The 70,304-nt window shown below is 38.8% G+C and overlaps 7 protein-coding genes and 1 pseudogene across 13 annotated transcripts in view; 6 read left to right on the top strand and 2 right to left on the bottom strand.

Moving 5' to 3' along the window:
- The first annotated feature begins 7,891 nt into the window (after window positions 1–7,891).
- On the top strand, window positions 7,892–12,047 carry LOC131709020 (uncharacterized). Its single transcript, XM_059010621.1, has 10 exons — window positions 7,892–8,023; window positions 8,416–8,493; window positions 8,929–8,982; window positions 9,390–9,467; window positions 9,752–9,805; window positions 9,953–9,988; window positions 10,077–10,088; window positions 10,608–10,883; window positions 11,181–11,199; window positions 11,824–12,047. The coding sequence occupies exons 1-10, from the start codon at window positions 7,969–7,971 to the stop codon at window positions 11,966–11,968; spliced, it is 807 nt and encodes a 268-aa protein (XP_058866604.1). The 5' UTR covers window positions 7,892–7,968; the 3' UTR covers window positions 11,969–12,047.
- A 2,250-nt stretch (window positions 12,048–14,297) lies between these two features.
- On the top strand, window positions 14,298–19,281 carry LOC117433591 (E3 ubiquitin-protein ligase TRIM39-like). The gene is made up of 6 exons (XM_034055951.3): window positions 14,298–15,109; window positions 15,979–16,074; window positions 16,892–17,125; window positions 17,819–17,841; window positions 17,925–18,040; window positions 18,600–19,281. The coding sequence occupies exons 1-6, from the start codon at window positions 14,630–14,632 to the stop codon at window positions 19,142–19,144; spliced, it is 1,494 nt and encodes a 497-aa protein (XP_033911842.3). The 5' UTR covers window positions 14,298–14,629; the 3' UTR covers window positions 19,145–19,281.
- Window positions 19,282–19,742: 461 nt separating this feature from the next.
- Window positions 19,743–23,133, bottom strand: LOC117971305 (zinc finger protein 502-like). Its single transcript, XM_059010841.1, has 3 exons — window positions 22,941–23,133; window positions 21,223–21,565; window positions 19,743–21,118 (listed from the first exon to the last, which is right to left on the bottom strand). The coding sequence occupies exons 2-3, from the start codon at window positions 21,536–21,538 to the stop codon at window positions 20,253–20,255; spliced, it is 1,182 nt and encodes a 393-aa protein (XP_058866824.1). The 5' UTR covers window positions 21,539–21,565; window positions 22,941–23,133; the 3' UTR covers window positions 19,743–20,252.
- A 138-nt stretch (window positions 23,134–23,271) lies between these two features.
- On the top strand, window positions 23,272–28,314 carry LOC117434134 (zinc finger protein 501-like). 6 transcript variants are annotated; one of them, XM_059010831.1, is made up of 4 exons: window positions 23,272–23,437; window positions 24,052–24,153; window positions 25,672–26,148; window positions 26,566–28,314. In XM_059010831.1, exons 3-4 carry the CDS (start codon window positions 25,680–25,682, stop codon window positions 27,522–27,524), a joined length of 1,428 nt encoding a protein of 475 aa, XP_058866814.1. In that variant the 5' UTR covers window positions 23,272–23,437; window positions 24,052–24,153; window positions 25,672–25,679; the 3' UTR covers window positions 27,525–28,314. The 6 variants fall into 6 exon arrangements, with proteins under 6 accessions (XP_058866814.1, XP_058866813.1, XP_058866812.1 ...); XM_059010830.1 differs by having other exon boundaries at window positions 24,052–24,241; window positions 25,668–26,148; XM_059010829.1 differs by having other exon boundaries at window positions 24,052–24,274; window positions 25,668–26,148.
- A 922-nt stretch (window positions 28,315–29,236) lies between these two features.
- On the top strand, window positions 29,237–33,843 carry LOC117433608 (zinc finger protein 501-like). The gene is made up of 3 exons (XM_059010837.1): window positions 29,237–29,400; window positions 31,011–31,391; window positions 32,286–33,843. Exons 1-3 carry the CDS (start codon window positions 29,385–29,387, stop codon window positions 33,143–33,145), a joined length of 1,257 nt encoding a protein of 418 aa, XP_058866820.1. The 5' UTR covers window positions 29,237–29,384; the 3' UTR covers window positions 33,146–33,843.
- Window positions 29,409–46,672, top strand: LOC117433548 (TNF receptor-associated factor 1-like). 2 transcript variants are annotated; one of them, XM_059010842.1, is made up of 7 exons: window positions 29,409–29,560; window positions 40,910–41,023; window positions 41,900–41,969; window positions 42,547–42,888; window positions 43,573–43,750; window positions 44,559–44,707; window positions 45,679–46,672. In XM_059010842.1, the coding sequence occupies exons 2-7, from the start codon at window positions 40,914–40,916 to the stop codon at window positions 45,901–45,903; spliced, it is 1,074 nt and encodes a 357-aa protein (XP_058866825.1). In that variant the 5' UTR covers window positions 29,409–29,560; window positions 40,910–40,913; the 3' UTR covers window positions 45,904–46,672. The 2 variants fall into 2 exon arrangements, with proteins under 2 accessions (XP_058866825.1, XP_033911756.3); XM_034055865.3 differs by lacking the exon at window positions 29,409–29,560 and adding an exon at window positions 37,009–37,236.
- A 3,487-nt stretch (window positions 46,673–50,159) lies between these two features.
- LOC117971309 (antigen WC1.1-like) overlaps window positions 50,160–70,304 on the top strand; it is an 88,595-nt gene continuing 68,450 nt past the window's right edge. The window contains exons 1-7 of the mRNA XM_059010620.1: window positions 50,160–50,401; window positions 56,005–56,067; window positions 56,559–56,918; window positions 57,779–57,832; window positions 58,449–58,757; window positions 59,425–59,736; window positions 60,563–60,862. Coding sequence (XP_058866603.1) covers window positions 56,007–56,067; window positions 56,559–56,918; window positions 57,779–57,832; window positions 58,449–58,757; window positions 59,425–59,736; window positions 60,563–60,862 — 1,396 coding nt within the window. The 5' untranslated portion in view covers window positions 50,160–50,401; window positions 56,005–56,006. The remainder of the gene's footprint in view (window positions 50,402–56,004; window positions 56,068–56,558; window positions 56,919–57,778; window positions 57,833–58,448; window positions 58,758–59,424; window positions 59,737–60,562; window positions 60,863–70,304) is intronic.
- LOC117433607 (deleted in malignant brain tumors 1 protein-like) overlaps window positions 66,684–70,304 on the bottom strand; it is a 12,163-nt pseudogene continuing 8,542 nt past the window's right edge.

Genomic DNA, 70,304 nt, shown 5'->3' with positions numbered 1-70,304 from the left:
TCGTATGGGTGGCGGCGACCGGGGAAAAACCAGCTGCAGAGTGCAGCACCTTTATTTTGTAGTTTTCATTACTGTGTTTTATTTTCCCTTTTTCTTTTTGCCTTTTCGTTTTCATTATTCTTTGAGCACCTGCGAGTTCACCTGTACTCTATTGTGTACCCTGCCGTGGTTCTCTGGAGGAGCTGGATACCATAGTTGGTAGCCAGGCCATGGACAACAGCGCCCTCTGCGGGCTAAAAGAAATCATTTAAACCAAAAGAACACACGCAATAAATCTGAGCACCTGTGCGGTGTCCCAACTTCAACTTCTGTCTCCTGTGTCAGTGAAGACCCACACCCCGTCACACCAGTCATTATACATATCAATACAATCATTTATTTTAGCAGTTGTCCAAAGCATCAATTATGGTAAAACCCCCGAGGTCAAGGCTGGTCTGCTCCCTTGAATAAAGCGACCCAGACACGAAAACTGCAGTTCAAAATAAAAGGTTCAAAATAAAAGGTTTAACAAAACACTATAAATACAATACAACACCGAAGCAATGGCTATCACGGTGCTTTCTTTCTTTTTCTCTCTCTCTCGCTCTCTCTCTCCCTCTCTCTCTCTCTCTCTCTCTCTCTCTCTCTCTCTCTCTCTCGCTCTCTCTCTCTCTCTCTCTCTCTCTCTCTCTCTCTCTCTCTCTCTCTCTTCTCCCTCTCACTCTCACTCTGTCCACGCTGCTACACCCACTCCTTACACATTCACCCAAAACAAAATTTTCTTTGCTCTTTTTTTTATACCATGTGACCTGGGTTAATTGACAATCAATCATCCAATCACCACCTAGCCACATTCCACACTATTTAATTTACCAATTAAACATTCCACATTTTTCCCAATAACTAAGTAACAGCGGGTGGCTGTGAAAACAGTGGCCATCTTAACTGTTTGTCCCACATCCCACAAGATGTCTGCCAGCCACAAAACACACTCACCCAAACACACACACACACACACACACACGCACGCACGCAAGCGCACACACACACACACTCACATGCACGCACGCAAGCGCACACACACACACACTCACATGCACGCACACATGCACACAGTCTCTGCTCTGCTACAGCATCTTGATTCTAAATTCTAGACTTAAAAATAAATTAAATTAAACAAATGACTGTTATTTTTCCCATAGCACACAAGGTGAACAAAGTTCATTGACAGTGCAGTGAACACCTGTTACGGATGAAGGACCCCTAAATCCACCTCATTTTACCAGCTCCACTTGTTTAGAGAGCTGGCGTGACAGATCGGACTTTGCTCTGTTATCTAATGGGATGTTCAGTCTTTGGATAAAAAAGGGGAAAAAACAAGTTAATGATTTGTTTATTGCTAAGCAATAGACCCCTGATGGAAGGACACTGTCTGGAAGTTGACTGGGAAGCCGTACTGTACAGACGGTCAACTATGCCTTTATACATTATTACAAACATTTGAAATCTCTAAACATTTGAAATCTTTTAAACATTTGAAATCTCTAAAAGTTTTTGGTCAAAAGTTTTGCATCCCCTTATAGAATAAACGGTAACACTTTATATTAAGTTGCTGCTTATTAATGTTTTATACATGTTTTATAAATATATAATAGATGATTAATAACTGTTATAGTGTGTTAATAAAGCATTATAAATGGTTTATAACCATGTATTAGCTATAGGTGAAATTACAGTTTTATAAAGGGAACAGTTTTTAGCCACCTATTGTACTTTGGGATGTTTAAATGTAATTCCATCTATGGCTAATGCATGGTTATAAACCCTCTATAATGCTTTATTAACACTCTACAACATAGTTATTAAGCATATATTTATAAAACATTAATAAGCAGCACTTTAATATAAAGTGTTACTGAATTAACTGATTTTGCTTCATAAAGTCGAATGAAACCTGCTGAATAATGTTGCGCTAACAAATTGAATCACACACTGCTTCGTAGATTTCCATATACTTAACAAAAAACTGACAAATTGAGAAATGTGACATTTCAAAATCTAACATGAAATACAGTACTACTATTATGGCTTCCGATAGACCATATCATTTAGAAGTTTCTTTGATCACATGATGTTAAATAAAATATCTAAATTATGTTCATATAGTTTTTTATTATTATTTTATTATGTCTGAATCCTAAAATTCTAGGTGATGCAAAACTTTTGGCCATAGCTGTAGAGTTCATGTTATTAGATTCCATTGCATATCACTAACTAAGAATCGATATTAAACATGCAACACAGACCAGGACCAGAGAACACAGCTGAACATTTTTACAAAAAGAGTTGCTGTTGAAATGTTTGGATCCTTTTAGAGATTATTTCTACACAGAAGTAGAAATAAAGATCACATATCTTCATTTGCATAGCCTTGTTAACAAATATTATTTAGCTATTTAAAAAAAGGCCGTTTTTAAAGTATAAAATACAGTTTGATATTGAAATAAACCCTAGACTGGTGCTACCTGCGTATGCGTTAGGTAAGATAGCCTATATAAGACAAGCACTTGATAGTGCGAGTGAGAAAGCTTACCTGAGAATTCTCTCCTGACGACAGACAACCTGCTTCACCCAGAAAACGAGGTAACCGATCACTATTTAAAAAAAAAAAAGCTGCAGACAGGACAGTCGGCAGAGCCTCTTCATTCTAGCTGCTTCACTGACGCTGCACCATTTCAGGGAATTTACCTTTCTCTCTATTCGAATAGCCTCTGAGTCATTCTTGTATCATTTTAGATAAAGGGCTGTTGCCAATTGTTTTTACCTGATCCCCACAGGTGATAAAAAGCAGCTATCTAGGAAACCACACATCTGTCAACAGTAGTCAGAAAGCTGCAGCTCATTTAACAATACAACCCTTACTATCCAAACTACTTTGTATTGCGCGTATTGAATGAAAACATTTACCATCACCATTCGGATATGCAGATCCCCGGCTTTATATCTAAGAGTGAATAAGCTAGCCTGCGCTATTTGCATTTTAACAAATAGTTTTACACGGAGGGAGAAAAAGCTAATTGCAACCATTTAGAAAAAGTGTTTTCATTTCTTTAATCCTTATAACCCCCATTATAAAAAAAATGTCACCCTGAAGCATGTCAAAAGATTACTCCGTATTCTCTATTCTAGGTACATCTTTTAGTAAAATAATTGTTCTGAGTAGAATGAAACATGTATATACGTTACTGATTTTTTTTTAAATGTTACTCCCATGAAGATAAAAGCTCAAGTCATGCTTGTGTCCACGCTGGCTATGTAATGTTTTGTTGTGTTAAACTCTTTATAAATCCAGCTGGTTTATGATTCAGAAGTTGACTGACCATTCCGTGAGAGAAAAAAAGTTAGTAATTCATTATACGATACAGGTCTAGCTGGAACTTTTTCTTTACGAGTGTGAAATATTGTAGAAATTACGAGCTGTTGTTAAACAACAACAACAATCAATATAGTGTAACATTTTAAAAACATATTTCCGTTTGTATATCTGAAAGCATTCGATTACTGCCAATCTTTAACTTCTACAACCGAATGTACAGTATATTATTATTATTATTATTATTATTATTATTATTATTATTATTATTATTATTATTATTATTATTATTATTTATTTCTTAGCAGACGCCATTATTCAGGGCGACTTACAATTGTTACAAGATATCACATTATTTTTACATACAATTACATTATTTATTTATTTATTTATCTATTTATTTATTGATTGATTGTATGTGTAACACTGACATCATTCTATCACACTTTTGTTCAGCCCTTTCTGGAATAAGTTAATGGTAATTAATTTACGCAACAACAGAACAGCACACAGAATATATACTTGTAATAAGTAAAAAAAAAAAAAAGAAAGACAGATATATGTTCTATTTTTTTAGAGTAGTATCTGTTACATTAAAAATTAGAGGTCTATTTCAGCCCCTATTGTGCATTGCTTGACTTAGACCTTTTTCTATGATTTTTTATAACACAGTTTTCTTTATATATATATATATATATATATATATATATATATATATATATATATATATATATATATATATAGTTTATATAATAACACCCCTATTTTAGAATATCTTGAAATCAAATTCTCTCTATACAGTAGTTACTGTGTAGTGTAATATTTCTTAATACAGTATCATTTAAGGTTCAACTTAAGTGTTATATTACAGTACATGGCTGAATGATACACGCAGAGGATACAAAGCTTTCAGTATTTGCAGCTTTGGCGAATTGCTAATATATTATCAGTTATATTTTAAGGCTTATTTTGTATTCACAAATGTGTTGTGCACCAATATCTATACATTTTAGAACTATTTATTCACTGGCACTCAAATTGTCTCCTTTTTTAAATGTTTACACCAGGCTACACATATGAGTACCTGCACTTTTTTGTGAATTTCACCTGTACATAGAAATACAAAACTCTATCTCATTCTTAAATTAACACTTGCAAATATATAATAGTAAACTGAGGCTGTGTGGTCCAGTGGTTAAAGAAATGGGCTTGTAACCAGGAGGTCTGAGTCTTCAGTTCTCCTGAGCTGTGTGGAGAATCACTGAGGGAATTGTTGGATATTCTAAATTGGAGAGAAAATGGGGGGTAAAATAATTTGGTTACATAATTTTAAAAAAAAAGTGTTATTTGGTTGAAAAGATTTTAACAGAATGATGTAAAATTGCATTTTTCCCATAGCACACAAGGTGAATAAAGTTAATTGACAGTGCAGTGAACACGGGATGAAGGACCCCTAAATCCACCTCATTTTACCAGCTCCACTTGTTTAGAGAGCTGGCGTGACAGATCGGACTTTGCTCTGTTATCTAATGGGATGTTCTGTCTTTGCATAAAAATAAAAAAAAAACGTATTAATGAATTGATTATTGCTTTCCAGATTTGAATTGATGGTAATCCAATCTCCTGCGGTTTCCTGAAGGTAGAACACTTGGAATGCCCTCTTTGTCACACAGTAAAAGAACTGTTTGTTTCACAGTTATACAGTACTTTTATAATGCTTCCCAATGCTTTACCAAGCTTTTACAAAACTCTCATATGCTTTAACAACATTTACCTTGCTTCACTGTGCTTTGCCATGCTTTTACATTACCTCCTTGCAATTTACCACGATTCCTATATACTATAACTAAGCAACACACCCCTGAGGTGGAGTGGGCTGTGGAGGCGGACAGTGTGTATTGGTGCTTGGAGGAAGCCCTTGTTAATAATCCAGCTCTGAGGCTGGAGGTGTTGGACTCACCTAACTTCGCCACCATGCTGGTGAGAGCAGGAGTGACCAAACTGAGAGCCCTGCGGGGGCCTGGGGATGGTTGGCTGGAGCATTTCTGAGGACGGCTGGTACTGAGCTTGGTATTATTATTATTATTTATTTCTTAGCAGACGCCCTTATCCAGGGCGACTTACAATTGTTACAAGATATCACATTATTGTTACAGACAATTACATTATTTTTTACATACAAGTACCCATTTATACAGTTGGGTTTTTACTGGAGCAATCTAGATAAAGTACTTTGCTCAAGGGTACAGCAGCAGTGTCCCTCAGCTGGGATTGAACCCACGACCCTCCGGTCAAGAGACCAGAGCCCTAACCACTACTCCACACTGCTGGTAGGAGTGGTAGGGGCGTTCCTGGATCAGCTCCACTCAGCACTGTCAGCCCAGGCTCTGCGTAGGTTGGAGTTGTGCTTCAATGATTCAGAGGAGCCTTTCCCCTAACGGATGGTGACCCCCACAATAGATACTCAGCCCAGACCAGGGGCGCTGCTGGACTGTGAGGCATGCTCCGGTCCTGCAAGGGCACGCTGATACACATTGGAGGGAGCAGCTGGGGGTGGGGGAGGATGTGCGACTGGCATGGAGGGCTCTGTACAAGCCTCTGTTCCTAAGATACTTGGAGATTTGCAGTTGGGGATACCCCACATCATCATTGACATCAATTCTTTTATCAGTATAATAACCCCTGGAGCAGCAGGCACCTGTCCTTTCTGTGGGGTGACGGAGACTGCATTCCATGCCTATATGGCCTGTCCCCAACTACAGCCTCTATATGCATTGCTAGACACTTTATTTGAAAGAATATCCCTGAGCTTCAGTGAAGCAATTTTCATCACGGGAGTGCAGTACAGTAAAGGGCAGAAAAAGGAAAGTGGTTGTAGCTGACATAATTTTAAAAAAGTGTTATTTAGTGGAACAGATTTTAACAGAATGGTGCATTTTTTACCATAGCACACAAGGTGAATAAAGTTCATTGACAGTGCAGTGAACACCTGTTACGGATGAAGGACCCCTAAATCCACCTCATTTTACCAGCTCCACTTGTTTAGAGAGCTGGCGTGACAGATCGGACTTTGCTCTGTTATCTAATGGGATGTTCTGTCTTTGCATAAAAAAATTAAAAAAACGTATTAATGAATTGATTATTGCTTTCCAGATTTGAATTGATGGTAATCCAATCTCCTGCGGTTTCCTGAAGGTAGAACACTTGGAATGCCCTCTTTGTCACACAGTAAAAGAACTGTTTGTTTCACAGTTATACAGTACTTTTATAATGCTTCCCAATGCTTTACCAAGCTTTTACAAAACTCTCATATGCTTTAACAACATTTACCTTGCTTCACTGTGCTTTGCCATGCGTTTACCTTACTTCCCTACAATTTCCCATGTTTCCTATATACTATAACTAAGCAATAGACCCCTGGTTGGAGGGTATTGTCTGGAAGTTAACTGGAAGCTGTACTGTACAGACACTGTCAACTATGCCTTTATACATTTTTCCAAACATTTGAAATCTCTAACTTATACAGGTATGGCCAAAACTTTTGCATCACCCCATAGAATTAACTAATTTTGCTTCATAAAGTGAAATGAAGCTTGCTGAATAATATTACGTTAACATATTGAATTTAAATTGCATTTACATACCACTTTTTGTAGTTTTCCATATACTTAACAAACAACTGACAAAAATGGAAAAATGTGACCTTTCAAAATCTAACATGAAATATTGTACTACTAATATGGGTTCAGTTAGACATTTACGATATCATGTTGTAGTTTTTTTGGTTTTCATTATATGCTGTTAGATAAAAGATCTAGAGTATGTTCATATAGTTTTTTTTTTAAATTATATCTCAATCTTAAAATTCTAGGTGATGCAAAACTTTTGACCATAGCAGTAGATATATTTACCTTTTTAATATTTGATTTCTTTCATGGCCAAATATCTTCGATGCGCCACCTTTCAAATCTATTTTTGTCTATAGAAGGTGTACAGCTCTAAAGGTTGCACACAATGATAACGTTATATTTCGAAAGTATATCCACTGCAGTACAATCTTTGAAAGACAAAAATATAATGCAAAAACAATTCAGAGTTGTGAGTGGCTAGTTAGTCACAGAGGCAAGAATGGGAAAAGAGCAGAAGTTAATACTAGGAAGTAAAAACAAATAACATCAAATAAAGACCTGAAAATTAAATACAAGAGAGGAATAAAATAAAAAATAATAAGGATGAGAAGATAAGGGACAAATCCCAGAGAAGAGGGAGGTCGAAGAGGGAAATATTTAGTGGTAAAGTGGTGTTATTTTAAATTTTTATTTCTTGCATGACTACTGAGGGAATTCAAAATGGTTCAATACATTAAACACTTTAATAATGTAATAATATTTCTTTTCACTGTTTATTTGGCTATACAATTTGATATGACGAGGTTCAGTCATCGCTTGCTGAGAAGCCGATCCAACCTACAAGAACATCACCTGTGGTGATCTGATCAAACAAATGGGCAGCTATTGACACAATACTAGAGTGACGCAGGTGGATTTGGATGGAGAACAAGATAAATACCCAGCAGAGCACTGGTAATAATACTGAGCCTTCTGCTAACAGCCACAATGAAGACTCTCTTCATACTGGTCCTGTCTGCCGCTGTTCTGCTCATCGCTTCAGGTAATGCCTTCTAAAGGACTTGCATTTGGTGTCTCACTGTCTTGTCTGTGTGTTTCATTCTATTGCTACAGTTCTAAACCTTGGTATCACTTGGAAAGTGATATTCAATGTATCTCTGATGAATAATAAGACCCCCACAAAAGGCGTCTCCTTGAAAAGAATTAGATTATTTTGGTTTAACTATAACAAGCAAAGGAGATTGAATTGAGAGACATTTGCTACATTTGTCACGGTTTGGACTGTTGACTAATATGCTGTATTATACAAAGCAGTTATCCAACAAGTATTTGGCTTGAGAACTGCCTTCACTGTGCAACCTCCCTTCAGCTCTGTGTTGAAATTCACTTCCAGATAAACTAATATTTTCCTTTATACATTGCGATCCTTTTCAGATGCAAGAAGCATCCAGTATACATCCCAAGATGAGGACGAGCTTGTGGACACGATGTTGGTGGATAAGAGAGAGCTTGGTAAGTTTGCTGATTTCATTTGTTTATTTAGTTTATCCAAGGTGACTTACAGGTGTTACCGGGCAGTAAAGTGTTACAATGCAAGCTTAATATTTAAATACAGTGTAGTTTACAGTAAATGCAAATAATACCACTAAAATGCAATATAAACTAGAATGCAACAATTTAAGATTACAGCAAGTTATATCTACAATGACATTGTGCTATAGTGCAAGTATAGTGCATTAGCTGAGGATCCAGAAACTTGTTACTAATGCATGCTCCTATTGTGCTCCCTTTTGCTGCTAGAAAAGGTTTAATACACCCTTTCAGTCAATAGTTTTAATTCAGTATCACTGATTAGCATTAGCAGTCACATTTGACTGCTTGACTAAGTATTAATTGCTGAAGAACTTACAGATATAGTGAAGTGCATTGCAACAATATATCTTACAGAGGCCCAGACTGATTTGGATACAGACCTGAATGAGGAGGAGAGTGAAGATTTGGGTGAGTAACCGAGAAAGAGAAGGATTCTGAACCATATCCATGGCAATGTAGATTCGCTGGAGACTCTCCTCATGTTGTGTTGACTCTTCCCGTGTTCATGGTTCAGTCTACTTACTTTAGAGGCAAGAAACATCCAGTTTTGTTGCAATGGGGTTACAGTGCCATGGGGCAGGGTTTCACAGCTACCAGGTGTTTTACACAGCCAGTAGCAAGTAACACTCCAGTAGACACCCAGTATCCCTTCACTTAATAAACCTTACTATAGTAACTGCTATACAACCCATTTTGATACATTTGTCATGGTTTGGCCCAGTAACCAACATATATTGGCCTTCCCTTCAGCTCTGTGTTGAAATTCACTTCTAGATAAACTAATATTCTCCTTTATACATTGTAATCCTTTTCAGATGCAAGAAGCATCCAGGATGGATTTGAAGATGAGAACGAGCTTGTGGATGCGATGTTGGAGGAGGAGAGAGAGCTTGGTAAGTCTGTCGATTTCATTCAAACCCCTTTTCTCTAAAACCAGTTTCATATCAAGCTTGTTACTTATGCATGCTACTACTGTGCTCCCTTTGCTGCTAGAAAATGTTTAATACACCCTTTTTTGCATTCATGGTTTTAGAGCTTTTAACCTCATCTCAGGGGACAGAATCTGTAATTGCAGTGGATCACGCAACACTGCCTGTTACACTGCATTAGAAAATGGGATTCATTGTTGAAGAACTTACAGATATAGTGAAGCGCATTACAACGATTTATCTTACAGAGGCCCAGACTGATTTGGATGCAGACCTGAATGAGGAGGAGAGTGAAGATTTGGGTGAGTAATCAAGAAAAAGAAGGATTTGGAACCACATCCAGGGCAATGTAGATTCGCTACTAAAATTCAACGTTAAACTGTAAACAAAAAAGTACAGATCCATTTAGAGTGACATGTGACATAATGGTGATGTATTTATAATTGCAGCTCAGATAACTAACGAGATTGAGAATGAGACTTATTGTAAGTACCCTTTATGGATTCTTTATTATACAAATTCATATTCTGAAATTACGACAAAAGCTCATTTTTTTTAATTTTTTTTTTTCAGCTGACAAGAGAGGTAAGTATGTCAGTTTTTTATGCATTTTGTATTGAGTGAAACACAGAAGTATTGTTGGCACGCTGTATTAGTTTCAATGAGTAGCATGAAATACATTTTTAATTTTGATCAAATTGAATAATTAGATGGAATCATCAAAGTTCTTTTGAATTGCATTGGTCTCGTTATTTGATTTAACTTTTAGAAATTAAAGTTTGGTTTACAGGGCACTTTGTTTACTAATAATTGAATCTACAATAAAACAATAATTGAATCTACAATTAAAACCACAATATATGCAACTCCTGATATTGAACGTCAGTGGATCCATCCTAATCAATTTTAATGTCGGATATCATAAATTTAATTTATATCTAACAGTCCCCTTCAGCGTTATCATTTTACAATTAAAGCTTTACAGACTTTTTTCTTTCACAAAATTGAATCTATAATATTCACTATTAGGGGAGCTGTCTGCAGTAAATTGGTGCAACTATAATTGATCATATATCTAGGTAACTCCTGCTTTCTTTTCTTTAGCTCGCAAATCAAGAAGTAGGGCAGCAAAGAAGGCCAGAAAAGCAGCAAAGAAGGCCAGAAAAGCAGCAAAGAAGGCCAGAAAAGCAAAAAAGAAGGCTAGAAAAGCAGCAAAGAAGGCCAGGAAAGCAAAAAAGAAGGCCAGAAAAGCAGCAAAGAAGGCCAGAAAAGCAAAAAAGAAGGCCAGGAAAGCAGCAAAGAAGGCCAGGAAAGCAAAAAAGAAGGCCAGAAAAGCAGCAAAGAAGGCCAGAAAAGCGGCAAAGAAGGCAGCTAAGGCTTGTAAGAAATTTGTTAACATTGTCCACCTTTATAATGCTGTACATGTTTGACTATTTGCAAATACATACAAGGCAGCACCCTTCCTCTAAGGTGTCAATTATAAGCTTGTTTATTTAACAGATATGTTGCAAATGAGACCTCCACCCAGATACTGCCACATTTAATAATAATAATAATAATAATAATAATAATAATAATAATAATAATAATAATAATAATAATAATACATTGCTTTATAAGGTTAAGTTAAATCACAAACATGATTATTCCTGTGTTTTCTTCTTTCCCTTTTCTTAGCACTCTCTGGAAACAAACCGTAAGGAATATTTTTCTTCATTATATATATAGTTAACCTTTTTGATTTTGAACCCAGACATTGCCTTCAAAGTACAAACTGGAAGAACTCCTTCCTAAATTCTGAATCAAATTAGTTTTTTCATATTTATTTGAATTTAGTGGGAAGGCCCATCACTAATCACTCAACTAGCTTTGCAATTTGATTCTTGTAAATATGAAAATCCTGTGAAATCCAGGATACGAACCTTAAATCACAAGAGGAGCCCGGAAGAGCTATCAGTTCTTGTAATTGAAAGGTACATTTGCTTGGTAGCATGTGGTGCCGTTACTTGTATGCTGTAGGTCACATGCCAGATCAAATTAGCACATACATTTGCATACAGTGCAGACTTTACAATTTTACTGACGTTCTCTAATTTGCATAGTAAGTTCTAAAGCTGAGGGAACACGAAGCCACTTTTTCAGGACCAGTGGTTTGAAACCTGGTTCCAGGAGACCTAGTTTGAGGTTGCTGTATCAAACCCCAAGTCCCCCCTGCTGTGCCATGCAGTGGGGCTGCAACCCAATCTCCTGAAACCAAGTTCCAAGCCACAAAGTGGCTTTGTGTTCCATCAGCTTAACATTTATACTTTTTTTTCTGCAGTGGCTCAGAGGTAGCACCTGAGCCGGCAGCAGAACCAACACCGGAACCAGCACCTGAAGCAACTGCCGAGCCGGCACCAGAACCAGCACCTGAAGCAGCTGCCGAGCCGACACCAGAACCAGCACCTGAAGCTGCTGCTGCATAGTAACCCATAGGAAAGCCCAGCGACTCGCTTCTACCGTCGCAGCTCCTGGATCACCAAGAACACTCTGATTAATAAACATTATCACGCAATCTGCCCGTCTTCTGGTTTTCTTTATAAACTTGCACCTTTGCTCTTTTAAATGTCAATGTGCAGGGCAATATTGGAGTTTGCTTTGCTTTTATCATGCTTTAATACAGGTATGAATCGTGGTATTTACCATGTTTCAACACAGTTCCCTGTTATTCACCACACTTGCCTACAGTATGTAGACTTACCATTGGATAGTGTAGTACATTGGATATTACAGTCTATCCCACTAAAGTGTATATTGTTTAAGTGTATATCCCACCTAAGCACATTTAATTCCAAAAGCCCAAACCATTGCCAATGCTGCATCATTAAATTGACCCTGTTTAAGTGTAATATTGTAAGTGTATATTCCTGTTTTACTGTACAGCGGTGCTACTTTTTATACAGATAACTTAGCTAAGTTTGCTGATCATCCCGGACAGCGGGAGATGAAGTGGGCACAGCAATCAGCAAAAGGAACCTCCAGATTGCCAATGAATTTACTAAGAAAAGTCCACCATTAGTACGGAATGTGCAGAATATTCCATTCCATTTTAGGAATGGAACAAGAATTAAAACAAGCTGCTGTTTGCATTTCCGTAACATTGTGTGGTTATCATGAGTACTGTACAATTTTGTAAGTACAGAGGAAAGGACCATTATTTGCATACCACAGACTCATTTTAGAGCACTGCGCCTCACTTTTATAACTGTGTGTGCCAAAGTGGTTGATGGGGTACAGGTGCAGGAGTGATGCAGTGTGTAATTAAGCAGACCGAGAGGTTTGAAATCCGGTTTGGAAACAGTTTTAATTTATATCCAGGTCTGGTGATCACATAATAATCCCCGGCAATACACAACAATGTGTGGTGCATGGAATATCTAACAACAGGGTTGCAGACCCAAATAATGAACACAAATATCCATCCCACAAATATACCAACACAGTCACCAATCCTGGGTGCATTCAGGAGTGCTCGTGGTGGGTGATACAGTTTTATAACAGTGACAGTAGTGCAGTGCTGTTTCGGGTTTTGTGTTGCCCCTGGTGACAGCTCTGGGACGTGTTAGCCGTCTAATAATAACAAACAAGACAATTATAGACAAACACTCACAATACGTATATTCACTGCTCTCTTCTCAGGTCTTTTCAGGTTCAAAATACAAACCAAAGCGAAGGAACAGATTGCGATTCTCCATCCCCTTTTATGCCGTCACACATGACCCCTTGGTAAACGAGTGCAACCGACTCTCCAATCTGCGACTGCCACATCGTTTACCTTCCGGGTCAATGCGTTGTTGCAACGGAGTCTCGCCTTCATTCAGACTGGCCGACTTCCCGACCCTGGGAAAGAACTGTCAGACCAGCCCGTCCAAAGAACTCTGTTCTCGCTGCTTGGCACCCTCACAGATCGGGAGGGAGATTTACAACCAAGAATCATTGTATTTCTGTCACACTGCAATAAAAAGGTCATAACAGTGTAAAGTACAATACAATAAGTGTGGGCTCTTAAAAGAACACTGCCTTTTTCTATAATAATGTTGTCTTTTTTATCTCACATTGAGCTGAACAGATCTGTACCATGAATATATAAAACACATTTTAAAAAATGGTCTTTCTAACTATATCATTTGTTACCGGCTCATAAATTTATTGTGCTGTTTCTAAAGCCCAGCATTTACTCAAAGAAGCTTGAGTTCACAAACAGGCTGTCATCAAAGATTTTCAAGAAGCATTCTCAATATATATATATATTTAAAATTATGTCTCAATCCTAAGTCTAGGTGAAGCAAAACTTTTGGCCATAGTTGTACACTTATACTACCATTAGGGGCGTCTAAGGTCAAATTTACTAGTTCTGTTATGTCAGATTTACTAAATCTACCAGTTTACATGTTCCCAATTAATACCACCATGTGTTAAATGTGTTTTTGGGGAATAAAAACTATATGGTTTATGTTAAGATGATTTAAAGTCTAATGAAAGTGTTTATTTTAAATATCCACCAATAAACTCTGTACCTGGTGTAATACAGCTGAGGGAATGCACCATGTGGTGCAGCCGTCTAGATAAAGGCACGGCTGATGATAGGTGATAGGATAGCAATCACAGGGTGATACTGAAAGGTGTGGAGCTGGCAGAGAGGCTGAGGAATGTACCCATGAAACAAAACCCTAGAGGAATGCAGTTCAGCCGGTACAGGGAACGCCAGATTTTCAAATTGTTTCCTCCAGTCTTGAGTAGGCTCTTGATAAAAAACACCTGTTTCTTTTTACTTGCTCCAAACAACTAAATAGAATTCATTTTTTTTAAGCAGTCTTAGTTGTGTTTCTGTGATTGTAACCCCAGTGCTTGGATAATACTAAGCAAGATCTAAAAAGAGTTTGCATTTGTGAAAACGCCAAATTTTTATAAAATAATAGCTTGTGTTAAAAAAAAGAAACATGGAATAATGGTTCAATATTCCACTTGCAAAACTATTCTTTAATTACAGGATTCATTTGCAGCACTTGCTAAACAAACACAGCCTTCAGATACACAGCCCAAAGTTCAGCTGGCTGGAAAAATCAGGTACTGTAGCCACACCCAGAATGACAATGAAAAAAGTGCACTCTCTTTCAGACTACAACACTCACAACAGAAAACAGACTGAGAGAATGGCTACTGGAAAAACCTTAGAGGAACTGCACAGTGAGCTCACATGTTCAATCTGTAAAGAGCTCTTCAATGAGCCTGTCATTTTGGAGTGTGGTGATCACTTTTGCAGGAACTGCATCAGCCAGCTCTGGGGGAAAAATGAAGGCAGTTTCTCTTGTCCTCGGTGCAGCGCCTTGGTGGAAAGGAGCCTCCGGCCCAACCTGCTTCTGACTAACGTTGTGGACAGCGTGAGGCGGTCGAGAGCGGAGGCCCTGCATGCATCTCTGAAGGAGACTAAGTGCGAAGAGCACAGAGAGGAGCTGAAGCTGTTCTGTGAAGATGACCAGAGAGCGATCTGTGTGGTGTGCGGCTGCTCCAGGGAGCACAAAACCCACAATGTTATACCCATCAAGGAAGCCTTCCAGACCTACAAGGTACTTTTTATTTTGTGTCCTAGACTTGGCGACAGTCAGTCACATAATACAACTGTTTGTCATTTTAATTGTATGTTAATGTCTCTTAAGATGAATACACACTGTATACAAGGAGAGGCAACAGGTTCTGTTTTGAGGCAAGGCACGTTTACTTTAAAGTTAAAGTTTTCTGACAGGAATAAAACAGCTTCAATGATATAAAACTAAGGAGCAGTTGGTTGTTCTGGAAAGGAAGATTGTCTATAGGCTGAGAAATTTAAAATAACTACTGTATCTCATCTCCTTCTGGTTCATGAAATGTAACGCAGTGGTAGTGAAACGGAATGCAGCCTGATTCTTAAAGCTGTTCGCTACACAAAAATGCATTAGTGTTTTTTTTTTGTGGGGGAAGGAAAACACAATCCACGAAGTCAGGAAAACTTAAACTTATAAGCAGTTATATGTTTTTTTCTTATTCACTTTAGAATTGTAATTTATGATATTTTGCTAGCTACTGGTTTCAAGACCCAGATCAGCATTAATCCTGGTCTTGAAACTAGCAATGGGGGAATGGGGGGAATTAGCTTTGAGAATGGAGCCCCCCGGCCCGTTGCCATTAAGCACAGGGTATATATGATTTAGAAATGATTAGATTGGTTTACAAAGTCAATCTACAAAGTCAATATTATTTAAGCATGATGCAAACCTAACTTTTAACATACCTAAAGTTTATTTTATGAGAAAATTGTGAACTCCGTCAATGTCATGGTCACAGCTTCGGCGGGGTGTATTCCCTTTTATTGCTGAGCCAAGCTGGTCTGAGAAGATAATAATCTGCTGTATCAATATCACTGGGATTTGCAGGATCACTCACAATGTTTTCTTTGCAGGAGAAGTTATCAAAGTCCCTGTGGAGAATTCAACAGCAAATACAAGAAGCCACTCAGTTAAAGGCAGAAGTAGACCAGAAGAGATTAGCCCTAAAGGTAACAAAGAATTATATTCTGAGTGATTTGAGCCAAACGAAGAGAAAATAATCCAATAAAAACACTGCCAGACATGATAACTGTAACACAATTTGCCAAAAGAAACAGGAAACGACACCTACCCAAAACAGAATACATTAGCAATTCAACAATGCAGTGTGTTAACTATTAACTGCCTCATAAATGACAAAACAAATAGCTTTTTGTTCGTGTTGACATTTCTCGTACATTCCATAGTGAATTACAATGTCCAAGGGCAAAAGGAACAGCCACCACTTCTGTTTTTTTTTTCAACTAAAAAAATAAAACTATCAGATTTCAACAAGTATGTATTTTTATTTTGAAATGAATAACTCGAGGAAGTTATTCTTAAAGTTTTGTTTTACAGCGTCGCAATGAAATTGAAATTGAAATAAACACTGCAAAATAATAGCTGTAATAAAGATTAGTTACTTATTAACATGTTGCTATCTCGTTTGTATGTTCTGCCTAAAATTAAGGCTTGAAAGCCCATTTAGTTGTTTCACAGAAAAAAAAAAAAACCTCTAAATTAAATCAATGTTACTATTCACACGTTTCTCAGTTGTGATAGAGATAAACAATTGGCTTAACAGGTATCAACTGAATTCTTAAAGGAGAGTATAAAGTAGGTGTAAAACACTGACAATCAGAAGCCCGAAATATATTTGGTTCCAATTCCAATTCCAGTTCCAGTTCCAGTTCCAATACAATCAGGGTTCTGAATCACAGTTTAGGTCATGTTTAGTGCCTAGCATTCCTGCCTTGCCCTTGACGGTGTGCTTTGGGATGGTTTCAGGAGCAGGCTGAAAGCCTGGAAGTGCAGATTGAAGATGACTTTACAAAACTTCACCAGTTCCTGGATCAGGAAGAAGGGGTTCTGATTAGTAAGCTACGGAACGAGGAAGAGGGACTCCGGAAACAACTGGATGAAAACGGGAGCTACGTTACAGCAGAAGTGAGCAGACTGGAGCAAGCAGCCAGAGATCTGGAAAATAAACTGACACTCCAGGAAACCCCTGAGTTACTTAAGGTAAGAGAGATCCAGAGCAAGACAGCTGTGTTGATAGACAATGGGAAGCCTGTGATTGATTCCGTCACCCCAAATGAGAAAATGCATGGGCCCCCCAGCAAAGCTGTGGGTGGGGTGATAATAAATATTTCCCTTTTTGGAGTACTGTATGAATTTTAAGCTGACTCAATGAGTGGCTGGACGAAGGTTAAACTGGATCCCAATCATATCTAACAACCCCCTAATTTAATTGGTTTGCCAAGAAGGTACTTGTATAACAAAAGTCCCTTTGGTCTACATGCCAGTAAGGCAGAACAAAATTAAAATAGCACTGAATTTGTAGCCCTGAAGTTAGGTACATTTAGATTCTACCTGGATTATATGTTATACAGTATATAGAAATAATATGTGAAGCTTAAATTCGATTTTCCAATTGTTTGTCTATTGTACTGGTACCTGGACATCTCAAAGGTGTTTTAAAACATTGTTTCCCTTTTCCTGGTACTTATTTCACTTTGGTGTAAAGTTACTGAAAGAAAAATCGGGTCTACTGACTGAAAATATCCAACTATCACGAAACATTCTTTGGTGTGCAAGAGATTTCATGCTGGCTAAAATTCTTAGTGCTTGTTCAAGTTCAAAAGGTTTGAGGCTTCTAAATGTATATAAAAAGTTCATGTGTAGTCATTCATGTTTCCCATTCTCTTTCCCCAGGATATTAAACATCTCCTCCGTAGGTGAGTATCCTTTCTCAGTATTGATTCTCCACAGTCTTACTGCCTGGTTCCAGAGACACTAACAAGTTCTGTGTTTACTACAGGACGGAGGTGAAGTTTCAGAAACCAGAAGAGGTTTATGTTAGCCTGCAGGCTGGAGAATATATGGGACCTCTCCAGTACAGAGTGTGGAAGAAGATGAAAAGCATCCTTAATCCAGGTACAGGGGAGTCTTACTAGATCCCTGAGCTGTGTGCATGTAGAAAGGTTCACACTATAGGGAAATGCAAAACAAATCAGCATTGCTCATAAGAGATGCTGTTGTTTTAATTGTAAGCAATGGGTGGGCTGTCGGTGAGATGAGGTTAAAATTTCTGAAAAACCACAATGCAAAAGAGCCAGGCTCGTTTGCATCTGTGGTATTAGAGATTTGAACCTGATCTCATCTCGCTGACAAGGGACTGGACAGTCTGTAACCACGGATGCAAACGTTTATTGATACCTGTTGGCTTTTAAAATCCTCTCCACTATAATAACAACAAATCATGGGCTATTTTATGTGGTGTCAGTTTACAACAGGCTTATTGCATGCATTTTTGCAACACCAACAAAAATCAGTGTTTCTTTGCAAGCATCAAGCATCTTAACCTATTCACTTAATATATATGATCACCCACACTGTGGGTGATCATATACTAATGAGGCTTAACAAACAGACTTGAAACAAATGCGAAGAGTCAAACAGAGAGACTAACAACTCATTTCTGTTCTGTTTGCAGTTGCCTCCCCAGTGACTCTGGATCAAGACACCGCACACCCCCAGCTTATTGTATCAGATTCTCGGACCAGTGTCAGAGTGGGAGACACCATCCAAGCTCTCCCAGACAATCCAGAAAGGTTTACCAAGTATCTCATTGTCTTGGGCTCTGAGGGTTTCGTGTCTGGGAGACACTACTGGGAGGTGGAGGTGGGTGACAAAATCGAGTGGGAGCTGGGTGTGGCCAGAAAGTCTGTCAAAAGGAAAGGGGAGATTACCGCCTCCCCAGGGAATGGATTCTGGCGCTTGATTCTGAGGAATGGCAATCAGTATCAGGCTTGTACCTCACCCCCGATCCGCTTATCTATGAAAGTCAAGCCCAGGAAGATTGGAGTGTTCCTAGACTATGAAGGCGGGCAGGTGTCGTTTTACAATGCAGATGACATGGTCCATCTCTACACTTTCACTGACACTTTCTCTAAAAAAATCTACCCTTACTTTTATCCTGGTGACAACGAAGGGGGTAAAAATAAGGCGCTCATGAAAATCTTTACCCCTCAGTTATAAACCGAGATTCCCATCTGCTGTGCACAAGTCTTTTTTTTTTACTCTGTACTGTAAAGGCAAATTAAAATTTGTATTCAAAAGTTGCATTTAAATATGATATCTGAAAAATAAAACATGTATACAGTATACACACACGATCACATTGTAATGTTTTCACTGTAATGTATTAACATGGAGGAAATACTGTTACTATTTAATTACTGGGAGAACTGACTGGAAGGTAACCGTTCTCTGGAATAACTAGTCCAGTTTAACATATTTAATTTTTTTGTCTCCAATTGATATATAACAGGTGCAATACAATTAGAAGTATGATACACAGTAATAAACTAAAATAACATGGACCAAGCAGTTATACAATCACCCATGGTGTTACGTTCAGACCCCTTTCTTACCAATAATTAATATTAAACATAGTAGATACAGTACACAAGAGTGCAACAGCATATAAACTGATCTATAGTTAATATTATAGTACAGAACAAAGGGAATATTTACAAAGTGCCCCTGGTGCTCCTTTGCCAAGTCAGGTGCTGTCTGCATTCCTCAATTTCAGGACCTCCTTAAGTCAGAAACCTGCCCCCCCCCCCCCCCCCCCCCCTTATAACATTCTTGTGTGCCGTCAGCCTTGGAGTTCACCTGTTAATCCAGCTCTTATCTCAGTACCCAGCATTGTCTACATTTATTAGCATATATGGTATTCTGGCTTATCTGCAAGTTCCCTAGAACAAGCACCCTATCTTCAGATAAGCACACCTCCCAGAAAACAGTGACCCACTCAAAGACAGTTACACAATGAAACAGGTTACAAAACTAACAACTGTAGAAATGTCCATTCAAACACACACACACATCCTTATAAAAATGAAGCTTATTCCTACACTGTGTTTCTGACAACCTTGAACTCGGTCATACAAGTTCAAGGTTGTCAGCACAAGCACTGTCCGAAACACCATAAACAGGTTGACAGACTAAAACACACACAACAAATAACAAAGAAGTGAAAAATCAAGGAATAGTTCAATGTATGTGTTTTACTTTTCGTAGCACAGAAAGACTTCATGGCAGGTGAGCCACAAGACAAAAATCGTATCGTCCTATAACAAATCTAAAATAATCTCTCATTATTAATATTGGGCTTTTCTAGTAGAATCCTTAGGGCCTGTGCAGTGCTGGAGAGTTCTCTCCTGCGTGAATTCGTTGGTGTTTTTTTAAGTGTCCCAGACTGCTTGAACCCCTTCCCACACTCTGTACAGTGATAAGGCGTCTCGCCTGTGTGAATTCGCTGGTGTGTATTAAGGTGTCCTAATTCTCTAAAGCTCTTTCCACATTCGGTACAGCGATATGGTGTTTCTCCGGTGTGAATTCGCTGGTGCTTTTTAAGGTGTCCCAACAGCCTAAAATCTTTTCCACACTCGCCACAAAGAAAGGGAGTCTCTCCTTTGTGAATTCGTAGGTGGGCTTGAAGGGACCATGCCACTCGAAATCTTTTCCCGCATTCAGTACAGTGATAGGGCCTCTCTCCTGTGTGAATGCGCTTGTGAGTTGTAAGAGATCCAGCCTCGCGAAAACTGCTCCCGCACTCAGTACAGTGATAAGGTGCCTCTCCAGTGTGAATTTGCCGGTGTTTTCTAAGGGCTCCTGACTCACGGAAACTCTTCCCACAATCGGAGCAGTGAAACGGGGCCTTGTCTCTGTGAAGCTGCTGGTGTCGTTTGAAGGAAAATAACCGACCAAAGCTCTGATCGCACTCAGAGCAGTGATAGGGCGTTTCTCTTGTGTGAATCCGCTGGTGTTCTTTAAGGGAGTATGGACGACTGAAACTCCTCCCACATACAGAACAGCTACACGGGGATTCTGCAGTGGGAATCTGTTCTGGGTGGGTGTCCTTTATATGCTTCTCAAGGTGTTCCTCATAGAAAGAGAACTGGCAGTGGGGACAGGGATTAGATTGAGGTTCTTGGTCCATATCCACTTCAAGATCATGCAAGAGAGTAAGAGGGAAAGAGGGAAAATGTGTTATTTATCTATATATGGTTTTTATCTATATAGAAGTGCAGTTAGCAGGATTTACTTACATGTTATCTTATGTTCAGGGACTTCCCGTAAATTGTACCCAGATCCCAGCTCGTTGACATCAGCTGCAAATGGGTCAGATTCCAGGACGGGCTCAGTGGTCTCATCTGTAATGCACGCAGCTTCCAGTTCAGGATCAATGACCTCCTCTTTACTGTGGAGGGATCCTAGATCGCTGATATCCTCTGCAGTGGAGTCAGATTGTAGAGCAGGAGTCTCCTTGTGGTTTTGAACATCATGTGTCTGCTGTTTAAACTGCTTTGGTTTTGCTGAGTGTTTCCACTCCACACCCTCTTCTGTAACATGAACTGGTTCCATCGTCCTTTCTTTTGAATCCAAGAGAACCTTAATCATAAAAAAGTGAATATATTAAACATATCTTTGTAAATGTAGAAGTCACTATCTAAAAAAATTAGATCTTCAGTCACAGTGTCTGTCCTTGTTTTCCTCGGATCGTCCCGGTCTTAGGAAAGTGTCCAGGAAATTCAATATGTCTTCCCAGGACATTACATGCCAGTACCATAAATTGAGCTCAAGTCAGATAAACCAGAATGCAATAGTCCAGCAATAAAGGCACAATAGATGTTGCTTGTCAATACTACCGCAGTAACATTATCAATGTTTCCTTTTGGATGAATATAGGATTTCTAGAGAGAGTTTCAACTTTTAACACTGTGCTAGCAGCTGGTTTCTTCAAAACTGATATTTCACATAGGGGACATAGCTGGACAAACAAATATAAACACCTACCATAACACTGTCAATAAGGTAATGGGCCACAGCACTGATTGTATGTGACAATTAAAAATGTGTACACTGTTTTACATGGATATGTGAACGTTATTTCTTGATTTCAGACTCTGTAAACATGTCTTCAAGGAATGTGTTGGTGGAACCCGCAGCAAACCGTCAGCACTTTTGAAACTGAGCCTCGTGACAAATGATCTGTTTCCCCAAACGTTGGATCAATAACAAAATAAATAAATAAATAAATAAATAAAATACAAAACAAATTACAAAAAAAAAAAAAAAAATGATTTAAGTGTAAACAGTAGAATTTGACAACATGGCGTTCACATCATGTTTGTTTGTTTTTTTCACGTGTGACGGCAATGAGGTTAAATATATACATAGAACAGAATTCAAAATATTCGAATAGCTGTACCAGTAAAGATTACGCTACATTGTACAGTTGGGTATATTAATATTTACATTTACGCTGTCCACGTAACGTAACTAGGCGTAACGTGGGTAGAGCAGACATTACCTTGAATGAAGTGAAGACACAGTCACGCTCCACTCAAGAGTACTCGTTCCTGGATGTGTTATGGAGAGGTTTGTGTATTCAAGTCTATTTCTGGGTACAGTTTTTATTCTGCTTATTTTAAAAATGAGATTTAAAAAATCACAAACATCCCTCCTGAGTCTTGCATAAACCGGAACAACAACACGGTGTAATGGGCAGACGGGGTGAAACGCTTGAACACAAAAAAAACAGAAAATCTGCCTGTGTGACTAAAACCTGATTATAGCATAGAGAATAGTGAAACTGTATCCCGTGTTTGGGATATATATATATATATATATATATATATATATATATATATATATATATACACACAAAACTTTTAGCCTGGCTGTATGTGTTGTAATAAACTGTGTTTCAGACTAGGCATTTGTTTACTGTTCACGTGTTGCAGGTACATAAAACTCTCCTCACATTCGCTCCATCTGTACGGGGTCTCGCCTGTGTGAATTCGCAGGTGCTTTGAGGACCCGGACAGCTTGAAACTCTTCTTACAGTCAGTGCAGCCGCAGCGGATCTCCCCGGGGTGAATCCGCAGAGGAATTCACAATTCCGAGCGAAACAGCCGAAGAAACCGCTGCTCGGATCTGTGTGGATTGCTGTTATCTGCAGTCAAAAGAAAAACAGCAATCGTCACAAATCTCTGCAGCGTTTTCTTCACTCGTTTCAATAATAAATGCATGCAGAACATTTTCCCTGATTAAAAAAGCCTCCAAGAACCCTCCAGGCTAATTCTGGAGGAGTATATCAGCGTTGTCGAGCTGTGCCCAGTTCTTCCTCACAATCAGCTTTGAGGAGTCTTTGCAGAGGTAATCTCCTGGAGTCGTTTGTCGGCAAAACCAACTGAGAGTCATAGAGGACAGAGAGATGTGGATAGTTATTCCCGGTGGCAGGAAACATTGGAATCACAGGTAGCCTACTTTCCCCACATTTTTAATTCATTAACATTAAGAATATGGTGTCTGTGAAATATGCAGCTTGTATTTTTTTATATATATATAATCGCTTGTAATGTATTTTTAAAGCAACACTGCGTACTTGTATTTATTTGTTTTGGTTATGTGCAATTTGACTCACATAACGCTGAGATTTTTGCAATGAAAATATAAACGCATATACGTTTGTTAAGAACATAATTCATAATTCATAAAATGCACTGTGAGTGAATATAAATGACATTTTCGTATATTTGAATAACGTGATGTTTGCTATTTTATTGAAATGCACAATCCTGGCTTGAATTATAACCAACTACTGGTTCACACATTAGTACTAAAAGCTAGCTACGTTAAATTAATATTTAATTAAACTGGTACATTTCAACATGGTTTTCTAGCTAAATAAAACCTATTTTTAATCGGGAACAGCACCGGAAAACTACACCGCTAATATTAAAAACTAAACCATTTTAACTTAAAAACGAATATGCTTTTACTTTGCCTGATAGAGCGGAACTGTCTTCCGTTTGGTTTGAAGAACGAGGCGTATCCGGACACTGGTCGATATAATTCTTTTCATTCCCCAGGTCAAACGGAACTAGAGTCCACAGACAAGAGGCAGGAGTGGGCAGTTACAAATGTGTCTGAATCTGGAGAACTGGGATAGAAAGAGTTCAACGAATCTGCACGTTATTTATTTATGTTTAATGTAATTGAATGAAACGTTATACAGTTATCACCACGACAGACGTGAATGAATGGAGCGTGGTTAATGCTGTAGGTGTATTGAAGCTGTGGATTACTATCAAGGTAGTGTGTGTGTGTTTTGGGGGGGGGGATAGAATCAATCAATCTTTATTTTATATAGCGCCTTTCATAGTGGACCACCATCACAAAGTATGAAGAATTTATATGGATAAATGAATCAAATTTAACAACTACGTCAAATATTGAAGCAGGTTACATATTTATAGTCTACTGGTTATTTAAAGTTTGCAACAATGTCGGGTAGTGAGTGGTGTCCCACAAACATCGTTTAATTTACTTTAAAAAAATTGTTTTGTAAAAAATAAATCAAAAAAATACCATGTACAGCATTTACATTGATAAAGAATATATTGATAAATACTATTAAACAGCTGTCTACAAAGTATTTATTTAGCTTTATAGCCGATGGAGCTAGTTGTTGTGTTATCTGATGTATTATTATTATTATTATTCACTACCACACAAACTCGGCATCTTGCGCGCATTCTTTCCCATATGATTTGTTAAAAGCTTCAATGTTCCTCAGTAGAACTAAGCTGGCGGCACAGCTAGCGAAACGTTACTATTATTGTCTATCAACACAGTTCTGGTTGTGGTAATATTTGACTTATCTGTGTCACTGTTTTGGAAGAACGATGAGATTCAAGCTATTGAATGGGCAGCAGTGTGAAGTAGTGGTTAGGGCTCTGGACTCTTGACCGGAGGGTCGTGGGTTCAATCCCAGGTGAGGGACACTGCTGCTGTACCCTTGAGCAAGGGACTTTACCTAGATTGCTCCAGTAAAAACCCAACTGTATAAATGGGTAATTGTATGTAAAAAATAATGTGATATCTTATAACAATTGTAAGTCGCCCTGGATAAGGGCGTCTGCTAAATAATAATACAATAATATTAAAATGGTGTGTGTAATGTTTAGTGGACTGGTATACACAGATTGTTAAAACAAAATGCGCACTTTTTGTGTTGGCGTCAAAAGCTACGTGCGTGTGTAGTTGCCATGGGGATGATGTAAGGATGCGGTTAGTTGTAACGCAGCGATTCCCACGCTTTAGCTAATGCGCTTTTTACTATCATTTATCTGTGCGTGGCGTTATGCTTTTAACATGGTTTAATGCAGTAGTTTTATTTTTATTTATTTTAAATAAGGTCAGTGCTACTACTTAACATTTTAAAGGGTCAAAAACATTATTATTATTATTATTATTATTATTATTATTATTATTATTAAAACGGCATAGAAAAACAGTTTATTTATATATTACATTTGTATTTATTAGTCTGTTCCTTTTGATTGTGAGTTCAGGAGCTGCTTTTCAGTTCCGGTTGCTCTGCCTCATATCTATAACATAAATTAGCCGAAGTGTATTTATATTAGTGAGCGCCGAACCCTCTTCATAGAACAAGTGTGTTAACAACTGTATGCTTTTATTGAAGACAGGGTCGAAGATGGAGTGTGATCTCATCAAGGAGGAGGTCCTTGGGCAGGCGTGTGCAACACCACCAAAGCCATTTCGAAAGAAGACTCCTGTTCCAGATAAAGAGGTGGACCCTATACTAGAATCACACTTCTTTGCAAGGGATGTCCGTGCGTTCGGGTCTATCCACATTAAAGAGGACCCAGAACTAAAATCTTTCCATGTTAAGGAAATCCCTGAACTGCACTCTGACTTTGAAGAGAATATCCGTGAGCATGGATCTGTCTGTCTTGTAGAGGGAGAGGAGAACGGAAAGGACACGCGCCAAGATCAAATGCATACTGGGGACACTTTGTATTGCTGCATTGATTGTGGGAAGAGTTTTAGTTCTTTAGACGCCCTTTCAAATCACCAGCAAGTTCACCCAAGAGAAACCTCGTTCCACAGCGCTGGCGGGAGCGTCTGTGAGTCTCAAGATCAAGAGACATCCGAGACCAAAGGTAAGTAAAGTCAAGTGAATTGCACTGACTGTCTTTTATCTTAAGGTGTAATAATGGGATTCGTTACAGTGTGATCTGCCAACCTTGGTACAGCTTAGGCGTTGTACATGGAGTAGTACCAATAGTACTGTAGCTGATTACATTTTTTGGTACAAATATCCAGTGCATTAGACTCCCATTGCATGCATACTTTGATGGTTCTGGTTTTACTGTGTTTTGTAGATGCTTACACGTTTCAAAGGGTTTCTGCAGTAGTGTCATTGCATGCATTAAGTCAAAACCACAGTCCTGATTTCTCAATTTTCAGTTTGTCTGCCGTTGTAGAGCTTTGGAGTGTGTGATCGCTATTCACGTTCGAGAAAAGCCAGTATGGTTCTTGTGCTCTAACTTTTTTTTCTCTCACACGTGGTCTTGCAGGAAACGTGGATCAAGAATGTCAATCTTACCCCTGCTCTCACTGTAAGATATATTTCACTGGGGAACAGCACCTTGAGAAGCATATCCAAAACAGACACACAGAGCACCCCTTTCCCTGCGCTCTCTGTGGGAAGAGTTTCAGAGACTCTGACAAACTGAAAAAGCACCAGCAAATTCACACGGGACAGAAACCGCACCACTGCAATGAATGCGGGAAGAGTTTCACTCAGTCTTCAGCTCTGAAAACGCACCAGCGAATCCACACAGGGGAGACCCCCTATCACTGTGCCGAATGTGGCAAGAGATTCAAGCAGCTGGGAGCTCTTAAAACTCACCAGCGTTATCACTCTGGAGATGCTCCCTACCGCTGTGCTGAGTGTGGCAAGACTTTCAAACAGTTAGGAGACCTTAAAAAACACCAACAAGTTCATACTGGTGAGAGGCCGTATCACTGTACCGAATGTGAGAAGGGTTTCCGAGACTTGGGACACCTTAAGACGCACCAGCGACTTCACACAGGAGAGACTCCCTATCACTGCAATGAGTGCGAGAAGCGTTTCAAGCAGTTGGGCGATCTGAAAACGCACCAGAGAATTCACACAGGAGAGACCCCGTATCGCTGTATCGATTGCGGGAAGAGTTTCAGAGAGTCTGGGCACCTTAAGAAACACCAGCGCATTCACACAGGTGAGGCGCCGTATCGCTGCACTGACTGTGGGAGGCGTTTCAAGGATTCCGGGAACCTTAAAAGACACCAGCGGATTCACACAGGGGAGACCCCACACCAGTGTACGGACTGTGGGAAGAGTTTTAGACATTTGGGAGATCTTGTGAAACACCAGAGAGTTCACACAGGAGAGACACCCTATCACTGTATTGAATGTGGAAAGAGTTTCGGGCAATCCGGCACCCTGAAAACTCACCAGCGAACCCACAAAAGAGACAAGTCGCTGAACTAAATGCAAGACTAAAAGCTGGTTCATCTTTTAAAAGCATCAGAGTGTTTTTACATAAATGACTTAAGTTTAGTGTTAAACAATGCTCATTTGGTAAAAGCACAGCTGCTTGGAGTGCAGGGCGAGTCTTCCAGCACAAGTCTGTGTCCTAGCTGTGCAAAGTTGTTGGTCCAAAGGGAGTATCGCATTGGTGCTGGTGCTTCTGTGGGTTAGGGAGGAATTGCTACAGTTTTAGTTATGTACCTTAATTTGGAACCTAATGCATTGGATTAAAAGTAGCTGCTGTTGCCCGTCTTCAGTTGTAATAGTATAATAATGTGTTTTGATTTCAAATGTCATAATTTTAGAATGTATGGAATAGAGTATTTACAATATTAAAATGTTCATGAAACGATGTGAAAACACAGCCCTATATTATACTGTATGTGCAGAAGGCAACAATTTGTATGGAAGAGAATTTGACAGTAAAGATAAATCAATTTCTGATAAACCCATGAAATATGGTGGTTTTGCCCTTTGGTTCAGTGTGAAAGATAGCAGGGCTTGTCTTCAATAAGAGCCTGAACATACAGATGTTCCCATCCTTCATGTCTTCATGTGGAGGAAGCTGTCCTTGTGCATGAATATAGTAGCACTTATCAGAATTATTTCCAAGTTCTGGATGTGCAGTTTTGGGGAATCTGAGCGATTGCTTTTTTCTTTTTTTAATAGATTGCAAAAATCTGGTTTAGATGTTGTTTGGAAACTAAGCAAAATATCCCAGTGTAACATCACCTTGTCGAATATATATATATATATATATATATATATATATATATATATATATATATATATATATTAGCAAAGCATAAAACTACACCATGATTAAATTACTATTTTTGTTTTAAATCTGCTACTTCTAAATTTAAAGTATTTCACTGTGAAAATAACAAAGTGACCATTTGGAAGAAAGAAAAACGGAACATTTTGAAACTTTTTTTTTTTTTTTTTTTGGATAATCAGGTAAAGCCCCATAAATGACTTGGGAATTAACAGGTCACATGAAAAACAACTTTGCTGAGCACAATTTAGTCTATAAACTTTCAAAATAATACATTAAAAAAAACAAGTCAATATGTACATATATATAAGGTTCTACAATTGGTAGATGTTGGAGTGAGTTAATTCACAATGCTTTTGTTAAAGAAACTGTTTAAAATGATTATGTAAGGTTGCTTTCTTGTTGGTTTTGCATTGGTGTGTGTGCTAAATCGAGTACAGATTTGTAAACCTCTGTATAAGTTAACTTATAACGTTTTATCACGTTTGATTTGTTAGTATGGTTGGATTAAAACTAACGCCATTATTTGACTTATGTATTTGTTTTGTTTTGTCTAGGTATCTTGTAATTGAGTAAAACTGAACTAGATGATACTGTGAAAATGCTTTGTTGGTCATTTTTATAAAAGGGTGTTCATTTTAAGTGATATATATATATATATATATATATATATATATATATATATAGAGAGAGAGAGAGAGAGAGAGATCTATATATATATATATATATATAATATATATATATATATAATCAATGTGACTGTGACTTGAGAGTTAGATTAAAAATAAACTAACGTTTTTATAAAAAATAAAAAAAACCGCTCGTTCAGTCGTTAAGTTAGGTTTGTGGATTCGGAGGAGTGGGGTATGAAACTGCAGCTCTGACTTTGCCATGTTGGTTCTTACAGGCTCTTAACAAGTGTAGGTGTAGCTGCACCATGGAGCCAAAATGGCGCCAGCTTCACCCCTAAACTGGGTAACTTAGCAGCGGATAAAACTGGCCAATCACAATTCGAGGCACTCTGCTCTGCCTGAATCCTGCCAATGATACGCAGCGATGGTCATGTATGTTAGTCACATGTTTGTAACCTTGTTCCGGAAGGACAGGTCATTTTGTCCGAATTGTGATTTGCTAGGTTGTTGTTGTTTTGTTTTGTGGTTTTTTTTTTTAATCTCGTTGAATTTTACGCTGCCACAGAAAGTCGGGACCAGGCAAACCCGTAAGTTCTCTTATAAACATGTTTACTGAGCACAGCATGAGCTGTCAAGGTATTTCGCTACATAGGTAGGTACAAATTATAGCTGCACTTAACTGTGTGTTGAAGCCCTGCTATGCTGTTAATATTGTAAGGTATATTTTATTACACAATGCACCCCAGAACTAGCTCGGTTTAATTACATTAGTGCATAAATAAAACCAGACCCACATACGGGGTATTAAAGCAATATACTTTCTGCGCAAACTGTCGTCCTAACTTTGGGGAAGATAGGTGGTGTGACTCGAGTATATCATGATCGTAGTGGGTGTGACTTTTTAATTTTTATAAAGCCATCATTTTAGTTTGGAAGCCGATTTACATACTTGTTAAGCGTATTTTTGCGATGCATTATTTGTAAGTTAAACAAATCTGGCCCTGACAAATAACCGCTTAATCATGTTACTGTCACAATCAAACGAAGTTTAGTAGTACTATTATTATTTATTTCTTAACAGACGCCCTTATCCAGGGCGACTTACAATTGTTACAAGATATCACATTATTTTTTACATACAATTACCCATTTATACAGTTGGGTTTTTACTGGAGCAATCGAGGTAAAGTACTTTGCTCAAGGGTACAGCAGCAGTGTCCCCCACCTGGGATTGAACCCACAACCCTCCGGTCAAGAGTCCAGAGCCTTAACCACTACTCCACACTGCTGCCCACTATTGGTATAGAAACACTCTTTATACAGTACAGATGCTGTGAATGGGGGAATTCAATTTCTGTACACAAACCATACTATATTGGGAGTCGGTATTCCAAAAACTATTATACTGTATAATGTTATACCATAATACAGCACACTGAACTCTTTGGTTTTGACTGACGTTGTACATAAACCGTGACAGCTTTAAATAAATAAATAAATAAATAAATAAATAAATTCAAGTAGGATTTTAACTGTTTTTTTTTTTTTTTTTTAAAGACATCACATCTAGTTAATAAATAAACTATCAGCAGTATAATTTGAAGAATGCACAACGTTACCAAATTAAAGCAGAACAAGATACAATTTGGGCTAACTGGACCCCCAGTTTCATTAATAAAACCCAAACTTGGAAGCTCTTGGGGAAACTTGTTTGGGCGTGCTTTTCAGTGACATTAAAACGAGGGACCTTTAGAATCTTAATATGACTCCTGCAGCATTTGGAATAACAGTAGGTTTGCCATAAAGCGTGGTCCTTTTATTCTAGATCTCTTTTAAAACGCACAAAACGAGGTAGTAACTTTTTTTAAAAATCTGGTTCAACATCGATTTTTAAAATGATGTTCTTCTTGCCAGAGCTGCAAAGCCACACTGCTGTACATATTGAATGTAAAGCTGCGGGACCTGGTGTTTTTATAACAAGCTTGAAACTCAGCAGGGATGGTTTGAAACAAGGGTTGACTTTTCTTTTTGACACAGGCACAGAAGACGCGTTGTATCTCCTGGATGCAATGGACGGCTTGAAGGTGGAGCACGTTCAGGTTGAAAAGTCTGTTCCAGAGCCAGGATTTTCTGCTACAAAACTGTTTACAAAATATACCCCGATTCACAAGGAGGCCCTTGTACTGGAATCTGACTCGATTGCGAAGGATGTCTTCAAACTGGGGTTTGTCCCCGTTCTAAAAACTGCCCACCACAAGATTAAAACCAAGGGCTCTAAAAGCTTGCATGCGAATTTTAAAGTGGAGCAAAAATCTGAACAGGAACAACTTCCGATCCCTCCTCCGAACTTGATTCCTAGAGGAGAAACCTCAACGGAAGATTTAGTCGTCAAGGATCAAGAGGAGTTCTCATCCGCATGTAAGTAAAATAAACTTCCATCGGAAGGATTGGTCACGTTTAATGATTGGATGCTTCTTCACATCAACCAGGGGCTACAGTGGAAAGATGTCTCCATCACACTTTATACATTCACTTTATACATGTTTATACATGCAAGTGAAGTTGAAGAAGGTAGGGAAACATACTGTTGAAACTGTTTATTGAGAATAGTGTCCCAGACTTGTGCAAAGAGCTTGTAGGTGCAATGACAAGCCATCCAGAAGCTGTCATTTTAATAAAGATCTGCTGAAATAAATAATTTTTTTTTTTTTTTTTTAACTTCTTAAAACATACGCATTTCCATTGGACATATTTGTCATTGAAAGTTAAATCAGTATTAAATAATTATTGCCACCATATGATTCTAAAGAAGGTTTGTCCTTGGGGAAGCACATTCTGTAGTACATTTTTTTTTTTTTTTGTGAATCCTTGAATCTATATTGAAGTATGTGTGAACGTACTGGGAATGTTGGTTTCTAGAATGATTCAGAGTTTGGTACAATCAATAGGCTAAATGTGCAAGTTCAGGAATCCTTAGTATGTCAACTTTTCTCAGGACAGTTTAGCACAAGTTTTGAGTGTGTATCAGAACATGGGGTATATGATAGCACAGGGCCAAACATGCAGTATGTACAAAATTACATTGATTATCCAGCTGAGAACTTGGTAACCATTCTGTAATGCAAAACAGTACGGCCACACATTAACACTGACATTTGGTAATACAATATTGAGAGTGGAGATGGTGACACACTTTCTTGCTATTGATAGCTCTAATTTTAACAGCAAGGGGCAGGGGAAGTATGTGACTACTTGTATGTATAACTGAGCCATCAATACAGTACACCTCTTTCTTTCTCTTTTCACATGCAGTGGACCAAAAACCTCAATCCTACCCATGTCCTCGCTGCCAGATCTATTTCACTGGGGAGGAGTACCTGGAGAGGCATATCCAGGAGACCCACGGAGAGCAAATCTCCACCGAGGACACCCTGTACTGCTGCATCGAATGTAGCAAGAGCTTCAGCTCGCTGGATGGCCTTACAAACCACCAGCTAACACACAGCGCCGCAGCCTCCCTGCAGTGCCGCGAGTGTGGAAAGACCTTCGGAAACTCCTGCACTTTTAAAAGACACCTCCGGATCCACACGGGCGAAACCCCTTACCAGTGCGCGGAATGCGGGAAGAGCTTCCGGGAGTCTGGAAACCTCAAAATCCACCAGCGCATTCACACAGGAGAGCGGCCGTACCAGTGCAGCGAGTGCGGGAGGACGTTCACCAGATCGGAGCACCTGAAAAGCCATCAGAGGAGCCACACCGGAGAGATGCCGTTTCACTGCGTCGAATGCGGGAGGAGCTTTATCGAGTCCCGCGCGCTTAGGGCCCACCAGCGGACGCACACGAGCGAGACGCCCTACCACTGCTCTCACTGCGGGAAAGGGTTCAAGCAATCCAACGCTCTCAAAACCCACCAGAGGATCCACACCGGAGAAACTCCGTACGAGTGCGCAGACTGTGGGAAGAAGTTCCGAACCTCCAAGCAGCTGACCATCCACCAGCGCACTCACACAGGAGAGAAGCCCTATCGCTGTGCTGTCTGTGGGAAGTGCTTCAAGGAACTGGGGGCCCTGAAAAAGCACAAGCGGATTCACACAGGCGACAAGCCCTATCACTGTAACGAATGTGGCAAGAGGTTTACCTATTCATACCAGCGCAAAACTCACAGGTGCTGATGCCAAAGGTGAATACAGAATCCCCCTCTGCTGGTTTGGGAGGCTCGTGGATTGGATATTTTGTTGCCGGAATAAGTTGATTTTGATTGTTAAATATCTTGCTGTCCCTGCTTCAAAAATCTATTTTAAACAAAAACATTTTTAATTTAATTTTAAAACTCCTATTTTTGAACATGCGTTTTTAAAACTCATATTTTAAACAAAGGCCAAATTCTAGCTATTTACCAGAAATGATTTACTCCAAATTGGCATTCTAGAATTTTCAGGGTCTGGGTGGAGATTTAATTGGTTCAATTAAACAATCTAGAACAGGGTTGGAACAAAGACCAGGACTGGAAGAGCCAACTTTGGAGTACAGTGCCATTCCAAATTACATCCATTTACTACCAATGCAGAGATGAGTGGCTAGGATGCTATTTTTATTTTTTTAAGCACAGATGTCCCACACCAAGTGCTGGAAGCCAGTAAGGGTGGTTGAATACTTACTTGAGTCACTGTAGGTCTTTAGTATTTACATAAAGGTTTTTGTAGTTCATGCATGGTTTTGTATATACTTTTAAAAGTGCTTAATAGAATCACAGTTTAATTGAATTGGCTGCATATTGTAATCAGAAGTTGAGTTTTCTGTCCTTTTGCTATTCACCAATACAGACCCAGTGCTTTTATTGAATTCCCTTACAGTAAACCTTTTAATGTGATCACTGTTGTGTGCGTGTATTTATTTAAACTGGTGTGTTAACACACATTTGTATCTCATTCTATCAAATATAGACGAGAGAGGGAGAGAGAATTACTCTCCAGCGTCAGCATCATTGCAACCCCCTCATTTAAGAACACCAATCAACCCTTCTAATGTTTTAAGATTCCTCAAAAGTACTTTTTTAAAAATCTTAGCAATATTGACAGTTGTAAAATTTTCAAACGTCATACACCAACATATTGAATTACATACCGCTTTGTAGTTTTCCATATGCTTCACGTAAAACTAGCAAAAATTGGAGAAATGTGACTTTTTAAAAGATTTTTTTATTTTTATATACTGTACTAATTTGGCAGACTTATTTGCAGTAGTCTCTTTGATGACATGATAAATAACCGATCAGGAATTGTCTCAAACAAAACTGGTAGAGGCTCAAGAGCTGGGTATCAGGGAATCTCCTGGGGCCGATTTCCGCGTTTTGATCTGGATTATATTGTGCAATTGGGTTTTTCAAAACATCGAAATGCGATCGGGATTACTGTGATCCGGATTTCGTTTTGGTAATCCGATCGCGCTATTAATCACAATTTGTTTTTTCAGAATTTAAATAGGCGATCAGGATTACTTTGATAATACCAGGAGTATTGTGATCCTACTGCGGAGGTAGATTTAGCTTTTAAATGATCATAGAACATTGATATTTTGTTTGAATTGTCATAGCAAAAACACGCTTCTACGTCCAAATAGAGTGTTAGAATATTTACATATTTAAGTTTTGTATCCATGCAAGCAAAAAGGGAAACACGTATTTAGTGGTTAAAGCTGGTCTGAGAGATGCTGGACTCCCGTCCGAAGAGGAAGACGATGAAGATGGCTAAAAACACAATCCTTTTTTTAGAAAGTTTTATTTTTATTCCATTTAGATTTAGTTATTTAATTTCTGCTAAGTAGACATCAATAAAATAACCATTATTTGCATGCGTTATATGTGGACTAACATTAAAAGTGATGTAGATATCATATATAAGGCCTCTTTAAATATATATATATATATATAGCCTATTCAAAAACTGGATTTCATAATCGTAATTATTTGTTATGTGGATAGATGTAATCCACCAGTGACATGAAACCGGAACAAAATGATCCAGATAAAAGTCATCTCGATCACAAAATATAGAATTACAAAATCCGGATCACTTCTATCCAGTTTTTCAAACTGACCCCTGACCTTCAAGAAGTGTCATCATCTGGGACTTTTTGAAATGTATGAGCATCTTGAAAGACATGCTAGAGTGCCAGTGAATCAGAGCTCTGGAGGTAGGTAAGAGCTCTCAGACTAAACCCTTTACAGAGATTGAGGATTGTACTGGTCTGTCCAAACGACAGTAAGCTCACATAATGAATTCAGTCACAGCTATAATCTAACCACATGCAAATACAATATGATTATGTTGGCACACAGATTTACTTGGTAACCTTGTATGTAAAAGACATCTGTAACCTAATACATATATATAAGCTGTCAGTTTCACAGAAATTAGAGAATAGCTTCACTGTAGGATTTTTACAGCAATCAATCTATTTGTTTCTTAAACCATAAAACTGCTTTGAAAGTGCATTGCACTATCCAGAACCAGTGTGACCAGTGTGCACTTCCTGTAACCTTATCTCAATAGTTTGCCTGTTTGTCAGAGAGGGAGGGGGATGGGAGTGCTGCAGTTCTTTGTTAGAAGCAGCTAGTTTGATGTTTAACGTCTGCTGTGCTTTCTATTTGCTTTCAAAACGTTCAAATAATATATATATAGTTTTAAATAACCAAGCTGTAAAAGCAAGTCAAAACTAGTTCACTGTATGTTAGCATTAACCAATTTAAAGGCTTTTGGTTTCATATATACATTTATGTATTCATTCATTTATTTTTTGCTTATTTTATTTTTTATTCAAACAGTAGATTGACTGGTCCCCCACACGACGAGACAAGATTATGATTCTGTTTTCTTTTAATGCTTTTGAATAGCTTTCATTTTCACACAAAGGTGGCATGTGTGAGGCTCAATGATTTATATATATAAAAAAATCCCCAGGCAATGTTGTTACTGTACTTTCAAATGTTAGCCATCTTCCCGTGAGTCATGACTAGGCCTACTTCCAGACAACGGGTTCTCTCAACACAATCTAAATCTGTTTTCATAATGAAATATCCTTTGGCATTCAGTGAAATTTTCTAAGCTGTTGTTGAGTTTAACAACAGACATGAAAGAAAAGTTGGCATGAACACCATTATTTTTTTTATTAAAGGCAGTTTTCTTTTGTAGCGCTACAATTTTTATTTTGACCACCCTCTACGGTTTAAATGTTGTTCTAATAGATATCCACCAGATGGTGCCAGAGAGCTGATGTTTGGCAAGATGTTTCAATCTATCCGTGTCTCATCAATCACGGGGATGGAAATAAGGTGTTATAGAAATTTGGTTAGCCGCAATGTATAGGTAACCAGCTCAGGTATGTCTTATACTCAGTAAAACCAGGAATGGATCTAACGGCTATGCAATGGGAGTCTTATTTCCATCACTGAAAACGTAAAGGGCAGCAGTGTGGAGTAGTGGTGAGGGCTCTGGACTCTTGACCGGAGGGTTGTGGGTTCAATCCCCAGTGGGGGACACTGCTGTTGTACCCTTGAGCAAGGTACTTTACCTAGATTGCTCTACTAAAAACCCAACTGTATAAATGTACAATTGTATGTTAAAATAATGTGATATCTGTATAATGTGAAATAATGTATAATGTGATATCTTGTAACAATTGTAAGTCGCCCTGGATAAGGGCGTCTGCTAAGAAATAAATAATAATAGTAAAGAATAAACCATTTGATTGAACTTCAATGCCCTTTCTGTTATTTTTATTTTTATTATTAACTATGAATCCCAGCACAAGGAGACGCTAACCAACACGTCCTGCATTTAAAAACAGGCGGTCACATGAATAGAAATACTAGGATTCGTGTTAATTGTGTAAAATAAGATATAATGTATTTGAATCAAAAAAGAAATATATTTTGTAAGATGGTTTGGTGAGTTATTCATTAAATCTGTGTGGTTTGGAGCATGGTTAGGAGTGAAACCTTTCATTTCAAACATATTGAACGGTAGCATTCACCCACCCACGACCTCCCCCCTGACACATGACAGTGAGTGTACATGCGCTGGTTTGTAGGTGAAACTAAAACAGAGAGTGAAAGATTCGCAAGCGTTGTGTCACGGGAAAGGGAAATGTCGATGGTTCTCTTTTAAACTTTCTGAAGCAGTCTGGAATTTCCTGGTGAAACTCAAATATAAGTCAGTTGCGCGCGGTGACCGAACAAAAGCTGAGAGTCGTGCTGAACGCAGAGGTGAGTTCCTGAAATATCTTAACTTGTTGTATTGTCTCTGAAGCTTGTGACAGTGAGTGTTAAGTGATATATTTTATGTCGTTAACCACAAGATGTTAGTAAAGCTATGGCCAATAGTTATGCATCACCTAGAATTTTAGGATTGAGGCATACTTTATATATATATATATATATATATATATATATATATATATATATATATATATATATATATAATTTAGATCTTGTATTTAACACTATGTAATCAATTTTTCAGTTTTTTCAGGAAATATATGGCAAACTACAAAGCGATATGCAATTCGGTATGTTAACTCAACATTATTCAGAAGGTTTCATTCGACTTTATGAAGCAAACTTAGTTATGAAGGCGGGTGATACAAAACATTTGGCCATAGCTGTTTGTGTGTGAACAGAACAGGGGGCAAATCCGCTTAACCGCCCCCGGATTTGAGTACACGATTCAGCTCTTGATTAGTTAGGTCAAGTGTTTGTTTATTTTTCCTTTGAAGCTGTTCTAACTTACCAAGAATAACTACCGCGACTCTTAACTGCAATGTGATATGAGCTCGTTTGGTTATAGTGTAGAATCAACTGCTCAGTACTGCGTGGTGTTCTTAATCAATCAATCAATCAATTTTTATTTTATATAGCGCCTTTCATAGTGGACCACCTTGTTAAACAAAGCACTGGAACAAACTGACAAAGGTCAATTAAGCTAATAGCAGGAAAAACTGCATATACCAACCTTTATGTATCAGGAATAATGTTGTAATGATGTTGAAATTCTGGGCACCACTACAGAATTAACAGATGATGCTTCATAAAGTCGAATGAAACCAGCTGGATGAGCTTACGTTAACCTGTTGAATTACGTACTGTTTTATAGTTCGCCATACTTAACGAAAAACTGATTGAAAAATTTGATATTTCGAAATCTAACTGAAATACTTTAGTACTATTATGGCTTCCGGCAGATTTTTTTGCAAGATCTTTGTGTAGTTTCTTTGATTACATGACGTTAAATAAAGTAAATTATGTTCATATAGAGTTTTTTATGTTTATTTTTATTAAATGATGTCACAACCCTAAAATTCTAGGTGATGCTAACATTTTGGACATAGCTGTATCTGTGATTTACCCAGTGCTTTTTTTGGTAATGACGGTACTTTTCCAAATGGGTAATTTTTGCTAAACTAAACCCGAAACTTGTCTTCTCATCTATCAATCATTTAAGGAATTGAAACTCAATGCCCTCTTCATTTACTACTGGTCTGTGCACGCCTTTTGTCAAATCTGAACCCACAAGAACTTCAATGGGTCATCTATGGATTCAAATCAACATTCAGTACAACGTAGTAATCGGTTTAAGTTATAAAGTACTACAGAACAAATGAATCAACTAAGAAAACATGTATGTTATGCCATGTCAACATTAACTATTGCTCACAGTTACCATGTTTATTTTTATTTGGTACTTTTTTAAAAAGTACTAATTAAATGTTTTTTTCCCGCCGTCACTGTAAGACCGAGTGTTTAACTTTAAAACACTTATTTGTCACAATTTTCAAACACGCCACCGCGTTTATAATTCTAAATGTGTTTGGGATTTAAACACCGTGTTTATTTTGTAAACTCTTGGAGGTATTTATGATTTGTAACACTTTTTAAACTTTTGTGATCGTTTATAACAGGGCTGGTGTTTAAAATTTAAACAATAAACGGCGCAGATTAAACACATAACGTTTAACAATTATTTAGAGTTTCAAATACCTAAACACCAGGGTTACTGAACACTGCTATTTAGGAACAGAATGTTTCTATTTTACGATACACGCCTGCCATTTAGATATTAAACACGTGGCACATTCTTTGGTTTTGTAGTGATAGCTTTGGTTTCTTTTTAATTGCTCCCTTAATTGGTTCAAAAATACATTTCTTATGTTTAGTTAAAGGTAGATGTTTCAAATGTTAAAAAAAGTCATTTTCATCACCTTACTATACATGATATTATATTAAAAGGGTTATTTTTGGACTCTATTCTAACACCGATGTTTCTACAGAATTACCAGCTCCCTATATTCCTATTCGTTCCTTGAGATCAGAAAATCCGTAATTTCTAGTTCCAAAAAACTGCCTTCAATCAACGGCAGCCAGAGATTTTTGCTCTTGTGCTCCTCGTTTGTGGGACTCTATTCCAGTTGACATTACACACTTGGAAAAAAAGGTTCTATCTAGAACCATTAAAGGTTCTTTGCACCGATGTCATAGGGGAACTTTTTTTGGTTCTTCAAAGAACCATTTTGAAAAGGTTCTTCAAAGAACCTTGACAACATCCAAAGAACCATTTAAGAACCCTTTGTGAGTGTAGGCTGGTTGAAACGTCGGATTTCTAAATTGAAAGCACACTTTTTTTAATTGTACATATGAGCTCTTGCTTTGTATTTTAGAAAGGTTTCTACATTTTTTTTAAAGGTAGTCCTTAACTCTTTGGCACATTTTTGAAGATCTGCCTTTTTTGCTGGACAATATGAAAACTGCAAATCTACTAAACTAAATCTTGTGCCAAAAACTTTCAAATTTAAACGGCTCCTGATTCGTGAAGTTAAGTGATCTGAAATACAATCGGTACAACACGAAGTAGTCATGTCTTACTATTAACGCATCAGGCACGGTACCTTTTAAAATACAATACTGTTTGTATGGGAAAGAAGGAACTGCTATGTATGGGCTTGTGTGTCATCATCGCACTTCTCTTTTAAGATTTATAATGATAAAAAAACGAGTCTATTTTAAACACATTATATCACCTCCTTCCTGTTTAGTGCTGACTGGGTACATGAGTAAATTGATAAGGGGAGCTATTTTTTTAAACTCTTTTTTTAAACTTTTAATATAACAGCTTTCTTAAAAGTTATTTCTTATTTTCCTGTAGGTCTTTCATTTTCCATTGGCGTCATCCCGTACATTAGGCTGCGTCCTAAAATAAAGACTGTAGATTTAATCCCTGAGTCAAGTATTAAGTTTAATGCTTGAGCTCAGGTTCCAGTAGCTGAGAGAGAGAGCACAGGGAGAGAATTGAATGTGTCTCGGCAGCTAAAATTGAGTGAATTTCATTTTTTTTAAATGTAAATTAAAATGAAATGAGAAACAAACACTTACTGTAATGTTACAAAACTGTATTTTTGAACATGTGCAATACATTTTCTACCATGCAGCTATGGTCAGAAGTTTTGCATCATCTAAAATTTTAAGTTTGAGACAATAATAATAATAATAATAATAATAATAATAATAATAATAATAATAATAACTATATGAACATCATTTGGATTTTTATTAAACATCATGTAATCAAAGAAACTACAAACTAATCTTGCAGAAAGTCAGAAGTCATAATAGTCGTACAGTATTTCATGACAGATTTCTAAAATGTCACATTTTTCAATTTGTCAGTTTTTCATGATGTATATGGGTAAAACTACAAAACGGTATGCAATTCAATATGTTAACGTAACATTATTCAGCAGGTTTCCTTTGACTTTATGAAGCAATATTAGTATAGGGCGATTCAAAACATTTGGCATAGCTGTAGGTTGACCATGCTTTTGTGGATGAAGCAGAATGGGGTTGCTCTACTGTGTGGCTGATGGATATTCATTTCTGGTTTCCACAGATCGATGAGTGTCCTTTATCCACAGCCTGAGGACTCTGTGCTAGAATGTCGAGCAGAAGGTGGCACAGACCCTGGGGTGCTGCGAGACAGCCAGTTAGTGGAGAAACCTAAAGGGTACAGTATAACAAAACAAGTACCGATGCCATAAGTGTGGCTGCTTAGTGTTACATATTATTATTTAGTCATTTAGCAGACGCTTTTATCCAAAGTGAATTACAGAAACTAGGGGGTGAACGATGCATCACAACTGCTGCTGCAGAGTCACTTGCAATAGGACCTTGTTTGTTTTACATCTCATCCGAAGGATGGAGCACAAGGAGGTTAAGTGACTTGCTCAGGGTCACACACAGTGTGTCAGTGGCTGAGCTGGGATTTGAACCAGGAACCTCCTGGTATCAAGCCCTTTTCTTTAACCACTGGACCACCAAGCCTCCTTATATACCACAGTTGGAACCATGGTTTGGGGAGCAAAGTAGCCTAATGACTAAGTTCCATAATCCATATTTTTTCAGTTTTGATAGAAGCACACGTTAGCAAAAAAACATACTGATTTTAATGGAAGAAAAAATGATATCTATTATCAGTACTAATTCCCAATGAACCCAGTCGACACAACTGTCACTGACAAATCACTGTAGGTAACACTTGTGCACTATTGCATTGTACTGACTTTACAACATTTGTTTTAATAATCTATACATTCTCGGGGTTCCCCTTAGCAGTGTCTTTGCCGCTGGCTACAAAGCATGACAGTCGTTAGGTGAATGACAGGGAAGCTCAAAGCAGATGCTTATACCATTGACTGGCATGCTTTGTCACCAGGGACAGCTTTTTGAAATTGTGAACTGTCTGAAATGAAAAAAGGCTAATAGTGTTGTAGCAGGAAAACAAAGGGATCAACAGCAAAATACTAGGGGAGATGCTTCTGTTGTTCTGCTTTCTGGAGGTGAGATCATTGTTTGAAGCGTTGCTGTTTTATGGTTGTTGTAGGGAAGGGATTGCAGAACTACATGCCTGTGCCAATGGGAGAACAAAGGACTCTTCCCTATCGCTGGATAAGGTAAGGGCACAGTAATGATTTGTTGCCACACTGAGTGTCGTACCAGTCTAGGCAGTTGTTAATTATTTATATGTGGGAGTACAACCACGCTACACGTGTGTGACAGGTTTCTAGTTAACATATTTGTGTGTCTGTCAGAGGAGGTGAATGTCAATAAATGTGTTCTAAATTCCCCTAAAAAATGTGTGACTAGTTATTTAGGGGAAGCTAAGCTACCCTCTTGCTTCTGGTATTCTGCAAAAATTTTAAATGTAAAGTGGGACTGTAAAATATCACGGTGGGGGGAACAATATTGATAGCGAAAGAAATGAAGTCACTTTTTAAAAATCCAGACAGAACTTGATTAAAGATAATACATGTGTTATTAGCTGTCAGTCTTTATGTTCCACCTATTTAACCTACGTTTCTGTTGTGTTGCATCTTTCCAGAATGTTAATGGTATGAATTTGATTGGTAGTGGAGCGTTACAGTGTGTTGAGTCTGAAAGCCTAACGAGAAGTCTACACCTAATACAACTCCCAGTTTACCTTTGTTTGAAATTCTACTCTGGCTATAATGGAGTTTTAACTTTGCCCAGGCTTCTGGAAAACAAGATTGGGAGAAAAAGGATAAGCTTCACATTCTCCTGGAAGACTCCCTCTGCAAGGGAGGACAAGAGCTACTGGCGGCCTTTGCAGAGTTGACCAAGGTACTGGAGTCAAAGGTCAACACAGGGAGCTGGGGCTGGGGCTGGTGTCCTCTGACCCAGGAGTTCATTGACCGGATGGACAGACGGACCTCTGCCCTTGAAGACAGACAGACGATCCTGCAGAACATCCTGGCTGTGAGAACTCGAGAGCTGGAGAGACTGGGAGATCAATGGGGCGACAGGGAGAGACTGAGGAGGAGTGAGGAGAGGATCGCTCTCCTGGAGAAGCAGGTAGGCTCACGAGCAGTATTATGAGAATTGTGCTTAGTAGTAAAACTGTTTATACTTTCAAACTATTAGTCTTAAACCTTAAGGTAAACCTTAAACAATGTTTCGTCTCATGTCTTCCTCTGTGTTATTGAGGTACAGCAATACAATTTTGTTTACAGCTATGGCCAAAAGTTTTGCATCACCCTGTAGAATGAACTAATTTTGTTTCATAAAGTAGAATGAAACCTGCTGATAATGTTACGTTAACAAACTGAATTACATACCGCTGTGTAGTTTTCCATATACTTAATGAAAAACTGACAAAAATGAAAACAATTTGATATTTTGAATTCTGACATGAAATATATTAATTATATATATTAATTATGTCTCAATCCTAAAATTCTAGGTGATGCTAAACTTTTGGCCATAGCTGTATTTCCAAATAAATTCCAGTATGCATAGCGTAGCTTTTAACTTCCAGCTGCCTTTTAAATCACTGCAGTTAATTGCCAATGTTATATAGGTTAAATGAGGCAGCCACACCCCATTGACAATCAGCGCCACACATCAAAATGATCCAAATTACTAACTTCATTTCTTAACTTCACACCTGAAAGAAATAGAGAGGATATGAACAGTCATGCCTATGATGATGGCTGATCTATGGCACACCTGGGATCATCTGTATTTGCTCTCTTCCAGCTACAGCAGCAGGAGACGGTCCTGGCCCTGAAGGATCTGTTAATCTCAGACATGGAATCACGCCTCCTGCTGGCTGAGAACACGTCCTACAGTGGAAGCTTCGTTTGGAAAATCAGCAACATGAACCAGATACTGTGGGCTGCACAGACTGGCAAGACCACAGCAATCGAGTCTCCGTGTGAGTTCAGAGGAGGGGGTGGAGAGGGGGCTGGTAAACAAGCAAGCAGATCCGATCTGTGATTTACACACAAACCATTGCCTGGAGGGATTAGACTGTACGTGATAGCAAGATCACGTTGCATGGTATGCTTAACTACCGAATGCTGGGGCTCCAGCACATGTAGTGAAGGAGTGGGCTTGTTTGCCTATTTAAGCTCAAAGCTTTTCAAAAGACAAAGATCACAAGCATCCTATAGGAGGTTTTTACTGTTTTGAAACACCGCATACAATCCTGTGCAGTAGTAGTTTCATTCATTCAGTTGTACAGCTATGGCCAAATGTTTTGCATCACCTAGAATTCTAGGATTGAGACATAATAAAAAAGAAAACTATAGGAACATAATTAAGATATTTTATTTCACATCACGTAAATCAAAGAAACAACTAAATGATGTTGCAAAAGTCTACCGGAAGCCATAATCGTAGTACAGTATTTCATGTTAGATTTCGAAATGTCACATATTTCAGTTTTTTTCAGTTTTTCGTTAAGTATATGGAAAACTACAAAGCAGTATCTAATTCAATATGTGAACATAACATTATTCAGCAGGTTTCATTCGACTTTATGAAGCAAAATTAGGTAATTCTATAGGGCGATGCTAAACTTTTGTCCATAGCTGTCGGCCACTATGCATCACATGCACTTTGTAAACATATACAGTGTTGTGTTTTGCATGCTTTAATTTGCATTGTATTGAGAACTCCTGACCTCATTAGCTCATACGTATCCAGCACTGAATTCTGGTCCCTGTGTCTGTGTGTCCCAGCTTTCTACACAGACCGCTATGGGTACCGATTGTGCATGAAGCTATACCCCAATGGAGATGGAGCCGGGAAGGGATCCCACCTCTCCCTCTTCCTGGTCATCTTACAGGGAGAACACGACTTCATGCTTCAGTGGCCTTTCCTACACAAGGTGAGGGCATGCCAGCCTGCAATGTTAATGCTCCAAACCAGGGGTCTCGAACCCTGCTCCTGGAGAGCTACTGTGGCTGCTGGTTTTCGTTTCAACCAATCTTTCAGTTACCTAATTGAACCAATGATTGGCTTAATTAGTCTAGATTAACAGGTGTTCCAGATCTTTAGCCACTGATGATGTAAAGACACCGATAAAACCTGCTGGATAGGGGTCCCCCCAGGACCAGGGTTGGAGACCCCTGGACTAAACAGATTTTAATGCAGACGCCCAAAAAGCTTTGTGAACCTGTTTTGTATTCTTAGGGTATTTGGAGAGTGAAGTTCAAATACAGTGTATTATTATTTATTTATTTATTAGCACACACCCTTATCCAGGGCGACTTACAATTGTTACAAGACATCACATTATTTTTACATACAATTACCCATTTATACAGTTGGGTTTTTACTGGAGCAATCTAGGTAAAGTACCTTGCTCAAGGGTACAGCAGCAGTGTCCCCCCACCTGGGATTGAACCCACGACCCTCCGGTCAAGAGTCCAGAGCCCTAACCACTACTTCACACTGCTGCCCTAGCGTAGTTCAAAAATAAATGCCATGCTTTTATAATTTCAGTTTTATTCTTCCCTGACTACCCTGGCTACGAAACATGAGATTCATAACCATATTTAATGTTAATCTCTCAATAATCATCTTGATGTTGGTCATCAAAGCCAGCATTGCTCGAGGATATGAGGAATAAAATTGCTTACAATAGAAATTCACATTTCTATAACGCCTTTAATCACAAGGACCCCAAAGCACTTCACACACACACACACAATGAACAATGAAACCATTCAATTAAAAAAAAAAAAAAAAAATTCAATCTTGATTTGAAAACCCTGACAGAAGAAAGCAGAGCATTCCATAATTTAGGAGCTTTACAAAAGGCCATCATGTTGATTTTAGCTTGGGATTTCCTTGCAGGTCGAGTTTGTGCTTTTAGACCAGCAGACTCAGCAACATGCCTCCGCATCCTTCAAGCCTGTGAACTCTGCTCCCTTCCGACGGCCAATCTCTGAGAAGAACACGGCGAGCGGCCTGCCTCAGTTCTACCCCCTCTCTCAGCTCCAGACAAGCGGTCGCACCTTCATCAAGGATGACAACATGTTTATCAAGGCTGTCATCGACACCAGGAAAACAGAGAGATAAGCTACAGTTTGGGGATTTTTTAAAAGCCGAGGCAAAGTATAAAACAACCTACAGTAATTCAGTTAAATTATAGTTCAGTGTAGTTTTTCAATTATAGACAAAAACATTTTATAAAAATGCTTCTTCTCTGGTCGATTATTTTGAAAGTGTTCAGCATGACACTACGGAGCCCGGGAGGGGACAGGAGAGAAAAAATATATATCTCGTGCACACGTATTACTATCTCGTGGCCACAAGATACCTGTCCTGCACACACGAGATAAATATTTTTTCTCTCAGGTCCCCTCCTGCGCTCCATACGATACAGCTGGAGTAAGGAGAAACATCGGCTGACAGCCCCTCAACAACAATGTTGTCTACACAGCAGATGTGTAGAACAGAGAGACAGGTATGACATGCTATTAGGGTAATAAACTCCAGTTTTTTTAATTCTACAAAGTTGACTAATATTAAAACAAGTTATGAAATCCAAGGTTTTGTAAGCATGCCAAATGTATGTGTTTCTCATTTCTGTAAAACTGACTGGAGCAAATGCTTTGTAAATTAGGGCCTAAGTGGCTAAAGACAAATGTAAAATTGTGTCCATAATAACTGAATGTCCATTAACCACGTCCAATGTACCTTAATGGCTTCATTGTTCATTGGACATAGCTAGGTGTTAAGCTACTTAGTATTTATATGTTGTTTTTTTATTATTATTAATATTATTTTGTATTGAAAACTATGTGGTATAATTTATTAAAAAAAAAAAACATTTATTGCACCAAAACTCTGTGCAGACATACAGTTTAATCTTTAGAGTATACTGACCTTGCCTAGATGTATTTCTTGTAAAATAATAATAGTATACAAAAGAATCTAACTATGTTTTCCCCAGTGGCTCACCTGGTTAAACCACTGCTGCGTAGGGTGTCACACGGTCAGGGGAGCACAGGTTTGTGTCCTGGCCGGTCTTCGCTAGGGATTCCAAGCGGATTAGGGAGGCAAACCCGACAGGGACTGGTTCTACTCACTTCAGAACAGTGCTCCCTACTGGCCAAGTGCCTGGCGAGCTCAAACAAAAATTGTGCAGTTTTCCCCATGCTTTTCCCATGGGTATGCTCTGCATTTACCAAAGTTGACCATGTTTTTCTATACGCTGTACCATACCTCTCTGGGCTTTCATACCTGTCAACACTGAGTCTTCAAAATAAGAGAGCTTTTGTAAGCTGAAATCTTAGTGGCTTGAATTGAAGTGAATACCTACACAAGACAAAGGCTTACAGCTATTCCACTTTATTACTTTGTAGAATGATAGACTGTGATATGGGGCTCACAATCCGATTCTCTCTTGGCGCCGGTGGTTCTTATTGTACTGTAGTTGTAGATGGCTGATTTGGCAGCAGCCAGTACTTTGTAAACAGATCCATTGTAGTTGATTTTGCAGAACAGCAAAGCATACACAGTTGCCTTTTTTTTTTTTACTTTCATCACACAACAAATCTAAAGGCTTTGTTTGGTACTGCACATTGACCTTAAAGCTATGGCATCTACTTTATTACAAAAAAAAACAACTTATATAAGTCCATCATTTTTTTTAAAAGTCAAAATGCACAACAACGTTGTATTGCAACGTCATTCATTACACTGCACACATGTGGCTGATCAATAATACCACTGTCAGTAACATTTCATTGTCAACTCTCTTCTATTTTAAATGAACACACTATTGCGGTATAGAAACACATGTTATCAATCAATCTGAATTTCTAAAGCAATGTTGATGCTGAATACTTTGCAATTTGTGAGTCTGGGAACATGTCTAAGTACAGATTTGCTGAACTAGGCACAACATTTAAAGGTCTCTGCATGGCAACAAATGATTTTATTAATTGAGCGCTGATTTTCTGAGCGTCACTGGCTTTTTGGTGTTTTTGTGATCTCTCGTGCTTACCCCAAACACCATTCTTGCTCCCACTGTTAAAATAAATCAGTCCTGCAGAGTTTAGAGAAAGCATGTCTTTTTCCAACATTGCTCAGTATTATGTGAAAATATGTTGCTGTCCATGAATTTTTTTACCGGGCTGTAAAGCCATCATTGATGGTCAAATATGTGAGCTTGCCTCGCACTGAATGCATGCCTGCCACAGGGCTCCCCTGGGTCCTACACCCTACTAGGTAAGTAACCACAGACCGTACATGACTTTTGCAGACATTAAAGGTTTGCTGACATAAAGGTGTTTAACAGTAGAGTTTTGAGCAAAATACGGGAGAAAATCTGTCCAGGGAGTTGTCCAAAAAAACAGGAGTGTCCTGGTAAATGTGGGTGAGTTGACAGGTCTGGGCTTTGCAATGCTTACTGATGCTTTGCCATGCTTTATTAAAATTGGCTGTGCTTTTACTATGTGAAACTACCAGCATCTTAAGGGTATTCTATGACATGGTAAGAAATAGTCTGGGTTTTATGATTATGACTCACTGCAAGTAGTGTCTTCATAGGTGATGGGGAAAACCTTGCAAAGGGAACTTTCCACATTTAACTCTGAGTTAGAGGACGCATTTGTTTGCGCTGTCACTTAATACTGGGCTCATCGGAAAGGTCTGGGTAGAAATATACTTCTCCTGACCAGGTTTAGAGGGGCTGAGAAAGTGAAGGCATGACACTTTCCAAATATAAAAACAATGAGAATCAGTGCAAATACACCTCTTTACCTTTCATGAACACACTACAAATCCTAAACTCTACAGTAAAGCAAGCAAATGACCTCCGGGGGTTATGTTTCAGTTACCAGGGAATGTCCAGCAGCCAGTTTGCACACATATCTCCAAGAAATCCCTCCAAATGCCCCCTCTTTTCATTTCCATCCTCGCACAATTGCTCAGCGTTTACTGGATATGGAACCAACATGGTTTCAAGAAGACCAACAATTATTTGTTGACAATGATGTCACCATCGTTTGACCTACACTAATTATTCACTGTGCAGTACGTAGGGCAGTAGATTTTTCACCAATGCAGGACTAGAGGCAAGGCGGATTCTGCCTGTGACTGACCACTGAAGAGAGGAACTACCACCTCCGCTCTGTGCAGCTGTAACCAGAAACATTGCAAATCCAGTCTTCTCCTACTGCACTGTCAACAGAAATACAAGCTAAAGATACAAACATTCACTGGCGGAAGGATATAATCAATTACATTCATATAAAGTTTTTTTTTAGTTTTTTTTTTTTATTTCTTTTTTTTTTATAAACCTAGAGCTATTAGGTCTATACAGGGCGATTCATAATTCACGCAACACAGTCGTTTGACATTGTTTTCAATTCTACTTATTATTGGGCAACCCTATGGAGGAGAAATGGTGCTTCAGAGGGTGGGATTATAAGGAACAGATTATAAAATGGATAGAACAAAAAAGTAGCATACTGACGCAAAAGAAAAATACGGCATATCTGTGACAAACCTGTTTTATTTTAAGTAAGAACAGGTAAATTCTTACCACTAACTGCTGCATGTTAACAAGCGCTAAATAGTGGGGGTTTACCTCTCTGGGTAATGGGCAGCTTTGGAGTCTGTCTGGAGGTTTTGCTTTACATATATATACAAAAGAGATATATATAATATTCATTGTGGTATGGAAATATAAATGTGCATTGGGGTATATAAACCTTTGCCTACAACTGTAGTTGTGATTTTTTTTTCTTTACCATTCTTCAACGCAAAATTGTTCCAGTTCATTGAAATTCCGAGGACTTCTCTTGTGCGCAGCCTTCTTCAACTCATACCAAAGATTCTCAATCGGATTTAGATCTGAACTTTGACTAGGCCATTCCAGAACCTTGATTTTATTCTTCTTTACCATTCTGAAGTAGATTTTGATACACACACACACACACACACACACACACACACACACACTAGAAATGTTGCACATTTTTGCAGCTTTATAATGACCCAAGATAACTTTGTCTGTCCTTGTTTGAATCCATACAGTAAACGTTAAACCATTTCTTAAAACTATTCCTCTGTATAGAGGCCCATTCTCCTGTCTTAACAGCACAGCCCCTCATAAATACGATCATTTATCATCCACCAAACAGGGTCACCGTTACATAAATACATTAAAATGGCGCGGCTGTAACATCATTTAAACAGCATGCCCTGGAAAGCTGTAGTAAATAAACTAATATGATACACAATCTCTGATATTAAAGACACCGATTGCTAAGGTAGTTGAGTGTTAGATGGGAGGGAAGTGCTGACAAAGTCGTTTGCAATGGAAAAACATTGCCATTCGTTTGCATGTCTTTCTCCCATAGTAATCCTCACTGTGCTAGACATTTGCATTGAGGGGGCCGGTTTTATTTTCCCTGGCTGTATAATATCTTGGCACTGTGAACAGAACATGCAAATCCAGGACTGGTGTCCCTGCAAACCGGGGAAGAGCAGTTAAACAGATTCAACCTTGCGGAGAAGAGTCACGGAGAACGCCTTTCTGAAGAGAGAACGCAGGCTGCCAAAGGTACAGTGAGATAAAAGGTTATTATAATTCACCTTCCAAAGTAATTGTAAAAGTTTGTATTATAGACTTGGTTGTTGGAATGTTTAGTATCAAAGTGGAATAAGACAACATTGAGCGAAACGTGCGGAAAATGTAGTTGTATCATAGGAATTCGGTCATTCCCAAAAGAACTGTCTTGAGGAAATTAAATAACGAGGGAGGAAACGCTTTGTTTGCCTAACTTTATCAAACGCTTTAGCTTTCTTTGAATAACGCTCCCTTACAGATTGTCTTTCGCATCATGCAAATGGTTGTATCATTGATTTATTAGCAGGCGAGCAGCCCCCCTGCACGGTTGCCATAGAGATATCAAGGAAGACAGACTCCAAAAGGAATGTACATTTACTACATTCAATAGCAAATACAAATTTCAGTGACATGTTACCAGTGGCGGTGTTAGCTGATACGCCTATAAATTGTGACATGCACTTAGCTATTTTTTATTTTTTATTTATTTATTTATTTCTTAGCAGACGCCCTTATCCAGGGCGACTTACAATCGCAAGCAAATACAAATACATTCAAGTGTTACAATATAAGTCATACAATAAAAACAAGAAATACAGAAACAGGGTGGTTTCCAAAGCTACTGTCTCAGGATCATCTTCAGCTGCTCATTAACTCTTAGTACCATGTCGCAACGAAAAAAAGACTGCTAGCCTTTCATAAAAAAAAGTGAAATAGTCTGAAACTCACCTTATTACAGATAACAAAAAAAATATTTATTGTTTAAACAATTTCTTTTAGCATGGTCAGCTCAAATCTGGCAGCGTACACGAAACTGCAACATGTAGGGAACACGGAAAAACAAAATTGAACAAATCGGATAATTAATAAAGGGAAAATGGTCATATATACAAAAGAGACCAAAAGCAACCAAAAAATAAATAAATAAAAATAAACATTGAAAAAAGTGCAAAAAAATAAAATAAAGATTATAGCGCGAGAGGATGTCTATTTAATAACCATTAATACGACTATTTTTAAATGGTTTAATTAGTCTTATTAATGATTTAGCAATGTTTGACATTTCATTTTTGCAGTGCTGCGGGCTCGTGGTACACAGCAGGTTGAACTCGATCCTCCTCATTTATTACAGTAATATTAGAGGCAGTACCAGCAACAGCGACAGCCTCGGCCTACATGCTACAACACTACTAGCGAAATTTCAGCACCGACAGCTTTGAGTACAAAGCGCAGTGTCTCTATTTTCAGCCTTTCTACCTCTACCTGGTCGCCTCTCAGGGAAAGCAGAATTAAATCTGCTTACAATTCCACACAGTTAAAGCGCTGCAGAATCGCTGTGAAATCCTTCCAGCCATCCTCCACAGTTTCAATACAATCTTTTATACACTCTTATGAACTAAAGTTTTTGCTCCATTGTATAATTTTGCACACAACTACTGGCCATGATTGCCTTCGTTTGGATGTACTGAGAAATTAAGCTTTTATAGGATATACATGAAATGTGTAACTAGCATTTCTGATTCGAGTTACACCTTTTATACTCTACAATTCACCTCTGATCCTATAAATGATTTGTTTTGAGTGTTAATTAAATAACGAGGACTAATAGAAGTTGTGTTTGTCCTCTGACGCAGCTTCATTAATTGTGGTGGTGTTTTAGAAAAATTAGATTATACGTGTGAATTTGGTCTAATTAAATTGGAAAATATCCTTATGCAATTCAGCCATAGTATTTACTGTCGTGCGTAAATACATTTTCGTACATCATTTTCTTCAGTTAAAAAAATAGCACTTAAAATATAATTATCTGGAACCATTCCACTCAGCTTGGATTTCCTTGTGTGTTGCGGTGATGTCAGAGGAGACACCTAGTGGCAGAGATGTGACATATCGGGTGTAAGCTTTGCTGGGCTTTTACAAGACCTGAAGGTTAGGACCTTTTCATAACGTAATATACCTGATTTATGATCTGACATTTAACAGTATGGTTGCAGTACTTGTACACTGAGTACATCCTCACCCATCAAGCCAGCCAATAGAAATAATGATCTCCAATAAGTAAGTCATGTGCATACATCCGTGTGTCCATTTTACCAGCTACTGCGACGTGACAGAGAAACACAGACTATATTGCAATTTATTAAGTCAATTACTTTTTTAACTTCGTTTTAAAACTGTGAGTGCCGTTGATATTTAATGTTACACAATTTTAGCTGCTACATATAGTCTACTCTATTAAAAATTCGTTGGATTTTTTTTTTTTTTTTTGACTAGGGCTCCACTTTTCTGAACAGTTCCTTTGCATACGGCAACACCCACTTTATTTTTTTTTTTTATTTTATTTTTTTTTATAATTTTTTGTTTTATTTTTCACAAATGTCGTTTTATACATACCCACATTAACAAAACAACTCAAATAGATGCATATCAATAATAGTATAGAATACATCATGTTTTAACTACATACATGTTTTTTAGATAGGAATTGTATTTCAATCCCATTGTAGTGAAGCAGTATGCAACAAGCTTTGGGTCTCTCTGTATTTAAACGCGAAGCAAAGCAGATTCATTCATTCAAATCCATTCAAAACCAAAACAGCATTTGCGCCAGTGCAAAATTTGCACCACTTGAAATAAAACAAAGAATTAGCATACTAATGCAAATACCGTGCAAGCAAACAAGCCATATTTTCCCTAAAAGCAATAAACAACTAATGACGCTTAACGACGGTATCTGTCGACTCCCATTACAGCCGTCAGTTGCACATAATTATTTTGTCAACGCCAGCTGCATACATCCCCTCATGCTCAAATTCCTTGCAGCGTGGTTGAATTGTTATGCACGGTTTAGGCATTTTAGAAACAAAAATCTCTTCTCTTCTCTTCCATCGCAATTTTAATTCCCAAAAGACTCGCTCCAAATTATACATCTGCGCAAGTGCTAGTCAGAGCTTCCGTTTCCCTTCAGACTGCGTCTATGGTAACGGCAGAGCCTTGACAACTACTGTTTATTTAAAGTATTTTCTGTATAAACCTCACAAATTAAAATGTCACGCTGTGTTTGTTTTATAATGATGTTTCGTGTTATTTGTTTTTATGTTTTCATTTAGTTTTATTTCGTTTTATATGTTATTTTGTGTTTGCGAAAAAACACGGTGCTCTAAGTATGACCTCATATGGTGCCCTTGGTTTTATAATGATTGTATGTCATAGAGCTCCCGTTTTCTTGCTAGAACATAGAGAAATGAAGGGTTCCAGAGAAAGGCCAGAAGAAACCATCTATAAAGCCTAACCTGTCAGCCCTTTGTTATAAGAAGTGTCAGGGGGGGTCAAACTCCAGTCCTCCAGGGCCTCAGGGTCTTCTGGGTTTCATTCTAACTTCAGCTCTCAATTCACTCAATTGATCTACAGTCAAACCTGTATTAAGAGACCACTCAAGGGACATAGTGGCCTCTTAAACAGGTGGTCTCTTAAAAGAGGGCCCATAACCTATGAATTTTCTATTTGTCTCTGACATGCTTTCCTGTAATTATGTTCGTCTTACCTTAAAAGTCAGAAGATGTAATATGAACAAAAGGAAGTATGTCATTTAATAACATTCATTTAGATAATGCATTTACACAACAAATTATTTTGTGAAAGTAATGAATGCTTGCCTGTCTTTTGTGAAAGTAATGAATGCTTGCCTGTCTCAGGTCAAACAACATGTTTTAAATCCTTTGCATATTTAAATGCCTGTGTCTGCCTTTCAAGTAAGTGTTGATTCATTGCATCCTCAAACCAACGCCACATTAAGCATAAGATATTTTTTCGATTACCGCGCACATTGTTTTCATACTCTTATAAGTGTGGCTTGAATTTTTCTGTGTTTATTTTCCTTTTAATGGTTTGCCTTTCGCCACATCCTAATTATGAGAACATTCTGTTAAATTAGTGGGAAAACAACACAGCATGAATCGGACACATTAGAAGCTACCTAGTTCCCAGGCAAGTGCAAGAACGAAATGCAAGTTAAAGTACCATCTGGGGGAAGTGATTAATGTCATTTTTGAATAATGAAGAAGGTGAAACAGAATCAGCAAGTCAATCAGGATATCAAGGTAAAAAGAAGCGACTTTGTTTAGTAATTAACAGTTTAATTAAGATATTGAATCGGCTCAAAACACGGTCATGTGAACCAAAATAAAAACCTAAAACTTCAAGCCCTAGTTCTTTCTGTTTCAAAATGCTGTATCTGCGTCTTTCTAGTGCCACTGTTTTTCTGGCACTTACTGTCTTTACAAGTTTAATAACTTTAATTCTGTCATCTAGGCAGGACCTTTTGTTTCTCCATGTTTTCTCTCTTCCTTTACAAGAGAGTGCTGTTGTTTTATTGATTACTGATAAAAGACAGCTAAAATGGTTACTGTATTTCTTTGAATTTAGGACATACCGTTTAAAACCATATTTTTCTTACAACAATAGCCCTGTGTAAGGGTGCTTAATACAGGTTTGAGTCCGTTGCTGGGTAAGAGAATTGTGGTCGCGTTAGACAGGTGGTCGCTTAATTATTATTATTATTATTTATTTCTTAGCAGACGCCCTTATCCAGGGCGACTTACAATTGTTACAAGATATCACATTATTTCACATTATACAGATATACATCATTTTTACGTACAATTACCCATTTATACAGTTGGGTTTTTACTGGAGCAATCTAGGTAAAGTACCTTGCTCAAGAGTACAACAGCAGTGTCCCCCACTGGGCATTGAACCCACAACCCTCCGGTCAAGAGTCCAGAGCCCTAACCACTACTCCACACTGCTGCCCCTACATACAGTAGAAGCTTAATACAATTGCACTAATATAATTGGGAGGAATTTAAAGTGGTCACTTAGACCAGGTGGTCACTAAATAAATGACTGTAATTATTTGTTCAATTGGACATGTTTAATATTTTTTCAAGGTCTTTTACATTTGATGATTTAGAAAATTCACTTGATTCAAGGTACACGACCTATAAATCATTCTGAGGCCTGGAGAGAAGTTTTATAAATGTGTCCAATTAATCAAATAATTAGACCAATTAAGAAGTAACTGAGAGCTCGGGTGGAACAAAAACCGGAAGACACTGCGGCCTGCCAGGAACTGAGTTTCACATCCCCCGGTGTAGTTTATTCAGTAATTGTATTTAATATTGTCTTTACAGTCACTGTAAACCAGAGGTGGGCAACCCTGGTCCTGGAGGACCGCTGTCCCTCCTGGTGTTTATTCCAACTGACCAATTAAGCTTGTAATAAGCACTTAATTGGTCCAAGTTAGGGTACAGTTGGAACAAAAACCAGGAAGGACACCGACCTCCAGGATCAGGATTGGACACCCCTGCTCTAAACCAACTAGGCGTGTCCAATCACGGTCCTGAAGGGCGATTCCACTCCAGGTTTTACAGGTCAAATGAAATCATGAACTACAGTTCTTCAGGGTCTGGATGGAGGTGTATTTGGTTCAATTAAACAATTTAGAACAGGGTTGCAACAAAGACCAGGAGTGGAAGAGCCAACTTTGGCCAAACTCAGCTTAAGTAACCATCCTTTCACTCTGTGTCATCCCTCAGCTATGAAGAGCGTGGGGTGGAAGATAAAGATGGATAACCAGCTTTACTGCCTCCTCAGCCTGGGTGAGTGTTGAGCATTTCAATTTATCATACATTGCCTCCTCTCCGAATGGCCAGCAGTGAAGCACAGGATAGCTGTCTGACACAATTAAGGCTACAATTCTGTAAACTTGTTTTTCAACAAATCATTAGGCTTAACGAAAAACTGAAAAAAAAAAAATTGAAAAATGTGACAATTCAAAATCTAACATGAAATACTGTGCATGGCTTCCGGAAGACTTTTGCAATATAATTGTCGTTTCTATGCTTCCATGATGTTAAATAAAGGATCTAAATTATTTATATAGTTTATTTAAATATGTCTCAAGCCTAGAATTATAGGTGATTCAAAACTTTTGGCCATAGCTGTTTTGTTACACAAATAATGAAATATTAAGCTGAGATGTCCGACCCAGGTTTTAGGACATGCTGTGGTCTTGATCACTACTTTTGAACAGTACTTACTGTATGTGGAATATGACAGTAATATCAGATCATTGTGCTTCCTCGTTTAGTCCTATGTGTGCTCCCCAGTGCCAGTGCTCTGCGGACGTACCATTTGGGATATTCACAGGTAGACTGGGACACAGCACAGGCATACTGCAGTAGAAACTACATCGGCATGGCCACTGTTGTCACCACAGAGGATGCAGTTGAGATCGTCAAGATTGCAAAGAACACGAACAGTTCTGTTTGGCTGGGGATGAAGACGGATGCTGATGGAAATGTGTTTTGTTTAAATGGGGATAGTCTGACCCCCGGGATGATGCCTAGTGGAACCCCAAACAATGTTCAATGCGTCTGTGTCAAACCAGAGAAGGCAACTTGGGAGCTGGGTGGTTGCATGGACGCTCGTTATCCTCTCTGCTACACTGGTGAGTCATTTTTTTGTTTCCTCTGTCAGTTTTTGGGCAGTGGGTGTAAAGCTTTTTTTTCATATTAGGAAGATCTCATGTTTGTACGAACCATTATGAAGGTCGAGCCTGGAGAATTTCATTTAATTTTAAATCATGTCAGATTATTAAGTATACCGATCACTGATGTATTAAACTTTTTCAACAGCTGAACCTAGATCAGACAAGCTGCTCTCTGTTTTCCGATGGTAGTTGAGACATTATAAAAAAAAAAAAAATGCTCTAATTATTGAAACATGCTGATGCTTACTGACTTCCAAATCAAAGTATGGAAGAAGAAAATCTAAGTAAAAGTGTACTTTTTCTGTTGTGTTTGTACTGCACTCATCATTATTATTTTAAGAATAAAATATGTGTAAATCTTCTCGCATGATATATGTAAGTACATAATTGTATCAGAAAAGGGTTAGGGTTAGGGGGTTAAGGTTAGGTTTAGAGTTAAGGTTAGGGATTGGGTTAGGGTTCTGCAAAAGATCTACAATGCAAAAAGATTTCCACATTAAGTACATTGTAACTATGCATAATAAAATTGTAATTAAGTGAAAGCATCCATGTATTTACTAAGCATCTAACATGTAAATACACAGTAATTAGAGACACTTAATGCAAAGTGTCACTGAAACTTCCATGCAAACAGATTGAAACACACTATCATTAAAGTCCTCAGATCACATCAAGGTCAGAGACCAAAGTACTTGCTCTCAATCAGGCCATGAAGCTGAGGACCGGGCTCTGGGGGCTCTAATCGTGATCCTGGGGGGAGAGGTCGAGAGATATTGCTGTTTTATTGATTATTGTGTTCTATAATTTTGTTTTAACAGAAGACCAATCTGATCCAGTAGCACCAACGACAGCCCAGACGGACACTTCTTCAGGTAAGGATTGTTGTAGGTTTCAAACCGTAAAAAGAAACGTCAGCAAGCAAAACAATATTAAAGAAAGAAATTCACAGGGACAGAAAACCAGGAAAAGAACAGGAATCAACCAGCGTCTTGATCCATAAATGCCAAGATATCCCGCCCTAATTTAGGAACTGTTGTCTTAACTTTATTCTCTTTAAGGAAAGCGCTAACAAAACAGAAACATACCTGAAATTAGTCATTTAGTAGACGCTTTTATCCAAAGTGACTTATAGAGACTGAACTATGCATCAACAACTGCTGCTGCAGAGTCACTTATAATAGGACCTCGTTTGTTTTACGTCTCATCTGAAGGATGGAGCACAAGGAACACAAGTGACTTGCTCAGGGTCACACACAGCGAGTCAGTGGCTGAGCTGGGATGTGAACCGGGAACCTCCTGGTATCAAGCCCTTTTCTTTTAAGCACTGGAACACGAAGCCTACCGGTGTCTCCAGTAGCACTTGTGCTGTGCTTCAGACGAACAAAACAATAAAACAAAGCAAAATGTACTGGCTCAATTGTGCAGAATTATCAGATAGGTCTTTCGCGTGGCTGGAGACTATGCCTGATTCATGTTTCTCTCTTTAAGGAAGTGTATTGAGGCTGGCGGATGGAGGGAACCCCTGTGCTGGGAGAGTGAAGGTTTATCATAATGGACAGTGGAAGCCAGTTACTGATTACAACTGGAATATAAATAATGCAGCAGTTGTGTGTAATCAGCTGGGCTGTGGCTCTGCTCTAGCAGCACTACGTGGAAGTCACTTTGGACACAGTAGTGAATATACCTGGCAGAATGTGTTTTATTGCGGTGGCTCTGAGTCTTCTCTATTGGACTGTCATCAATATGAATACCAGAGCACCTCGTATAACTACAGGCAAGCTGGAGTGATGTGCACAGGTATGAAACAAAATCTATTTCAGAAATATAAGAACATAAGAAAAGGTATGATTGGCCCATTTAAGCTCGCCCGGTTCCTAGTAGCTGATTGTTCTCAGAACATTGTCAAGTCGGGTCTTAACGGATCCGAGTGATTCTGCCTCAATAACTAGGTAGCCCATTCCATATAATTACAATGTTATTGTGTGTCGTTACAATGTACTTAAGGTGTAAACCTTCTTACACGATATATGTAAGGACACAGTTGCATCAGAAAAGAGTTAGGGTTGGGTTTAGAGTTTTAGAGCGAGGGTTTAGGGATATGGTTAAGGTTAGGGTTATATCATGCATAATAAAGTACACATTAAGTACGATGTAACCATGCATAATAACATTACAATGATGTGTAACTACACATGTATTTACTAAGTAACTACTATGTAAATACATAGTAATTAGAAACACTTAATGTAAAGTGTTACCCTTCTTTTAATTACTAACTTGTTAAATAACAGGTGCCATTCACACCTATCACACAAAAAGCTTAAAACCATTCCCAATGTACTGAAACACTACCACACACTGCTGAGGATGACAAGCCCAACCAGCTGCCTGTTTAAAACAGTCTCTTATAGTTTTAACTCCTGCATCTGTGCTCTGACTTCGATTCCCTACCCTCTCTTTACAGGCAGTGAAGATGTGAGGCTGGTGAATGGAGGGACCTGCTCTGGGACAGTGGAGGTGTTTCGTGAAGGACAGTGGGGGATAGTTTGTGATGAAGGATGGGATATGGTCGATGCTGGAGTCGTGTGCCAACAGCTGGGCTGTGGATCGGCTTTAGAAGCACCAGGTAGTAATTACTTTGATGCTGGTTCCGGACCTGTCTGGCTGACAGGGGGCTCCTGTAGCGGAGGGGAGTCTGCCCTGCGGGATTGTGGGTCAGGCAGATGGGACAAACAGAGCTGCGCGAGCAGAGCAAGTGCTGGAGTGAACTGCACAGGTAGGAGACACAAAATGCTTATTAACTCATATGAATCAGTAATTTAGCAGACACTTTTATGCAAAGACTTGGGAGTGAACTGTGCATCAAAAACTGCTGCTGCAGAGTCACTTGCAATAGGACCTCGTTTGTTTTACGTCTCATTCGAAGGACAGAGCACAAGGAGGTTAAGTGACTTGCTCAGGGCCGCACACAGTGAGCCGGTCTCTGAGCTGGGATTTGAATCGGGAACCTCCTGGTATCAAGCCCCTTTCTTTAACCACTGGACCACCAAGCATCGGTCTATTTGCTTAGAAAAATACTGCGTAAGTTAATTGATACTAGACATAGAGTTTACTGTAATTGTTAGTGTAAAACACTAAAACTCATTTGAAACTTATAGTAGAACCTGTCATATCTGATTTAATTGGTTCAGGGGGTCCATTGGATATGTACAAATATCAGATCTCAGAGGGAGTCGTTATACTAACTGTAGTTGCTTTATTAATGTTGGGGCATTGTAACAATGTCAAGTATATCAGTGTATCTAAAACTTCAAAGTACGGTACTGCACATATACTGTAGAAAGAAAACCAGTGAAAAACAATTGCCAAACTAAGCACTGTAATGCAGTATTTGATCATTTACAATATAGCAATCCAAAAGCAGCTCTTATCATGCTTTCTCAGTCTGTGCCAAAGTAAAGCGATCAATTGATGTATTGAAACACCACCAAAAAACAGCTGAGACAAACCAAAGCACTTTAAAACAGTCTCTTCTTGTTTAACTCCTGGTCAGACAATCTGTGGAGCTGTGCAGACTCAGACTCCCTTTCCTCTCTTTAAAGGCAGTGAAGATGTGAGGCTGGTGAATGGAGATACCTGCTCTGGGAGATTGGAGGTGTTCCATGAAGGACAGTGGGGGACAGTTTGTAGTTATAACTGGCAAATAAGCTATGCATCAGTAGCATGTAAACAGCTGGGCTGTGGCTCTGCTAAATCATTTTCATCTGCATTTGGACATGGCACCGGACCCATCTGGCTCCGTTACATTTCCTGCACTGGTTCTGAGACTGCGCTGCGGGACTGTACCATAAACAAGTGGGGGGAGCAAGGCTGCTCTCACAGCAATGATGTGGGGATGATCTGTTCAGGTAGGAAACGTAGCTTCTGCACAGGTTGTTTGCAACACTTACTTTGTGATTGATTTATTTTCCATTAAAAAAAGAAAGTCATATAGATGGAAAGAGAAAATAGAAAATGTGGGTACTTCCCTGTCCATCTGACGAATAGGTGGTTCATTCCCTGTATTAGATTCACTGCTCCCCTTCCCTTACGAGTAGGGAGGCACTGATTGGGATTCTTTTAGGTCGATTCTGATCACTGATATTGCAATTATTTCATTATTAATAACAATTGCAAACCAGGATTTCTGTGCACTTGAAACTGTTCCATCTGACAATCACACAAAAATGTTCCTCACTGTAAGTATTTCCATAGGTAATACACTGTATGACTATAAACTAAAAAGCATACAACGTATAAAGTTTCCCAGACGACAATTGTATTTTAACGTAAATATTGCAGCTCTGTTTAAACATTGCAAACATAACCACCTGCTTTTAACACTGCTTATACCACTAGAAATAAAAAAAAAACCAAATAAAACCGACACTGAAAAGCATTTGTAATTTTAAATACGCATGCATTTACTGCACTAGGACTGCGTTCAAAGTGACAGTAAATAACAATGCCTCCCAAACAGACTCAAAAGAAAACACAACAAGTATTCTTTCTGAATAATGTATTCCCAAGAGCGTCAAATTCAATGCTGTCATTTAGGAGGGTTATTATGTCAGCTATAGATCATGCAGGATTCAAGCATAATATATTAATACAGTGGAAAGTGCATAATACATGATAGTAGCAAATACATGATAGTAGCAAATACATGATGGTAGCAAATACATGATAGTAGCAAATTCATGATAGTAGCAGTATGCAGCATTGGTTTGATGCTCTGCAAATGATGTGCATCACGGTTTCTGGTACGCTTGTGTTGTAATGAAGATCATTTTCAATTTAGGGCCACCGGTAGTATCAACCACCCCATCAACCACGCTATCGACCACCCCATCAACCACTCCCTCAACCACCCCATCAACCACCCCATCAACCACATCAGAAGATCCAGCCACCTCCAGTATGATGTCTACTGCAGGTAATACATTTATTTATTTATTACAAGATATTTATTCAGAACAAGTCCACTGAGATGCAGGTACCTCCTTCATAGGGACTCCCTGATGGTAGCTGCTTGATGGCAGAAAAAGACTCCTCTCGAGCAGGGCAACTGGGCTAGCCCAGGACTTAATGACATGAGCTACGAGGACAGGTTAAAAGGAGCCTAGAAAGAAAGAGGGGACTTGATTGAAGTCTTTAAATCTTTAAAAAATAAATGGTATAGATAAAGGCGACCCAAGACACCACTTCAAATGTAACACAGAGAGAAGAACAAGAGGGCATAAATGGAAGCTGAGTAAAAATAAGTTTAGAACAGAAGGTAGGAAATGCATGGAATAGCCTGTTAGGTGAAGGAAGAACATAAGAATGTTTACAAACGAGAGGAGGCCATTCGGCCCATCTAGTAGGATCTAAAACACTGGGAACATTTTACAAAAGACTAGATTCCATGCTCTTAAATTAGTTCCCCCAGAGGAGTGTAGAATGATGTGCAAACAAGGGCGAGCCAGGAGATCAGTCAGATCAGTCAGATTTGTAAATGTACGTGATGCCTTCCTCTCAGAATTGGCCAGTTTTAACGTTGTAGAATAACACAATGCTGTGTATTAAAAGGACAGCCTAGCACACAGTGAGTTGTCCATTTATATCAGTTTAAAATCTGATGTCAGAAGTTAACCCCTGCATGCAATGTCAGATCTGCTCCTGTTTAGTGATCACTCTTTCACAATCAAACTTTCACAATTAAACCTGTTCAACACGTTACGCTTATGGTAGCCAAATAAATAAGTGGTCGTTTTTGTCTGGTAATAGTATTTGAATAAGGTAGATTGCTCCTTATGTGTTATCACTATTTTTTTCAAAATAACATGGCTTGTTTGTGCAGGTGAAATGACCTTTTGAAAAATACATTTATATGATTTTTTTTGAGTAATGCTTTCACATCCACGATATGGTAGAAGATCTTTACCGATTCAGAAATGCTCGTCGCTTATCCAATACTAAATGAATGGGCTTTCTCGTTTTAGATCTGCAGTCCAGTTCCCCAAGCACTTCAGCAATGAGCACAATTCTCCCCCCTGCCTCTACCACAGAAGAGCCAGATGCAGGTACGAATACTGAGTGGCCTTGGGCACCTGTTTTTGACGCTGTTATTCAGCGAGCGACCAGATTAACATATAAAACCCTGGAGTACTGATTCATTATAGTGTACCTCTGTGTGCGTTTGGCCTCTAGCGCCTCATTTTCACTGCCTTTCCCCAGGTATAGCTGGAGACACATTCACCCCCCAGCTGAAATGACCAAGAGAGGGCAACGTTATCTAAAAGCATTGGTATCAAGGCTTCTTATCATGCTTAAAAAAAAAAAAAAACGTATACAGTAACACGTGTTTTTTTAAGCAACAATCACTTTATAACATGCCCATTGGTGCTGGATCATTTGTGTGAATAGTTCTGGTGTGGCTGGGTTCTATACAGACTCTGATTCTCGTTCCTCTCTTCGAAGGTGATCTGAGGCTGGTAAATGGAGACAGTCCCTGTTCTGGGACGGTGGAGGTTCATCATGAGGGACAGTGGGGGACAGTTTGTAGTGATTACTGGAGTATACAGGACGCTGCAGTGGTGTGTAAACAGCTGGGCTGCGGGACCGCTCTATCGGCACCACGCTGGGCTCGCTTTGGAGCTGGTTCCGGGCCCGTCTGGTTGTCCTGGCTTAACTGCAGCGGCTCTGAGCCGGCCTTGTGGGATTGTGAATCAGATGGGTGGGGTGTGGTGCACGGCTGTGATCACAATGCTGACGCGGGAGTGATCTGTTCAGGTAGGGGGACACATTTTGGTAACACCTTCCATGAAGTGTTTCTAGTGACTGTGTTTAAATAGTAGTTGCATAGTATGCACAGTTACAATGTACTTAATGTGTAATTTTTGCATGATATATCCCTAACCATAACCCTAACCCTCACCCATTTCTGATGCAATTGTGTACTTACAGTACATAATTCATGAAAAAAGATTTACATATTAACTACACTATGCATAATAATAATATAATTATCTGTAAGTACACATCATTACTATGTAACTACTATGTAAATACACAGTAATTAGAGACTTAATGTACATATCAGAAATTTCAGAAATATATTAGTGTTAGGGTTACCCTTATAGTGATAGCCAGTCTCAAGCTGCAATATATTACCAGCAGTTACAAAATAACAAATACATTAACATGGTTGTAATAACTCAACATTAGAGTGAGTATTTATTGATACATTGGCAGTAGTTTACTAGTAGGCTACTGTGCATGCAGGCTGTCTTCAGACTTGGGGTCTGCATTATTATAATCGCTTTATCTTGATTTCCTTTCCATTAAAAAAAAAAAAAAAAAGATAAGATTTTATAGAATCAGTCGGGGCCGTGCCGAGTAACAAGTAGAAACGAATATTCGTAACGTGTAAATTGAAACATGCCCCCTTTTGTAGCTATGTGTGTCTCATCACAGTGCTTCGTGTGCTCTTTTCCTTCCAGGAAACATCACTGTCAGCAAACAGTTTGTGTTCCTCAATCAGGAGAAGAGTTGGAGAGAGGCTCTGAAGTACTGCCGCACTCACCACACTGAACTGGCCAGCCTGTCCACCGAGACTGACTACAGCATGCTGACTGAGCTCCTGCAGAAACAAGAGAATGATACTGAAGGGGAGAGGGGTGTGTGGCTGGGTTTGAAGAATCACATGATCTGGCAATACTGGTACTGGGCAGACGATCGGGTGATGGGTAACAGCCACTGGGCTGAGGGGCAGCCCAGCAACCCGGGTGATGAGCTTTGCGGGGCAGTTTACCTGGGAAAGGGGGGGAATTACACCTGGTATGACGAGTGCTGTGATTTTGAAATGAGATTCGTCTGTTACGAGTTCACTGAAGTTCCATAATTAATGGGAACATGCTTAGCCAATAAGGGTCACTCCAATCATTAACATTGCAAAAACCTTTTGTACAACCGGCATCCTTCAGTTCAGTTCAGTTCAATTTAATTTAAAAATAAAGGAAGCGAATTGACAGTAATCGAATATTACAAGATTGCAAAGTCTTCTCTTAGATAACAAGCTCATCCCTTCAGCATTAACACTCTGATAGAAGAAAGTATCAATGCTTTTTACTTGCGTCCCACCCCTGTATATTCACTACGGGGGTCCATTTGAATGATCTCAACAGTGCAGGCTCCTAGTCCTCTTGAAGTTATGTTCCATGCTGGTGATTTCCCCAGAGTTTATTTATTGACCTGCTTGTTAATGTTACCGTATACAACAACAGTACAGTGGAATATGCTCAGCATGAAATCATCTGTATATATTTTAGGATGGCGGTATTAAATCCTCCACTTTTTAGCTCATTAAAAACATACTCCTATAGCTCAGATTCAGCTTTTGATTTCTCATGTTCCCCTAGTTAAGGGGTTCCCAGTCCTGGTCCGGGGGGACCCCCTGTGTCTGCTGGTTTTATATTCCAACTGAGCTCTCCATTACTTAATCAAACCCTTAATTGAACTATTCATTAGCATAATTAGACCTTTTTTATTTTTCTCAGCTTTTAAACAGTTGGAGATTTCAAGTTATCTATACAGGAACTTGAAATCTGCAAGTTTTTAGGAGCTGAGAACAATTAAAAAGGTCTAATTAAGCACATGATTAGTTCAATTGAGGGTTTGATTAAGTAATTGAGAACTCAGTTGGAATGAAAACCAGCAGACACAGGGGGTCCCCGAGGATCAGGATTGGGAAACCCTGCCCTAGTTTACGTAACATATTAATCACAACTATCTATTTGAATGGAACGTGGGATTTTCATTAGAAATCATCATGGGTGTTCTTTGTAACAAGTATAGTTGAGTACCAATAATGAAGATGACCATTTGTCTGAGTAACACACAAGTATAAAGCTTATTACTTGTACATGATTCTTTTGGGGGGGTTTCCAGTTTTAGCAACGCCAGCTTTGGTGAAACCCCTTGGGGGTGTGGAGAAGTACTGTATATTCATTACAATGAAATTAATTTCAAACGATACTGAAGAAGGCAGGAAAGTACAATGCGTTTCAATGTGATCTTATATCTTGTTTTACTTTATACTTTCTTTACTTTCTTTTACTTTATTAAACAGTAGGCCTGAACTATAAAAGCCAGCAGCAATCTTATCAATGTCCAGAACTTACGATTTAGTTCCCAATTTCAATTTGCAGCTGTTTGAAAAATGTGCCCAAACTTTTAAAAGTTGCTTAGACTCTTGCTAGATTTTATGGATCAAGCCTCCTATGTTGTAGAAACAAGTACATTACCTGCCAAGAAACTGCTTCTGTTTCTGGTATGTTTTCTTGAGAAAATAAATATTTCCATGTCTGAAACGTTTTGTCTCTCTTCATTTTTTTTTCAAAAGACAATGTGATATCATTTTAAAAATACATCTGTTGATTCACATTTCTCATGTCTGCTAATTTTTACATCATTAAAACAGTTTTTTTAATCAATTACATGAAAACATTTTACAATAAAAACACATGGTGTCAGCCAGATGTTTAAATTTGATGTTTTATTGTTTAAAAACAGACTAATACAGCCTTCAAGCCATTTCACACTCTGTTAGAAATGCTATACACTTAGAAAGGGTACATTGAAGCAGAACAGACATATTAAAAAAAAAAACACATTTAAATGTGTATTTATTCTGTATAACAAGCTCCAGATGAATTACAAGCAGGGTAAATGTCAAGAGCTGGGTTACAGAACATTTTCTAAGTCCAAACTTTACTATAGACTTTCAAAACTATCCATTTTGAAACCAGATCCCTTTTAACACTGCACATCACCACAATTACAGACCGAAAGAGGGAACACAGACCCCTATTAAAACACAATCTGTATTTAAAGACTATGGACTGGATTTAAAAAAAAGCCAGACAAGGAGAGACATTGCCAGAAAAAAGGGTACAAAATATACAGATTACTTTTTATTCAGACAACATGTACTTATTTTTAATAATTTGAATGCACTATTCCCAGACACTGGTATCTGATTACTCCCCAGCTACACCTTAACAGAGTCAGAATCAACTAATGGGGAATTTCACAGTAAAATATAACAGCAACATTTTGGCAATATTGAATTAAAATACGTTTTCTGGTTTTAATAAGATGCCAGATATATTCTTATGTCTTTCTCTAGCATTTAGAATTTCTTATAGCAGACTGACAGCCTATTTTCCTGTACACATTATAACCGTATAACTTCTGAAAAATTGTTGGATGCATTTGGAAATCTGTGTAGGCTTATACCTTCATAATTGTGATGGGTGATGGAGGTGGGGGATACATAAATCATTTTTAAACAATGTGTTCCCCCAAAACATTGAAAACACCCACCCACTGGCTATTAGTTACATTTCTGAACTGTTTCAGTTACTTTAGTCGCCAGAAACAGTGGATTTTTTTAACATAATACTGATCTTTGAAAAATCAACAATTTATTTTTCTAGGGAAAATATAATTTCTTAATTTCTTTCAAAGTTCAATTAACATTCGACACATATTTACTAATTTGATTTAAACAGCTTGTTTGTAACAAGATGCAATTTTGCAGCATAAAGGGAAACATTCATATTTGAAATGAAGCACTTTTATGAGAAGCCTGCTAAATATTCAGCCAATGGAGTTTCATAGTGAAATCCCAGAGGAAGGCTGGAACTGCAGTGAAACTGTCTGGCAGGTTTACAGTTAATGGCGCTCTTACAGCTCTAGAACTCTAGGGGGCTCCAGCTGCCCCTCTATTCTCCTCCAGACACACTGACAGCCTCACAGCGCCCCACCCTCTCCTGGAGACTCCTCCCCAACATCATCGTAGTCAGTCCTGTCAGGTGCAGCGGGTCCTTCTTCAGGGGGCAGTGCGGCCCGGGCACTCTCCTCTCCAGGGGGAGTGAGGGGAAAACCTGCCAAAGAGAGACACACAATCAGGGATTGGTTGGGTTTACGCAGTGGGAGGGTTCACACAGATCTGGGGCCAGGGATTGGTTTAAGCAATGGGTGTGATTAGAGTGCCATGGGTGGTTTCTGAGAGATTCAGAACTTCTCAAACTCCACTGCCTGGTAGTGACACCTGCTGGAAGAGGTGGGAGTGGGGCAGTTACAGGCTCCCCCACAGCATGCTGCTCCTAGGGCAGTAGGGTGTGCTGTGCTGAAGCGGGGCAGGATATCTGAGGGGGCCTCCCAATCCCTCCCCATTGTAGACTCCAGTCCCCCTTACCTTGGATGGGGTTCCCCTCACTGTCCTCCACATCATAGCAGCCAGAGGGAAGTTCGTCAGAAAGGAAACTCCCTAGGAACAGGAATCAAGGTTAGCTCTGGAGTTTGACCTGCTTTCACCCACACCATATTAACTCCATCCTATTGTCCACAAACAGAGTTACAGGGTTCAGTGCTAAATAAAACTGTTTAGATAACATTAAGACTGACCCATCAAATGTTGAAAAACTACTTGGCACCCTAGAATCAAACCCACTCTACTGCTCAACGGGCATGGCGGGGGATGTTGCACAGTCCTGAGACTTACCTGCACAAACAATATGCAGTGACTGAGGATATGACAAACGTGAGCTAAATTAGGAACCTGATTGAATACATTTACTTTCTCCAAGACTGGGTTTGGTGCAGGGCTTCTCTACAGGGCTTGTCTGCAAGAACTCACCTGATAAATCTTCTGGGTTACTGTTCATAGGGACGGCATCGTCATAGTACCCTGGGGTCTCTCCTTCCAGAGAGGGCATCGATTCACCTAAAAGAGACAGAGAACAGCATTAGTGTTACAGACCAGAGAGAGCACTGCTTCACCTAAACCAGACAGAGAACAGAATCGGTGATACAGGTGAGAGAATTGTTTCTTCATAGGTTTGTAACACAGCCCCCCCTTACCTGGGATGGGGTTCCCCTCACTGTCCTCCACATCATCGTAGTCAGAGGGCAGCTCATCAGAAAGAAAACTCCCTGGAACAGGAGACAGGGTTAGTGCTGCCTGCTTTCACTCTGCAAATTCACTACCTGCTACTTGTTGCACACTGACTACTATTGTAGCTGTTGTTCAATGTTTGGATTACTGAATTCAGGATAGGAAATTAAACAATGTTTTTGTGATCTACACCCTAAGTAACTACATATTATCTACTGTGTGCTACTCTGTTCCAGTCTGTCTCTCACTCTTTGTAGTGTTTCCTGTGATGAGAGGTTTACAAGTCTGCTGCTTTGAGTCATGTTTGTGGATTGTGTGGCAGTGTGATGTGTGTGTTGGCTCTCTCTTTCTCCACTCCCCCTCCCCTCTTACTCACCTCTCCTGGGTGCACCATAGGTTCCCTGTCTGGCCAGTTTGTACTCAATCTCCTCGTAAACAGCTTCATGGAAGGGGTCAAGCTCCCTATGCCCTATGGGAGGAAACAGGCTCTCATTCACAGTGACACAGCTCTGCACACACTGTACTGAACAGCACAGCCTTCAGTGATCCACAGTGCAAGAACACCATTTATTTAAAACTGCCATTTTAAAAGCTCTTTAATTAATGACAGAACTTGTCAAGATTGTGTCCTCTTCTGCCCCTACTGCAGCAGGCTGGTATCGCACATGTGGGTCAATACAATCTTTTTCTCTAACCAGATCATTAATAGAAGAGAATGATTTATAAATTGTCATCTGAGATGCACAGAACAATGATCACTGCTATAAAGGATCTGGGTAGTGCATTTGTTTTGTCTGGAAGGCACTGCAGATTTAAAATGCCAGTGTAGGGCATTACTGAATACAATCCTAGAACAGCGCACTAGGACCTGAGTGTGTCACCTTCCTGAGCTTGCGTCTCTTTAAAGGGATTTGTTCCCTACCTCTCCTCAGCATCCTGTTGTGCTGCAGCTGCCTGGCTAACAGGACCAACACCACAAACAGCAGAGCTCCCAGCACGATGCAGGCTATCAATGGGATGGTCATGTCTCTCTGTGGCTGCAGCCTGGATGGAGAGGCTTCTGTTGGACAGACAGACAGACAGACACTTCTGTAAACAGTTGGGTACTGTACTGTAAATAAAGCAAAAAAGCTGTATTCGCATTGCTTATATGGTAAAGACCTAACTGAGGCCTCCCTTCATTTATCCACACGACTCCCAAATTCAGAACGCTACATAATAAGAAACATTCCCCCCTAGAGCTGTGCTTTTGTGTTTATGTGTATAAGAGAGTAGTGTCTGTGAAGCTTAAAAGGTGCTGCTTTGACCTGTTTTCAATGGAGAGCTGATAGTAAAACAAAAGGAAATGTTAATATTTGTAA

The sequence above is a fragment of the Acipenser ruthenus genome, chromosome 41 (genome assembly GCF_902713425.1).
Source record: "Acipenser ruthenus chromosome 41, fAciRut3.2 maternal haplotype, whole genome shotgun sequence".
NCBI lineage: Eukaryota > Metazoa > Chordata > Actinopteri > Acipenseriformes > Acipenseridae > Acipenser > Acipenser ruthenus.
The sequence above is the reverse complement of the archived record's forward strand: the minus strand, read 5'-3'. Positions and strand labels throughout refer to the sequence as shown.

What these genes read in the sequence shown, in the direction of transcription:
- LOC131709020 (XM_059010621.1), top strand. Translation starts at nt 7,969, where the DNA reads ATGAAGACTCTCTTCATACTGGTCCTGTCTGCCGCTGTTCTGCTCATC. An exon ending in GGAGGAGAGTGAAGATTTGG is followed by an intron (nt 8,983 to 9,389) that starts GTGAGTAACCGA and finishes AATCCTTTTCAG; the next exon opens with ATGCAAGAAGCATCCAGGAT. An exon ending in GGAGGAGAGTGAAGATTTGG is followed by an intron (nt 9,806 to 9,952) that starts GTGAGTAATCAA and finishes TTATAATTGCAG; the next exon opens with CTCAGATAACTAACGAGATT.
- LOC117433591 (XM_034055951.3), top strand. Translation starts at nt 14,630, where the DNA reads ATGACAATGAAAAAAGTGCACTCTCTTTCAGACTACAACACTCACAAC. An exon ending in AGAAGAGATTAGCCCTAAAG is followed by an intron (nt 16,075 to 16,891) that starts GTAACAAAGAAT and finishes GGATGGTTTCAG; the next exon opens with GAGCAGGCTGAAAGCCTGGA. An exon ending in GAAAAGCATCCTTAATCCAG is followed by an intron (nt 18,041 to 18,599) that starts GTACAGGGGAGT and finishes TTCTGTTTGCAG; the next exon opens with TTGCCTCCCCAGTGACTCTG.
- LOC117971305 (XM_059010841.1), bottom strand. Translation starts at nt 21,538, where the DNA reads ATGGAACCAGTTCATGTTACAGAAGAGGGTGTGGAGTGGAAACACTCA. An exon ending in CCCTGAACATAAGATAACAT is followed by an intron (nt 21,119 to 21,222) that starts GTAAGTAAATCC and finishes ATGATCTTGAAG; the next exon opens with TGGATATGGACCAAGAACCT.
- LOC117434134 (XM_059010829.1), top strand. Translation starts at nt 24,182, where the DNA reads ATGAAACGTTATACAGTTATCACCACGACAGACGTGAATGAATGGAGC. An exon ending in AGCTGTGGATTACTATCAAG is followed by an intron (nt 24,275 to 25,667) that starts GTAGTGTGTGTG and finishes CTTTTATTGAAG; the next exon opens with ACAGGGTCGAAGATGGAGTG. An exon ending in AGAGACATCCGAGACCAAAG is followed by an intron (nt 26,149 to 26,565) that starts GTAAGTAAAGTC and finishes GTGGTCTTGCAG; the next exon opens with GAAACGTGGATCAAGAATGT.
- LOC117433608 (XM_059010837.1), top strand. An exon ending in AGAGGAGTTCTCATCCGCAT is followed by an intron (nt 31,392 to 32,285) that starts GTAAGTAAAATA and finishes TTTCACATGCAG; the next exon opens with TGGACCAAAAACCTCAATCC.
- LOC117433548 (XM_059010842.1), top strand. Translation starts at nt 40,914, where the DNA reads ATGAGTGTCCTTTATCCACAGCCTGAGGACTCTGTGCTAGAATGTCGA. An exon ending in TTAGTGGAGAAACCTAAAGG is followed by an intron (nt 41,024 to 41,899) that starts GTACAGTATAAC and finishes TGGTTGTTGTAG; the next exon opens with GGAAGGGATTGCAGAACTAC. An exon ending in TCGCTCTCCTGGAGAAGCAG is followed by an intron (nt 42,889 to 43,572) that starts GTAGGCTCACGA and finishes GCTCTCTTCCAG; the next exon opens with CTACAGCAGCAGGAGACGGT.